This window comes from Quercus robur, chromosome 2 (assembly GCF_932294415.1).
Source record: "Quercus robur chromosome 2, dhQueRobu3.1, whole genome shotgun sequence".
Classification (NCBI taxonomy): Eukaryota; Viridiplantae; Streptophyta; class Magnoliopsida; order Fagales; family Fagaceae; genus Quercus; species Quercus robur.
Window position 1 is genome coordinate 1044759 of NC_065535.1, and position 72089 is coordinate 1116847.

Sequence of the window (72089 nt, forward strand, 5' to 3'; positions counted from 1 at the left end):
GATTTGAAACTCAATTGGGTGCCCTATAGTGGAGGCCTTTTGTTACTAGAAAGTAATAAACAATCAACATCATCATATTTTCTTTTATCTAAAATTCTTAGAAATCAAACATAGGAAAAAATAAATTAAAAAAAAAGTAATGTAAACAACTAAACTTGAGAGTGCTGTAACAGTATAGTAATGCTAACCGGAAACGTGTCCCACATTACTCTATTGTCATCTGGCTTCAAATGATAATAAGCAGACCCAAAAGCCACCGCTGCTGTTCCTGCATAGAATAGCGCCCATCCCCATAGCTCTCCTCGCAAACTACACCAAATGCATTTCCAAACAAAACCCATAATTATAATCGCCAAAAAGAACAACACCAACAAAAAACAATCACACAAAAAGGATCAAAAAGATGACCAATACATTAGGTTAAAAAAGTTCCTTTGGAGACAGAGAACAAAACCCAGAACACCCACAACCAAAAATGGGAAATTTGTAATCACATTCAACGTATTAGGCAATCCTGTCAAACACCCAGATAACAAAACCACACAAATTAGCCAAAAAAACCAAGCAATTACACCTATAAAGAAACATATAGAGAAATGGGTGATATAGTGTTTGGTTACCGAGAAAATTGCGCATGTCAGCATAAAGATGGTGCTTCGGAGAGAGAGGGATTTTGGGAGTGGCAAACATGAGGCAAAGCCAACAAAGCAATGCTCCTCCCCATATCCGAGTTCTCTTCCCTCTCATAAGCTGCTGTTTCACCACCCACCCCATTACCTTTCTGTGTGTAATTTTGCGTATGTTATTAGAGAGAGAGACAGAGGGACAGTAAAAATCTGAACTTTCTTATTTGTTTTTCACAAAGTTATCTTTTTCCCGTCCCTTTGCGCACTGCTGGTTCTGCGCTTTCTGATATTCGAATGTCGTTTTTCTTTTCATATTGCTTTCCTTGCCTTTTTTTTTTTTTGGGTTAAATTTCACCAAATTCTCATATCACTTTTAAAATATTCTCCTTTTTTTTTTTTTTTTTTTTTTTTTAACCCTTTAACTGCATTCACGAATCAACTTATTTAAAAAAAAAAAAAAATGTCTATTTTAGTATGAAAATTTACTTTTTTTTTATATTTTATATACTTTTTTTTCAAAACATCACATAAGATTATCTATTTTATACTATATTTCATTAAAATTTTAATTTTTTAATTTTTTTTTAATAATTATTTTGCTTTTTCTGGCACAACAACTTGTCAATCACCGTCTATTATCTTCATTTATTATTGGGATACAATTAGATCTATAGCAATCATATATATTTTGAACTTAGTTGGCTAAAATATGGTAAATAGGTCTTTTGTCCAAGTTCATGATTAATACTTAATATTATGTGTAAGAACCAAGTGCAAGACTTCTGGACCTTAGGTCACTTGGGCTCACAATTTATTTGTAGTAGGCTTAAGTATTTCCTACAATGGGTCGTTCTCGACAGAGAGACTCAAAGTGACACCCAGTTAGCACCCTCTCCTTGACTGTTTTCTCTCAATTTTTCTGAACCCCTTCTTCTCCCAACTTTCTTCTATTTATAGCCAAGGTTAGTGGGAAGATCATGATTACAGTCACCGTTAGTGTTATTAAAGGTCCAGTATTATCTGGTTAAAGTGGTTGTTCAGGTGAAAGGGCGGTGCAGCATTTATGATCTTGGAACTTGGTTCCATTTTCACCAATTATGTTCGGCAACTCACGTTCCCGTGCATATCATGACCTTCCCGGATATGACTCATGCGCTCTACCGGGAAAGATTAACCGGTCAACTCTGGGAACTTAATACCCAAAACTTGTTTTTACTCTAAGGCAGTTTCAAGAAGGGCATAAGGTAACTAGAACTTTCTGCTGGGCCTGCGCCCAAGGCCGGTATGGGCTTGGGCCCGGGGCCTAGATGGGTCTGGGCCCAAGGCCAGTATGGGCTTTGGAAGCTCGGTGCCGTACATTATGGTTTTAAAAACTGAAATCAAATCATTCTAAAAATTATAAATAAATAAATGAATCGAACCAACCGGTTCAGGAAAATTCTGGTGCCACTACTTTGTGCACAAAGTAGTGGCACTAGAACCACTCACCAGTTCAACTGAAAACTGAATACCAATTTGGTCCTGTAAAAACTTTTAAAATAAAAATAAAAATATCAAGAACCAAAACTAAAAATGGTTCTTTGACCATACGGATTTTTAAAACCATGCTTAGTATAGCTACTGTTATAAAATGCATATTTCCCTCCCATCTTCTCTCTTTCCCCACCTTCTTGTCCTCTACTCTCCTCTCCCCCGAACTTCCAACTAATCTATAAGGGTTAAAAGTGTAATTTTGACTCGTGAAGCAAATAAAAATATATTGTATTTTCTACCATTTTAATATGAAAACAATTTCAAATATACTATTGGTAGCAATTTTTAAATATTATTGTTTAATTTTCAATATTGTAAAAATACATGTTTAAGTATTATAGAAATACCTGTCAGAAGTATTATTATTGTTTAAACACTAAAACTGTTATTCAAACAAGAGTACCAAAGGCCCCTAATCAATTTTCAAAACTAACAACTTTACATGATTGACAATGATGCCTGCTTGGATGAATTGATTTTTATTATTTTATTTTTGTAAAGGCATAAATGTACCTTAAAAATTATGCTTTGCGAGCTTTACATTTCCTTCATATACGTCGCTTCCATGGTACCATCATCGTCCATCATATTTTTGTCATTGACATTGTTACCACATGTTGATAGAAGGAACACGTTAACATCGTTACAACTTGTCGATGGAAGGAACACGTCTTTTTTTTTTTTTTTTTTTTTTTTTTTTTTTGGGTAAAACATGATTAAACATTACAAAAATTGCGCTCCTAATTTAGCCAATGCATCAGCGCATTGGTTTGCTTCTCGGAATGTATGGATCACGCACTTGTTTGGAATTTCCTTCTAAAGGCTCCTGCAATCAGATAAGAGAGGCTCCATTAAGAGGTTTTCAGATTCATTGTTCATTAGAATAACAATGCTTAAAGCATCAATTCTATTATAAGTTGCTGAATTCCCACTTCCTTGACTAGCAGCAGCCCATCTCTAAGTGCCCATAGCTTAGCCAAGACACTATTAGTTTATATTGTAATTAAAATTTTGAAAATGAAAAGGATCAATTTGAAGTAATTTTAATTTTAAACCATAGAAATATTATTATTTTTATAGTGGGAGAGTGCCTTATAAGATTTAATCAATTTTATGACAAAAAAATTCAGTTCTTTTTTCCCAATTATTTAAGTGGCATAATTCTTTTCTTTTTCTTTTTTAATGAATCGTTTTTTTTTTTTTTGATGGGTTTAATGAATCGTTTGATATATATTAAAACTATCATTAATAATGGGCCTATACCGAGTTATGTTACACTAATCGTTATTCACCAATATCCTCAATAAATTATGAAGAAAAAGATAATAAATTCTTCTTAATCTTTTTTTGAATAATTATTAAATACTTTCAAAATATTATAAATACCTACCCCCCTCATTTATAATATTAGGAAAATACACAATAATCTCTCATTTTCTTTGGACCGTTGAATCAAGGCGGCTCGTGATACTTGTGGTCACTGGTCACAATCAAATCAAACCTATAAAATGTTGGATATAGAGGAAAAAAATTAATGGGCCACATTAAGTTGGGCCCCCACAGTGGGCCATCTCAGTTTAGTACGGTGGAGACCAGGCTGTAAACACTTAAGCCTATGAGCCTATGACTATCAGTTGTCAAACACTCCCATCCTCCAACACATTATTCACCTTTTCACCTTAAATTTTACACTTTTACTATTCACCGAATAAAATATTTAGTGTAGTATTTTTAATTTATGGCTGTATATTGACATGCCAAACCTAATTTTTATATAAAATGCTTAAGGATAAACAATTACTATTTTGTTATAAATTATAAGTTACAGTTCAATTTCATTGTTGAATTATCGCTTATGTCAATTTAGATCTTGTATCCTTCCAAACTTTTGCTCTCTCATTAAGGGTACAAATTAACCATAGATTGCATTGCTTACTTTGTAAAACAAAATTTATAGAAATCATTCCAATGAAAGTAAAGGTAAAGGTAACATTAAACCATATTCAAAATTTTCAGTAATTAAATTGAAAAAAATATAAGATAGTTCATTACCAATTTCAGATTTTAAAAACCAAAATCGTAGCTTTGCCACATGCTATAGCAATTGTGTAAATGATTCATCACTAAAATATCAAATAATGCAATCCAAACTTGCCAAACTTAAATTGACAAATTTAAGGTAAAGTGGAAAAAAAAACAACCAGTACCAATGGTTAGATAACCAAATAAAAATTGATCCTTGACACATTAACAACCCCATAGAAATAGTTGGAAAAAAATTCAAACCATCGAAAAGGAAAGGAAAGCGGCACTGCCTTGACCGACTGGTCATATTCCAAAGAGATATGCATTAGCACTTAGAAGTCTTCTAGAGCTTGCCTGTGTACAATTCGAAGACCTGTAATGGTGACACACTGACACTGAGATCTTTTTTTTTTCTTTTATTATTATTATTTTTGGCTCTGAAAATAAATTATGTTGATTGGCCCCGACATAGTCCTCGATGGCGACTAATAGTAGAGATATAGAAAAATTCACAAATATGCTGAGGTGATAATTGTGCCTAATACTATGTCACGTATGCATTGACATTGTACAGTTTCAATAAAATCTTCTTAATTTTCAGATTTTTGAAAAAAAAAAAAAAAAACAAGGATACCACTCATATTATACATCAATAAGATGTCTTTTTTTTTGGTTCAATACAGTTGTGATCTACTCTTTAGGAAAAAAAAATGTGTGAATTGTGAAATATGTTCAGTTAGGTGTTTTTTTTATTATATTAAATTTCCCAAAATTATGGAATTTGAAAGGATTTTGTTTTTGTTTTTGTTTTTTTGGTTTACAGGGAAAAACTTACTCAAATGTTTATTTGCCACAAGGATGACAGCTTTAGCACATGGTAACATGACTTTGTGAAAGAGATTTTAGCAAAACACGTTAGCCATAATTTTTGAGATCATATAAGCTGGACCTGAATCAACATCAAACGTTGCTTCTTCTACAATCAGATCTCACCCTCTTTAGTTTTCAATTAATCAATTATTATTGAAATCAATGGAATATCAAGCCCCATCTAAGTGAAATTCTTTTTTCTTGCAACAGTTTTAATAAAGCCGAAAGAAGAAGAAGAAGAAGAGGAAGAGAAGAAATATACTACAAATATAGCAACTTTATTCTTGGCCAGACTCAGAAGCATTCTATTATTCTTCACCACTTTTACAATGCATTTATGATTTTTTTCAGAAGCACAGATTAAACCAGATATAGAGGGTCCCCGCATTTTCATCACAAGGACAAAACAAAAACAAAAAAGATTATTATTTTACTTTCATGTTTGACACTTTTGACTCCCATTTCTTATTTTCAGCTTATTCCATTTATGAAGTTTCAAACTTTACCCTCTTTGTTTTCTTTAAGCAAAGCTGTAATTTGGATTAGCTTATTGTCACTTTGAGCTCAACAAGCCAATTAAAATAAGCTCCTCCTAAACAAGCTTCTGATTCTTTTAAATTTTTAGTTAATTGTTTATATATAGTGTTTTTTTCATCACCCTAAAATTTCAAGACTAAAATAAAAGCTTAGCTGATGTTATATAGCTTTTTAAAACTTCCAGAGTGTTTGATACATGAACTTAAACATATGTTTTAAGTTTTTAAACAACATTACACGTATTTTTACACATTTTTTCAATTACACGTATTTTTAAAAAAATTGAAAACTATTATTTAAATACATATACAACAATAAACATTCGTACCAAACGGATCCATCATTTTTTTTAAATACAATTATCAAGTACAATTATGTTTTTGCTGACTTTATACAACTAAACTTTCAATGAAAAACAAAATCCAAAAGTTCCAAACGCACAAAGATGATTGATAATAGGTCACCTCCTATCCAAGAAGTTTCAAGAAGACAACAACATTGTGGCATTGGTAGCTTGAATGTCACTTCTTGCTATAAAAATATAATCCAGCCGCTAACAATAAGTATTTGTGCTTTAAGCACACCATTAAAACTTTTATAATTTGGACCCACAAATGCTTAAAAGAAGAGTGACAGAGTGGTCCTTCAAATAAAACCATTTATCCTATTAAGGACCACAGAAAAGTGACTTCTATGGCCGATTGCAGTTTTTATAAGCTTATTTTAGTAGCTCCCACTCTTCTAGTAATAAAATATTCCACACCTCAAAATGGTGTTATAGCGAAGTAGCCAAATAAAATCTCCCACGTGCAACATGACCTGCCACCATATTATAAGGATAAGCATGATGGAGAAGCCAAATTGACACAAACAAATACATATTGATGCTTTTATTATAATAAAATTGGTAATTAGCTTAGCATTTTCTTTTTCCCGAAGACATGGACCAAAATGGCCCCAATGCGCAGCAAAATCTTCCCTGGAATTGCAGTACAGATGGACAAAAATGGCTCAAAACCATAGGCAAACATTTGTTAATTAGTGACTGTCAGGACCCTTCTATATTTATAAAATGATTGCTTTATCTGCAGACAAAGGCTAAATGTCACCTTTTTCTCCTAACATCATCATGGAAAAGAAATGAAAATAGACAAACTTAGTTAAGCATTTGAGGGCAATTCACAATTCTCTCAATTGAACTTTAACAATGTCAATCATTTGAGTTGTTGATGACTTGATGGTTGATACATAGTACACTGTACAATATATGAAAGTGGCCAGTGTATTATACTATTGATCGTGCATCAATCCTTAATGTCCCTCAAATTAACAACCAAATTAAACTAGTATGAAATTATGAGTAGTTTAGTTAAAGAACTAATAATTGCACATGAAGCAAATAGTTCCAACAAGCATAAAAGCAATAGAATAGATCTACATCACATCCCCAATAAACCCCTTAACTTTTTTAACCAATCCCTTCTTTTTTTCCTTTCCTGACTAAACAAAACATACCCTTAGTCAAGAATACAGAAACAAACCCCCAGAAAGTAACCAAATTTACCTTTACTTTTTTACTTTACTTCCCACTCCATTTAATTAACGAATCCAGCCTCTGCAACTTCAACTGCTGCTTAAACTTGTTGATGAAATCATCAGCCTTGGCATCCACTTCTTCATCCTCCGTTACACTAACTTTCCCTTCTCTCACTGTAGCAGGCCTGCGACTCTCAATATTGTTAATATCTTCCTCCTCTTCATAGTGAAAAGACGCTAACTTTACACTCATAGACTTCTTTATCTTCCTCGTCTGCTTTGTTGGTACCTCTCCAGAGGTTGACGTTGCATCAGACTTGCTCGGGTAAACATTAGACCCCTTTAGCTGCATGTATATCTCATCCAGGCTCCGTTCCTCTTCTTCTTCTTCTTGATCCTCATCTTGGGATAGCTCATCCGATTCTTCTAATTCTTCTTCTTCTTGTTGCTGATGTTGTTGGAAAGTGTAATGGGTGTCTGAATCTTGGGTTTTGTGCAAAGTGGTGGTCTGGGATTGTGAAAAGTTGGAGTCTGAGGACAAGTAGTTGTAGAAGTTGACGGACCTAAGCCTGTGAAGCAGAGAAGGAGATCTGGTAAGTTGGGGTTGTTCTTGTTGTTCTTGTTGATGGGTGTGTTTGAGAGTGTAATGGGTGTTTGATTCTGGGGTTTGGTCAAAGGCTGTTGTGGTGGTTGGTTGTGGGGATCTATAGTAGTTGGATAAATTGATGGACTTGAGCCTTTGTAACACAGATGGAGATCTAGCATGTTGTGGGTATCCTTGGTCTTGAGCTTCTTGTTGTTGTTGGCGTTGTTGGTTTCCTTGTCTTGAAGTAATGGCAATGGTGCCAATCATGAGGTTGAGGAGGACAAAGAGAACAGTAGGTGTGAACCAGCTGTTCATGGAAGCCCATATTGAAGGTATAAAGGAAGTGGATTCTTCAAACATGGCTTTTCTTTTGGTTAAGAGTGAAGGAGAATGAATTACAAAGTTTAGGACTTGGGGACTTTGAGAGTGTGTGAGAGGTAAGGAAAATACTAAAGAGAATGGGAGGGTAGGAGAGGGGTCTATTTGGAGGGATATTTTGGTTAATTAGTTTGGGGTGTTTTTTCTTTGTGAGGATATTCTCAATTATTTTCATGATCTCTAGGGACACGTGTCAATGTATGATGGGCCTGTGATAAACTGACAAAAGAGAAGGGGTGGGGTGTGGTTGAGAGAAAATGTGAGGTTGTAGTTGGATTTTAATAGAGGGAGGTGATGGTGAGTGGTGACAGGCTAGGAATTGCAGCCTGGACTTAAAAACCAGACTTTTCATCTATTCTAGACTAGTTCCTTTGAACAAGCGAAAGAAGAGAAAAATCTAGGTTAATCATTTGCACAACATTACTGCTGCATTTACAAAAATTTTCACAAAATTAGACTTAGACAAGTTTTCATTAATTTCCCCAGCTGAACCCATCACTTTATCATCAATTTTTGATAACTTGCCACTTCAATCATTGTAAAACATTTTATAATATAAAATTGTGGCGCCAGAGTTTTAGGTTTTTTTAGGTTTTGTGGCTCCAAACTTATATAAATACTTGCAAAAGGCTCTTCCATAGACAAGGGTGACATGGAACACCAAAGTTAAACCAACTAATTGTACTCTACAACTGTTTCCTTTCTTCGTTTTTTTTTTTTTTTTCCCTTTCATTTAATAATAAGTTCCATTAATTAAACATGTCATTTATTTAAGATGAGCAAATAATAGTACTACTTCAAAAGTTTAGTTTACCAAAAATTTAGTATTGCAATAATGTATAATATGATAAGAATACGCATTGAAGAAAACCATATCCCTAGCTTCACAACCAAATCAAAGGGTTTTGGTTGCAAAACTTATGAACCAAAAACTAAATTAAAACAAGTATCAAACCAGTCAAAATTGGTCCGAACCTTAATTAAAATCTAAATAAGTTCAAGTAGAAAATTATGATCCCCATTTAGAACTCATGGATGGGATCTACTTCTTGTGATAGGGGGAAAGAGTACAAATGCAATAATTTCTCTTTAACTATAAGTATACATAAATTGACGTATATTAATTTTGTCAATCATGTCAAGTCATATATTTATGAAGGGTTATCAGTTCCTCATTTTTTGGTTAGTATTACTATTTTAAAAGAAATAGAGTATACAACAATTATTTAATAGAGAAAACTTTTCATAAAATATTGATTTATTTTTAAATTGCAACTTTTGTGCTAAGATTATTGTCGCAATCTTGATGTGACAAACTAGGAATGGTTATCTATAACTTTTACATAGACCTTACTATTTTTTTTCCACTATTTTTAGTTGGTCACATCAAAATTGTAAAATTTATGATACAAGAATTATATCGACAAATTTTCTCTAAAATATTACATAGACAACATGCTAGGAATTTCTTCTTGGCCTTTTCAAGCACTTCCACTTTGCATTGTTTAGGGCATTCGGATGTTTCTTTGGCATTATACATGTAACATGTCACTGACGTTTTTATTAATTTGTTAAAATTGATTAGAAGCGCAGATTTATTTTTAAAAACTCACCAAACACACCAAACGCATACATAACTAATCAAACTACCAAAAAATTTCACACGATGTTTTAAGAGCATTGATCTATTTGGGGTAGAGTATGACCTATTTAGGGGACCACACTAGGTTGGTATGGAACTTGCAATGCCATTGTCCTCATAATTATTATTATTTTTAGTTTGAGTTTAAGCGTGTGTTTGCGTAGAAATGAAGTTGCGTTTTACTTTTTGGCTGGGTCTCATAGCACTGTTCATAGTCCAGCTAAACTTGTGAAAATGCAAATTTCTAGGTAAATCTTGGGTCCCAAAGCGCTATTCATAACTTAAAAATTATTTTGTTATAGTATTTTCAATAATAAGTTTTCAGCAAAATAAGTAGTATCCAAACAGACTCTAAGATTCCAAAAAGAATTGGTCATAAGCATTTTTTATATCGCAATAATTGGTTATAAACTAGTTTGATATAAACGAAGGGAGAAGTTAACAAATTCCTTAAGAACATTAGTTTAGAAAATATTTTTAGAGATGTTTTATTTTAAAAAAAAAAACAATTGACTTTTTTTTTTTACAATTGTATTTATTTTTTATAAAAGTGGTATTAAAATTTTTATAAAATGATTCATTAACAAATATTGTAGGGTCACGTTTTACAACCCAAGCTCAAGATATATGGGATCTTAGACCAATGAACCCGGTACAATAAATTTGTAAAGAGTGGGACAAAGAGCTAGGTTTTAGTGCATGGGCAACAGCTAACATGGTGTTTATCACGGTGAAGCCAGGATGAACTGGGTTTATCATGGAGGGTTGGTCTTCGGCACGGACCGAGGAGCTTTTTCTGGATCCTCTGGAGTGATAGGGGTTTCAGCCCTCCTTTTCTGCCTCCCTTCACCCTCTTTTATAGTAGTTTCCTTCCTCCTAAATTGGGTTCCTAGTGCTGATACTTGTCCCATCAGCCCTCCCTCCAAGTTGTTGAGAATGGTTGTAAAGACAGAAGAGCATGACTATGTCAGGTACAAGACACTGAATGCAATAATGGCAGCAGAGTGGTTGTAAAGGCAGAGAAGCATGGCTATGTCAGGTGCAAGGTACTGAATGCAATAATGACAGCTTTTCCCTTAGACATTTCCCTTTTCTCAGTTGTCATTTTCTGTTTTAGTACTTTTCCTGTTCCATGGAGTGACCCGAAGTGCCTCTCTCAATAATAAGTCGTTCCCTTGGTCCTCGGCCATACCTGGCCGAGGAGGGATTCTTCCCATGGCTGAGGAGGGGTTCTTCCTTGGAATGGGCCCTTGACCCAATGTAGATGTTGAAATGGGCTTCCCGATCTTTTACTCCCCACAAATATTATAAGGACATCCGTTAACGGGACCTATAAATGAATAATTTATACTTATTAATATTATATGTTCATCAATAAAAGGAACTTGAATGATTTCCTCTTTCTCCAACTCCTAATAAACCCCATTAGATTTTTATAAGTGGATTTTCAAATTTCAATTGCTAGTAGGTTTCAAATTGTAGTAAGACATGGTTAATCATTGAACTGCCCATTTTTGTTGCCATTTGAGATGAGGAATCTAATCAAATTAACTAACCTTCTGATGTCATTCTGGGATAAAGATTGTTTTTAAAGATAGCGATGAATTTACTCAACAACCTAGGCAAATGAATATCTAACGTATAAAAATATATATATTGAAGAATACTTACATAAGTGAAATCATAGCTCAAATTCTTTCCCCCCCATACCCCCCAAGCACTTTGTACATGGAGAGGTGTCAATTCAGCTACAAGACCTTTAGCGCCAGATATTTTTATCAAGTATTAATAAATAAAAATGTTAGGTAAGAGTATATGTTTAGTTACTAAATTTGAGTCAAGTTTTATGTTAATCTTTAAAATTTAAAAAGTTTATTTTGACCATATAGAAAATTAATGACATATTGAATTAATCTTTTTGTATTTTTGTTATTATAAATCTTGCTTACGTGACAAAATTGGGAAAGACACATGGTGTTTTGTTATGATGGCAAAATTACGTAAAAATTTGATACATTTTCGTTTCTAAAAAAAAAATTGATACATTTTCAATTATCGGAAGACTAATAAAATAAAAAATCTTTTGACAAAAGTAGAACTTAACCCAAATTATAATTTTGGAGACTATAGGTTGAACAGCAGTACAGGACAATAAACATTGACCAATTTTCCTAAAATCATTAATTGATTCAAATGGGCTTTCATATCCAAAATGTTTACTTCCGTGACTGTCTTGATAGTGATACTTAACGGTTCATCAAAAAAAGATAGTGATACTTAACACATTCTGAGTCTCATGCCATGCCACCATTTACTCACCTGATTGGGCATAATAACTGGGCTTGCCCTAGAAACTTTGGGCTCTCTATTCAAAAATTCTAAAGATCGTGGTGTGAAGCTCAGTAGTCAATTCAGACTTAAAGCTGAGCCCTTTATTTTGTATTGAACCACACACTTGGGCTTGACATGGGGAAGTGTAAAAGCTAACTTCACCTGCCTTTTTACTCCTTTTGGGTTGCAACTTGCAATATATCCACCAAAAAAAAAAAAAAAAAAAAAAAGAAAGAAGCCAAAATTAAAAATTGTCTTTTTTGTAATCCTTTCCTTTTTTTTGGATGGACCTCTTCTAGGTCTAACTCAAAAGTTGTAAAAGATCAAATGGTAGGTTCAAGTTTACCTTAAATGATTAAAAAAAAAAAAAAAATTTTGAAATTAAATCTCCTTTATATCCAAAAAGCCACTTATTGAAATTTTGGTTCGATTATAAGAACAATTTTTTTTTTTCACTGTATATCCTCAAAACTTTCAACCAAAAACTAATCATTGTTCACGACAGGTGGACCTTAGTGGGGTAAATCGCTAGCCGAAAGAGTTTTTTCAAAGTGCAAGTATCCGAACTCGAACCGGGGAGCACACCCAGTCGAACTTGGGACAAGCACTTTAAGACCAAGTGCCCAACCAATTGACCAACCCACCTAGTTTATAAGAACAATCTTGGAATAGACATAGTAGGTTCAACCACATCGTTTATGTATGTATAAGTGTGTGTGTGTGTATTGTATTTTGAGATCTAGTACGGATAAAAGTGCAGTGTTACACACATTTGCATAAATTGAAATCATTTATTGATTGGTAAGTTTAAATAGTTGAATGAAAGTCTAGAGTTTCTATTAGACCCGACAAAAAAAATTTCTAAAGGTGAAGTTCATCATCTTGAGTTTGATCACACAAAGATAGAGATTAGATGCAATTACCTACTTCTCTCTCACAATTTTTTTTTTTTTTTTTTTTTTTAAACTTTCTTAACTTTCTATTTTTTTTATTTTATTTTTTTTTGGTTTCCTATGGGGTGTTTGGGCCAGCATTCGCGCACCTCGAAAAATCTCTGCTCACAGTGGGAGCCTGCCGTTGGCCACAAGGTGTTGCAACTATTGGGACTTTGTTAACTTTCTAACTTTAACTTTTTTACTTCTTTTTAATATTTTTAATTTAATGATTGAAATTGAAAGTTTTTTTTTTACAACCCTTAACCTCATCCATTAATTGCAATTGCATTAGGTGTTGATCTCAATCCACACACATGCATGGTCTTCTAAGTTTGGTGTAACTGGAATGTGACATCAGAGGGGAAACACAAAACACATCAATCCTCAAATGAAAAGGAACATCTTTTTGCCTTTTACGGAACTTGTTATGCCACAATTGATTCCAAACTTTAGACGTGGGTGGATTGCCTGATTTCACTAAAATACAATAATCATTCTATTCAAGCTAAGATGATTCTATTATCTTTCAAATGAATGATTTTTAGGTATTTCTAGAGTACAGAGAATAGTGCTTCTTTCTCTCACATTTATGATGGGGTCCACTATGAATGTGAGAGGAAGGAGCACAATTTCTTTGTACTCCAAGAGTATCTAAAAATTTTCCAAAATCTTGATTGATATTGCATAATGATCACATAATGTGCGGATTTCATGCATATCCCAATTTCTTCTAGAGTGATCAATCAAATTAGCAATGATCAAATTCCATTACAAAGGTGTTACTTGAATAGTACAAAACAAAAGACACTTTTTTTTTAAGGACACATCCATAGACATAGAGTGAAGCATTTTTTGGACCATGGTTGTTAGATAGGTAGTGTGGGGGCCCGAGGACCGAGGAAAGGGTTGTAGAACTATAGAGTGGATATTGGGGCATTACATGTCCGAAGAGGGAGGTTACCCGAGGATAAGAGGAGAAGAGGCAAAAGGTTCCTAGGAGCTTCAGGTGGGAAGGATTGGCTGAAGAAAGAGAATCATGAAGAGTAGGGGAAGTTTCTAGCAATAAGTAGTCTGTTGCCTCCGCATTAAATGGTGGGCAACAACTTTATCAGTTGCATTGATGAGGAAATGACCTGAACAGTATAATTCATAGCTAAGTAACTCTTTCTACCACCTTCCTCAAATGTTTAAAGGGATAGATGTCGCTAGGAGAAATTTGTTAGGTAAAGATAGGGGGTTAGGATTGAAGTGGAGAGAGTATATAAGAAAAAGATGGTTCTCATAGAAAGGGGATCGGACACAAATATCAAAAGAAAGAGTAACAAGAAGAATATTGAGAGAAGAGAATGAGCAATGTATATTTCTGTGTATCATTGGCTTACTCAGGCAGTCTTGTACTTAGACATTTGCTCACATATTCTATAATATAATGTCTTTTTTCCTTATTTCCATCCTCGGGCTAGGCCCTCTCTTATTGTTTGATTCCCTCTCTTACAAATCTATTCATTTGGGCCATAATTGAATTGTATAAACCCACTGTTCTAAATGGGCCTAGGCCGCCAAATTTTTTGGTCCTTACAAATTGGCGCCATCTATGGGAAACCTCAAGGTGCTATGGAGTTGTCCTAAGGAGTCATGGCTAACGTAGGTTGGGATAGGGAAGAATTGGTTGGCTCACAAAGGGAGAACCAATTTGTTAACTTGGAGCGAAGGAGAGATAGGCAACGCACTCCAAGCGTTATGGTAGAGTCTTACCACATAGACTGTACTGAGCAAAGTCATTCAAGGACAAGGATTCATGTCTCACATGATCAGGAGACACGGAAGTTGCAACAGGAGATAAATCACCTGCACAGGAAGTTGAGATGTAGGAAGCATGATAGGAGAAGTCCACCATCATCACCAAGTGATAGGTTAGGGGGAAGCAGGGATTGCTCATATCGCCATAGGTCCAGAACTCCGTCTTGTGAGTCCTACTTTGCGTCTTCACGCCAGGATAAGTTGAAAAAGAATAGAAACAGGCATGAGAAAGGGTCTTCCCACCATGGCATGGGGAATGATGTAATGAGTAAAACCCTATAGCAAATTTCTAAGTTACCTTTTATTAGGAGAATCAACAAGGCCAGGCTCCCTCATCGGTTTCCCCAGCCAACTTTCACTATTTACAATGGGAGGACTGATCTCGTGGAGCATGTCAACCACTTTAACCAGAAAATGGTAGTTCATTATGATAATGAGGCTCTCATGTGCAAAGTTTTCCCTTCCAGCCTTGGGCCGGTAACTATGCGTTGGTTTGATGCCTTCAAGAAGGGATCAATAGGGTCTTTTGAGGGGCTGACGAGGGCATTCGACGCTAGATTTATAATGTGCAGTAGGGTCCCCAAGCCAGTAGATTCTCTATTGTCTATGGCGATGAGGGAAGGAGAGACCCTTAAGACATACTCGGATAGGTATTGGGAAACTTATAATGAGATAGATGGGGACTTTGACGATATGTCAATGAGAACCTTTAAGGTTGGCCTCCCTACAGAGCATGAGTTGAGGAAGTCATTGAAGTCTGCTTTGAATATGCGTCAGCTTATGGATCGTATAGATAAATATAAGCGGGTAAAAGAGGATCAAGTATAGGGAAAAGGTAAAGTTAAGATGTTCCTAAAAAAGAAGGATCCTCGGGGAGAAAGACATCATAATAATCGATCTAGAAGAGATTTAACTAATTAGACGTCATCCACGGGGGCTCAATTGGCCAATTTTCTATTTAAAGAGCCAGTGTATCAAATATTGGAGAAAATAAAAAATAAGTCATATTTCAAATGGCCCAATAAAATGGGTGAGGGATTCATCCAGAAGGAACCAAAGCCTTTATTGCCATTACCATTAGGATAGAGGACACACAACGGAGGACTGCAGGACCTTGTGTGATCACTTGAATCAATTGGTGAAGGCAGGGAAGCTCAATCAGTTCTTACATCGGCTTACAGGGCAAATTGGACACTCGGGAGTTGGGTTTCATAGGGATGGTGTTCCTCGCCTAGCGTTGGGCACTATTAACGTGATCTTTGCAAAGCTAGGGAGTGATGTTGGGGTGAGTTCTAGGGTCATGTCCGTGGTTGGGGGCCCCGACATAGAGACCAAAAACCAAGCCCCTAAGAGAGCCAAAGTGATGGCCACCCCTACCTTGGGTTTCTCTGAGGATGATAAAGAGAGAATATTCCAGCCACATGATGATACTTTGGTGGTTACCATAAGGATCGGTGGATATGACGTAAAAAGGGTACTAGTTGAATAGGGAAGCAGAGTAGAGATCGTGTACCATGACTTGTATAAGGGGTTAAATTTAAAACCCGAAGACCTGGGAATGTATGATTCACCCTTGATGGGTTTTAACGGGAGGATGGTAATCCCCCGTGGAATAATAAGGTTACCCGTGCAAGCTGGGGTCGAGGAGGTGCATGTGAACTTTTTTGTGGTAGAAGCCTACTCCCCTTATACAGCTATCTTAGCCAGACCCTAGCTTCATACTATAGGTGTGATGTCTTCAACCTTGCCTCTGAAATTCAAGTATCCCACTCAAGGGAGAGTGGGGGAGCTGGTTGGTAGCTAGGCAATGGCTAAACAATGTTTGGTGTCAGCAATTACAAAGCATCCTACAGATCCTGTTATGGTAGCAAAGGATCAAGTCCCATAGCAACTAAAGGGCTCTGTAAGGGGCAGTAGTCCAAGGCATGTGGAGAGTCATCCGAGGAGTTGAAGAAGGTGGTAATAAGGCAGGATAAGGGGCGATATTTTCAAGTGGCGTATGTGTGTGGACTTCACTGATCTGAATAAGGTTTGCTCGAAGAACCCTTTTTCCCCTCCCTAGGATTGATCAGTTGGTGGATGGAACAGTGAGGCATCTTTGGATGATTTTTTTGGTTGCCTTCCAAGGGTACCATCAAATACCCTTATCATTGTCTGATAAGGAGAAGACAACTTTTTATGCTCCTGATGGGAACTACCACTATCGAGTGATGTCATTCGGCCTTAAGAATACAGGATCCGCGTATCAAAGAATGGTGATGTGGATATTTGAGTCACAAATTGGGAGGAATATGGAGACCTACATTGATAATATGGTGATAAAGAGAAGGTAGGTAGAAGAACATTTGGCGGATTTGGGAGAAGTATTCTCGGTGTTGAGAGAACATAAGCTACGCCTGAATGCATCCAACTGTTCTTTTGGGGTTAGTTCGGGAAAGTTTCTAGGCTACATGATAATGCACCGAGGGATTGAGGTTAACCCCGATCAGATTAGGGTTGTTAACGGCTTGCACCCTCCTCGGAATCCCAAAGAGGTTCAACTAGTAGGAAGCTTGGGACAGCTACGTCTATTAAAGCCAGCCAAGGGTCTCTGCCTCTAATGACGTTCTTTGGGCTTTGAAAGCATTTGGTGAGAGGCTTGTATCCGAGAACGACGTGCACAGCTCAGAGTTGACCATCCTTTGTGCAGAACAATCTTTGACTTGAGGATCCGGTTTAGGTTTGCAAAGTTCACCAGATGCTTGGACGGGGTAGTTTGGTATTCATCTGCCAATGAAAACAATAGGAATTATAAATCAAAAAAATAAAAAATAAAAAATAAAACTTGTAAGAGTTAGGCAAGATCCTATATGTGTCTATGGTCCTTGGGAACCGTACTTGGTTCCCTTTCCCGAGTAGGACAGTGCAATCCGTCATGCCAGTCTCCCGAGACGATAAGGAAGTCCTTGTCCATACCTTTGCTTGAGTCAGGTAGGCAGGAGATTAACCTAACGGAAGGAACTCTACATTTAATGTAGTATTTAGTTTTTCTCCCTTTTGACAGTTGTGTACTCAGTTTACATCATATCATGTTAGGTTGGTCCCCATTTTTCTGTTTAGCATGTCTATACATCCGAGGACCCTAAAGACATTTGGGGAGCATTGGGTGGGGGTGAGCCTATAGTTCATTAGGTAGTCTCGAGTGACCTTTCCCATAGGAATTTCCATCTCACATTCTATGAAGGCGATCATTGGAATGACTATGGAGCCAGTAGGCCTGTTCATGACCAGTCATTCACCTGTTTCACAGTGTTGGAGTTCAACATTGTTAGGGATCCTATACTGCGCCCTAAATGTGGCCATGCTTTCAAGAGTATCTACTAGCTTAGCAAATCTACCCATGGAGTTTTATGGTAAAATAAATGTAAATCCGTGCAAAAGAAAAATGGGAGTATGAACACACCTACGAGCAATGAAAAGATTTCTCCTCGGGAAGCTGCTTCAACACAAATCGCCAATTTGCATAAATGAGGTAAAGCCAGCCCTAAGTCCTCCTTATATAGGGGTGAAAATGAGCGATAATTTTCCTACACGTAAGTGAGGAGAAACAAGAACCGTAGGATCCTCATCGCATCGTAGAACGTGGGGGGACAAGCAGCCGCCTAACACCATAAATACGAGATCGTGGATTCCGAAGCACTAGGAGTGTGTTGGAGACAGGTGAAAGGATGTTACCACGTGGGAACGCATGTGGTACGTGTGAGATCAAGTCTTGTAACTAAAACCTTGCTTTTATCTCAGAATTAATGGCAAAGTTTTAGTGGGCTATTGTGAGGGCCTAAGGACCGAGGAAAAGGTTGTAGAAATGTAGAGTGGATATTGGGGTATTACATGTCTGAAGAGGGAGGCTACCCGAGGATAACAGGAGAAGAGACAAAAGGTTCCTAGGAGCTTTAGGTGGGAAGGATTGGCTGAAGAAAGAGAATTATGAGGAGTAGGGGAAGTTTCCAGCAAGAAGTAGCCTGTTGCCTCTGCATTAAATGGTGGGCAACGGTTTTATCAGCTGCATTGATGAGAAAGTGGCCTAAATAGTGTAATTCACAGCTAAGCAACTCCTTCTACCACCTTTCTCAAATGTTTAAAGGGACAGGTGTCACTAGGAGAAATTTGTTAGGTAAAGATGGGGGGTTAGGAAGTAAAGTGGAGGGAGTATATAAGAAAAAGATGGTTCTCATAGAAAGGGAATCAGACACAAATATCAAAAGAAAGAGTAACAAGAAGAACATTGAGAGAAGAGAGTGAGTAGTGTATATTTCTATGTATCATTGGCTTCCTCAGGTAGTCTTGTACCTAGACATTTGCTCACATATTCTATAATACAACACCTTTTTTCCTTATTTCCATCCTTGGGCTAGGCTCTCTCTTGTTGTTTGATTCTCTCTCTTACAAATCTATTGATTTAGGCCATAGTTGAACTGTATAAACCCACTGTTCTAAGTGGGCCTGGGCCACCAGATTTTTTGGTCCTTACAGGTAGATAATGAGAAAATAAATGATGATATTTGAATTACAGTCTCATAAAAGTCGTTTAAAAAAAAGTTATGAAAGTAGGATATTTTTATTTGTTTATTTATTTATTTTAGAGAAGGAATGAGGACATCCTTGTAGGCTTGCACACACATTTTTTTTTGGGTTTACTTATACACTGCTCTACAAAAGACACACTTATATTGAAATCAAATACTCACTTTGTTAACCTCTAAAGAAAAAAAAAATTGTTAACCTCTAAAGAAAAAAAAAATCATTCAGTGTATTGCCTTTTACCTAAAAATTTACAAGTTTCCGTAACTATATAACTATATTAATATTATTATTATTGTAAGAGCTAGAAATGTAAAGGCCCAAACCCACTTAGAATAGTGTTGTTTGGATCTTCAAGACCAAACCCAAACAATGAATTTTTAATAGAGCGGGATTCTAAACCAAGTGCAACATTGAAATTGTTCCAAGTCTAAAGCTAATATAGCTTAAGTGAGAAGTAGAAGGAAATGAACCAGGGATTCCAAGAAAATACTTCCTTGGTTAATTCCGAGGATGGGTCTTATATTGATCAATCAAGATGATATTGCTACACAGGGTATTTCTTTGCTTCCTCACTAGTTCCCTTCTTAGAAAATCTTCATCCAATTTTTCTGGAGGGTTCCCTTCCTTATATAGCTCCTTCCCTTTCATCCCAACCCTCCACTTGTATTTCTTAGGAGATTTCATAGGATACTTGTCCCATCAAGACCATTTGGAGATGGTAGAGGGAGTTGTTAGCTATGAAGTTACTGTTCAGGAGTCATTTCATCATTAACACAGCTGGTTAGGTTGGTGCAGAGTATTGAATGCGGAGGTGAGAGGTGTCTTCTTCAGGAAACTTCCTCCCACCACCCTTGCAAGTCTTGCACCCTCCCGTTGCTATCCCTTCCCTTGTCCTTGGGCTTTTAAGGGATTTCAGTTGTCTTTTGGCTCTCTTGTTCTCCTTGGGTAGGCGCAATCCTCGGAGTTTACTTTCCTCAATCCTCAGCCCCCCACAATAATAATAATAACAATAAACTTCCTTAATATAAACTTTAGTAAAAGATGAATATTAACTTTTTTAATAAAGTAAAATAATAAGTTAGGAAATTCATTTACTAACTTTTAAAAGATGAATTCATTTTAGGACGTTCCAAACTAAAATAAAGTCATTTTGAAACAATTTACCATCCAAAACATGTAGTTGTAGTACTGTAGTATTTGTAATTGAATTATAAGTTGATTTTTATTCCTAATTTTAGTATTATTTGTGAATTTCACATAATTTTTTTTATTGTAATTTTATTTCAAATAATTTAACTTTCAATTATTTTAAAATAAGTTTATTTTTAAATTTTTTGGTCCTATATTAAGAAAAATTACTAGAAATGATAAGTAATTTTCAAGATGAAAAAAAAAAAAAAGAAGCTAATATATAAAAGTAAACAAATCAAGCAGGAAGACTGTTGAGAACTTATTAGGAGAGAGAGAATGTTAGGCACACACAAATGTCGACACTATCGCGCTCATTCTCATGCAAAAAGTCCCAACAAAAGGCTTCTTCTTCCTCCGTTGCCCCTAACCTCTCGTCAAAAACCTCAAAATATGTCGACACTCTCTGTCTCTCTCTCTCCCACATTAGCTCATCGAATTTCTACACAAAACTGTACGCAGAATCAAATTGGAACAAAGCGCACTCCATACGCCACAAAGGCATTAGAATAAATAAACACACTACTAGTTTTCGATCCCCACCGATCACTCCAAAGTCTCTTTTTGAAAAAAAAGCATAAATCCGAGATTCTAGTCATCTCTCTTCCCATGTCATTCATTGAGGTTCATTCTTCGAGACTCTCTATCTCTCTGTCTCTCTCTTAGTCAATTTTGTTTCTTTTTATTTATTATATTAATGATGACGTTTTTGTTTTTGTTCTATCCAGGATCTCTGGTCTCTGCTCTGTCTCGAAGGGTTCAGAACAAAACTTCAGACTTTGCCAGGTAAATTCAATCCCCATCACCAAATTGAACTCAATTTCACCAAATTCTTTCCCTTTTGGCTATTGGGTATTCGATCATACAAAAAACCCAATTCAAAAACTCAATTTTTAACCCATATTTGATTCTTTTACTCTGTTTCTAACATCTGGGCATTCTTGTTTTTTTTGCTTTTTTTGGCATCGAACACCAATAAAGACTCGATCTTTAGCACAGTTTCGGAATCTATGTCGAGCGCGAGCTGTAAAGATGGCGAGTTAGAGAATTGCCGAGACGAGTCAACGGCTTTGATTCTCAAACTCGTGGCCATAGCTTCGATTTTGATTGCTGGAGTGGTTGGAATCGCGATTCCACTCGTGGGAAGGAACCGCCGATTCCTTCGTACCGACGGAAATGTGTTTGTTGCGGCGAAAGCTTTCGCTGCCGGTGTAATTCTCGCAACCGGGTTTGTCCACATGCTGTCGGGCGGGTCGGAGGCGCTATCCGACCCGTGTTTGCCCGAGTACCCGTGGTCCAAGTTTCCATTTTCTGGGTTTTTTGCCATGGTGGCTTCGCTGGTGACCCTATTCGTTGACTTTGTTGGGACCCAGTATTATGAAAGGAAACGGAGAGTAATTGAGGAAAAGATCAGGGTCGGGTCGGAGGACCCGGGTTTGGAGAGTGGGATTGTGACGGGTTTGGATGGGAATGGTGGGAAAGTGTTTGGAGAAGAAGAAGGTGGTGGAATCCATATTGTGGGGATGCATGCACATGCGGCGCACCATAGACATTCTCATCCACATGGACAGGATGCATGTGATGGGTACGTGAGTGATCATGGACATGGACATGGGAATGGGCATGGGCATGGGCATGGGCATTCTCATGGGATTGATGATGATGATGATGAGGAGGATGGGGGTGTTAGACACGTCGTTGTTTCACAGGTATGTGTGGGTTTGGTTTTTTGTTTTACTCTCTGTTTTTGTTTGGATGTTCATTAGTGATTTTAATTAGTGCTTTCATTGTTGAGAGTGGGTTAGAAGTGCTAGTAAAAGTGTGGCTGGTTGAGGTGGGCCTATAAATAGTACCCTACCACTTTCAAAAGTAAATGTTGGACCTAATTTTTACCACAGGACCACAGGTCCACAAACATTTGGTTCACTTTTTTTTCAGCAAAAAACATTTGGTTCACTTTTGATAATAAACACACAAACTTTCATGAAACTTTTCATATTGCATAACATGTTATGATAAACTTTCATGGCATTTTTTTAAGGTTACACGAATATTGTAATATCACTTTCACATGATAAATATAATATGTTTATTGTATATATTTTTAAAATTTTTTTGCTATTATTTGACTTATGCTTTCAATAAGCACCTTATTTTGAGCGAGTGAATTTCGAGAATGGTGGTGGTGTTATGGTCTTAATCCTAATGGTTGTGTAGGGTGATTAGGGTCTCATTATTTTGCCAAGTCATAATAAACTTAAGTGAGCTTGATAAATTCAATTCCTATCCTCTTGTTGACATTGTGTATAGCTCATTCTTTCTTTTTCTCTTTGCTAAAACATCATTGTTGTCTAAGTCGAATAACTTTGTTTTGGAATGTAGTTTGTGAGTTCATTTCATTGTCCGATTTGGTCAGGTTGGTGATCAAACAAATTTGACGTGTAAGTTTGAAATGCTTCTAATTGGACCAAAACAAATGAATGTCAATAAACTTTTCCTCCTTTCTCGACCCTTCATATTATAAGCCAATTCAGCAATAGCGTATAGTACTTTTACACGGTCGTAAGTAATTTAATTACTGCCCACACCTGCACTGTAGTTGTTGGTTTAGCTTTCAGGCTTTGTTAGTTTCAAAAGGAGAACTTTGCCAATGCCTCTCAATGTACCATGTGTTGTAAATTGTAATCTGCATATGCTTTTTCATTGGAAGGATTAGTCTTACATTCTGTATATAAGATGGCTCTGAGAACTTTTAACAATCATTGTGCAGATTGAGTTTCTAGTAGCTACTAATTACTTGACCAATTAAATTTCCTATGCAGGTTTTGGAACTTGGGATTGTATCACATTCAGTTATCATTGGACTATCACTAGGAGTTTCACAAAGTCCATGTACTATAAGACCCTTAATTGCAGCATTATCCTTCCATCAATTCTTTGAAGGATTTGCACTTGGAGGTTGCATCTCCCAAGCCCAGTTTAAAAATCTATCAGCAACAGTGATGGCATGCTTTTTTGCCTTGACAACCCCAGCAGGGATTGCTGTTGGGATTGGCATTGCTTCATTCTACAACCCGTACAGTGTTGGCGCTCTGGTTACTGAAGGCATCTTGGATTCAATGTCAGCTGGCATTTTGGTTTACATGGCTTTGGTGGACTTAATTGCTGCTGATTTCTTGAGTAAGAGGATGAGCTGCAACTTTAGACTGCAACTAGTATCTTATTTTACACTCTTCCTTGGGGCTGGATTGATGTCTTCATTAGCAATTTGGGCCTGATTATTAATATATTTGTTTAGATTTCTCGCTTTTTGTGTGTAATTGTGGCAATGCATCAAAATTCTTTCTTTTTGGTTTCTTTTAGCAAGGAGAGGGTAGGAAGAAAAAAGGTTTGTATTCATAGCTTTTGATTAAAAAAAGAAAAGAAGAAAAAGAATACTCTTTTCTCCATTCTGTATTGCTGACCAATATATTCCCCCCACGTGATAATTATTGTTTTTAAATTTAATGGTTATTTTGAGTGCTAAATTATTCCAACTCATTTTCCAATTGCATATGGTCATATTCAGCATTTTGTACGAGCACAGACTTATGCCATCTTGAATGGTCTTGATCTCTGTGGGTTTTTCCTAAAGCTTGTAGTAATAGGATTCGAGAAAAGGATTCCCAAATCTGTGATGTATTCCAGAATGTCAAATCAAATTACATTCAGGTTATCTGTAATTGTTTATATAACCTTGATCAACTTAATATATATTGGATGTGAGACTCTGAAAGTCATTCAATCTAATCTAATATATGATCTATCTGGGATGTTACAACTTAAATAAAAAATGATTTCTTTTATCTTTGGATTATACGGTATTGCATTAAAGAAACTAGCACCCTACAATGGAGCATAATGTAAATCAAAAGCGTCTTTCAAGGACATAAAATATATTTGAGCATCATGTAAATCAAGAGTCTTAGATTTGTTTGATTGGAGAAGTGAAAAAGTGAGTGGATAGAAAATTGGTGAGAGGATGAAAAAGTAAAATGATAGAAAAAAATTTAGTTTTTTCTTGTATGTATTTGGATGGAGGTGTAGAAAAGTGGAGGGATGAAAAATCATTTTGTTTGGTTGAAAAGAAAAATAGAAGGATAGAAAATGTAGTTGTATAAATTTACTCTTAAACTCTTGTGGGGTCCAATAATTTGTGGCCCTGGCCCATTTTTGCATTGGGGCCCAAGACTCGAGCCGAGGAAGAGTATGGCCGAGGATAGGTAATAAAAGCCCAAGTATGCTTGAGACACAGCCGATGATGATTCTGTCCTCGGCATATTCGAGGTCCCCTTGGAAGGAAGGGTAAAAAAGATATAGGAATAGTTCGGTAAAAAATCTAAAATATCTAGGTCAATAAAGAAGGGTACGCTGGATAGTATAACGACAAAAGACAAAGGGAAAGCTGCCCTTACTACCATTCAATACTCTGCACCTAATAGAGCCATATTCTTCAGTTTTTACAACCACCCCCAACCACTCTGGGTATGGGCTGATGGGACAAGTATTAGTCTTGTAAAATCGAACCTACACGTGGACATTGGATAAGGGATACGAGCTAGTATAAAAGGAAAGGTAAGCAATCCGGAAAAGGGGCTGGGAAAAATGGCCAAAAACCAGAACCTCCCAGCCTGCCTCCAGGAGAAAGACTCATAGGACGAACACGATTTAATTATGTATGAACACCATGAAAAAACCACCATCTGTTGATCAAGGTCTAGCCTTTCAAACCCACGCTTTATAAATAATATTGTTTGAGCCTTTTTACGTGCGAACCCAACATTATTATGAGTCGTCATAAATCGTGTCCTTACAACTCTTATTACATAATATATAAGAAATAATTTATTTATACTAATTAAATAATATAAAAATTAACACACCATACATGTAAATTTATATAATTTATTATTATTATTATTATTATTATAGATAATATAATCTATAATATATATATACACACACCATATTCCTGGGTGGAAGCTAAAAATAAAAAATAAAAAAAACTAGGCAACAAAAAACGTAGAGATCTCTTTTAGAATAAGAAGACATAAGATAGAGATCTTATGAAAGCTACAACGAAAATACTGGACAACAAAAAACCTCCTTTGTGCTGTAGAAAGAGAGTGATGACAATAATGGGGAAAAAAAAAGAAAAAAGAAAAAAGAAAAAGAGAGAGGGATAGATCCAAACAAAGCAAGGAGAGGCATTAGACGTGCGGTGAAATGACTGGAGGTCGGTGAGAAGCATTAAAAAATTTGTGGGCAATTTTGTCATTGTGCTGGATAGGCGTTTTCATGCCTATTTTCTCTCTAATTCAGAAAGATGAGTTTTTGGTAAGTCTGGAAAGAAAATATATGGGTTTCAACAAAAAATTTTCATACTTTCTCTACTTACCAAATTACACTTAACTTTTATTTTCTTTCGTTTATTTTCTATCATCCTTTTTCAACCTCAAACCAAACATACCTTAAGGACATAAAGTATAGTATGTCGTTAGGTTGAATCCAAAATTTCACAAATTCTGGCATGTCCCTCCTCCCCCTTACCAAAGCATTGGTATGAATCACCCGTCTTTCACCTCAACCAAAAGTTTGGCCCTATTATAATCCATTATGTTTGTTTTAATTTGTTTGGTTAAATTCTGATCAATTTGGTGATTTAAGTTGGAATGTGAACAAAACATTAACTTTTGTTTTATTATTAATATTTTTTATTAATTTCCTTTTTAAAACATGAAATTTGAGTTTAATTTGATATGGTCTAGTTAATGTATGCCCTTACGGCACACATTAACCATCTATTTTGAGAAAGTTTTTATAGAAAATTGAAAAAGATGTAAAAACAATGAATTATTTTTTCGTTTTTTCATAAAAAATTTTCTAAAATAGATTGCTAATATATGTCTTAAGCACAAAGACACACATCAGTAAATTCTAATTTGATATCATTGATGTGAAAATTGTAAGCGATTTGAAGTATTGATTTGATTCATCATAAATTTTGTTCTTGATTTGATATTAAAATTTAGCCCTACTAAAAGAAGCTATTATTCATGACAACAATTTTAACGTAAAGTTGATTGATAAGTAGTGGACATAATAACTTTTGCTACCCATTGATTGATGAATGTGAATCTTCTTTCTCATTCTGAGAAGTGAGAATCGAGATGGTAAAGTATGGTCGACAACATTTCACATGTACCAATCATAATAAACTCTAATTGTACAATAACAAGCCCTTCGCCCCTTCCCACGCACTAAGGGCTGGTTTAGGCACGTTTAATGGGTTGAAATTGAAAATTTTTTTTGTGGACAGTACAGTGAATAAAAGTAAAAAATAGTTAAAATAGTGTAGTCAAATCTATGGATATGAATAATGTCAAAAAATATGATAAAATTTGTGAATAGGAATAAAAATAAGTTAAATAGTAAAATAAATTTACTTTACATTTCCAAATGCAACATAATTGTGAGATAGACATGTGATCTACCAATTTAATACTTAAAACCAAAAAAAAGAAAAGATAAAGAAAAAGAAAAGACGAGTCTAAAAATAGTTTCAAGGAAAAAGATCCAAATCAACTGAAAAAGACACTAAAACTGAAACAACAACTCCTTCTTTAACTTAGTTTAGTACTCACTTCCAGAACAAGAAACTGTTTTAAACTCTAAACACTCGTCAATATCTCTCAAAACTCAAAAGGCATTGGGGTTTGTGAGTGTGAGTTTGTCTTTCTGTCTCTCTGAAACTCTCTGAATCCCAACAAACCAAAATTCACGAAAATGCCACTCTTCTCCAACACTCACACTCACCGTTCCTCTTCTCCTTCTCTCCCAACCTCATACACCTCCAAACCTCTCAAACCTCAAAAACCCAATTCTACCCTTGTCCCCACCAACCTCCCCTTCCCCATTCTCGTCTTTTCACTTCTCTGCTTTATCTTTGGCCTCGTCAGCACTATCCTTGCCGTTTCTGCTCTCCGGCGACCCAGACCCGTGCCCGTTTTCCGATGTGGCAGATCCGAAGACACTTTCCGGGCTTTCTACTCGAAAGGTGACAATGGTGGGGCCTTGGTGGAGCGGCCTAAGCAACTTGGGTTCGTTGGTATTCACACCGGGTTTGGATCCTCCGATCGTCGCTTGGCTCTGAGGGAGACTTGGTTTCCTTCTGACCCAGATGGGCTTCTGAGGTATCTCAGCTTTTTGTTTAGCTAAATTGTTGTTTTTTGGAAAATGGGTTGTGATCAGATTGTGCGTTGGCGTTGCAAATGGAAATCAATGGTGGGTTTTGCTTGCATGTGATTGTTTGTTCTTTCTTGATCTGAATTTAATTGAACTGCTTTTCAAGTAAGTTAAAATCGTAATGGGATTGTTCAGTGTCACTCAAATAAGTTTGGAGAGAGAAGATTTTACAAAAGTTAAGGTGGCATGGTTTGATTGGTGTTAGTAAAAGTAGTAAAAGGATTCTCTCCGTTTAAAATGGATCCATCTCAATGATTTCATGGTTCAAAATAAATATTACAAATTTAAAGGTGTATTAAGTATGTACATATCTAAAGCTGTATTCAATGTCGTCATTTAAAATGTGGCACTTTGTGTACAGTGTACTGTTTGATCCAAGAAATAAAACCTTAACAAAACTTGCCACATCAACTGTTATGAAAAGGACCAAGAAAAGTTTTGTATTCTTACTCAAGAAGAAAGTGGAATGTTACTAACATGAAATGTTGAGAAGCAATTACTAGCTTAAAAATTGTTAGTTTCTTTGTCTTCAGTTACGATTAAATAAATGTACTTGGTTTAGTGGAGTGGATGTTATTGGTTTCTTGTAACCCCTACAAAGAAGAAAACGAGTTAAGATTAAACAATTTAAGTGTTTTATCTGCTGAATTCCTGCTACCAGACTGAGAGCATTACTTATTTTTCGCTTGATCATTATGAAAAATACTCTATATGTGCTTATTTATTTGTTTGTGTATGGTCTGGACGAGGATTTTGTGGATTTTAGTTGAAATTCATGGCTAATGCTTTTCTTCCTTATGCGTATCACTTACACTTTGTTCAAATGCACACGGAATCTCTCTCTCTCTCTCTCTCTCTCTCTCTCCTTCTATATGAACCTGGTGTTATTTTCATGAAAGCTAGAGTATTTTTACAGACATTGCATGAACCTTCTCTAGTTGTTGAGTTGGTAGCATCATTGGTACTGGTAGGCACATTTTTTATAAACATACCACACTTACACTTTTCTTCATTCATTTTCCACAACGAGAGTTCCCAAAGAAATCCTGGAAATGTGTAAAGTCACTCAAGTAGCCTTATTGTTTTATGTTTTTAATCCTTCTTTCTTGTCAGTGTGGAGTTGGTGTTTAAATATGATGCTCCATTGTGCCTTTCTAAAAGAACACATTTGTGTTAGGTTAAACTTTCTCCATGTTTGCCAGAACTAGTTTTCCTGTCCAAGATATATGCTGTTGAAGTTGTCAATGGAAATGCTTCATTACTGTTGTAAAACATGCGATGCTTTTCTTTTCTATTTTAACTCACTATAAACCCCTCTTCCATTCTTTTTTCTTGTTTAACTTATCACAACTTTAATAATTTCTGCAATTGCATAGTCACTTCATTTTCATTTTTTATAGGTTGGAACAAGCTACTGGAATAGCTTTTAGGTTTGTAATTGGAAGATCAAAAAATGCAAAAAAGATGGCAGAGCTTCATAAAGAGATGGAGAAGTACAAAGATTTCATGGTTATTGATGTTGAGGAAAACAATTTAAACCTTCCCTACAAATCGTAAGGATTGTGTATATGTACTAATTGTCATGTTGATAATTGGATATTCCTGGAAGCTTATTTAATATTCCTTTTCCCCTGCCTTGTAGCCTGGCATTCTTCAAAGCAGCCTTTGAACTTTTTGAAGCTGATTATTATGTCAAAGTTGATGATGTCATTTATTTACGTCCAGGTACATTAAAATGCGTATAGATCCTTTAATAATGGTCTAATTGCAATGTAATGCTGTTGATGCTATACAAACATTCTTATAGAATGCAATGTAATGCTGTTCCCATAATATGTCAGATCGGCTAGCAATTCTTCTAGCTAAGGAGCGAACACATCCACTGACTTACATCGGATGCATGAAGAAAGGGCCAGTGATCACTGACCCTAAAATGAAATGGTATGTGGTTTTCCAAATTATTAGTTGACAATTTATTTTTTTGTGATTGCTTATTTACTTTTCTGAAATATGTCTCTGTATGCTTACAATTTATCAGTGGGTTTATAATCACACAAATTTCAGGTATGAGAAATCAGGACATCTGATTGGAAATGAATACTTTTTGCATGCTTATGGTCCTATATATGTTCTTTCTGCAGAGGTGGTAGCTTCACTGGCAGCTGCTAGAAATAACAGGTCTGTGAACTTTGCCTCTATTAATTTCTTTATGTTACTTGTTATTTTCTTTTTGCCAGTGATTGCTGTTTTACATTATTTTCCCAGAGGATGTCTTCATCCATCAGATAAAAGTTATCCTTTATAATCTACATATACACGTGTCTGTGTGTATGTGTTATATTTGATAAATAGATTTGTTCTTTACATATGGAGTTAGGCATAATTTTTTAAAATCAAGTAAACCGCTTTTCTCTGCTGGATAGATTTTTTAATTACTTGTAGGTCCCATTGTATCTGGTAATTGCTGGCCTTGTTTATCATGCATCCGTTCTAATGTGTTGGTCCATCAAAATTGATTGTTTGCTTGATTCAAACAATTAGAGGAGTAAAAGATAGTTCATTGATGATCATATCCACAATTCAAAATTTCCAATTTGAACTAGGGTACAGCTTTGAAAGCCACAATATTTTCCTAAGTCTATACATTTATCTATATGGAAATATTATTCCTGTAATTTCATGGTCAAGATACGATATTTAATAAAAGTATGCATGCCCTAGGTGTGGGTTAACTGTTATAAATGATTTGGGATATATGGTTTTATATATATATATATATATATATTATAAGAGGGAGGAGGGAAATTTTTAAAAGCCACCCCGCAGAAGGGGGTTGGGGGGGTGTTGGTCCCTCCCTCCGCCAGTGCAGATATGCATGTAACATTTCTATGTTTTGGTTAAGGGGGTCATCAAGACAAGCCAAGTTAATAAATCTTGATTTGATGCTTACTGTTTAATGTTACAATCTGGTTTTACCAAATCCCACAAAGTTCCTTTATAAAACTGACAGCAAGAATAGTACTAGCAAGATTTTTTAGAATGTGTGAAGTTGAACACTGCTTGAACTCCTGTGATTTCCGATGCTCTAGATCTCCTAGATTTACAATTTGTTGTGATTTACAGGAGTATTAACATTTATGTTGTGACATCTAAATTAAAAAGTGAGGGTGATATGTCAGGACAATATTATTCAACTTTATTGTTATTATACTAACTCATTCTGTCACCTTAAACAAGCATCCTATGCATCTCTTTACACCATCCTTTCTCATTAGCGTTATCCCTCTCTTATTGAGTACCTTTTTCCCTTCTTTGCTTCTTTTCTTAATTTTGTAGATTTTTTGGTATTGCAAGTAATATTGCTTACTATCTCCATTAGGAACTTGTTTCTTTTGCATTCTTTCCATATTTAGTTAATTACTTATTAAAAAACAATTTGAACTATAAAATCAGTAGCATCCATATCGAACAAGAGCATAAATTCCTATGAATCTTAATGGTATTCATCCATACTGTGGAATCAAACATTACTATGTCCATTTTTTTTTTCTCCTGTCTGTAAGCAATATTTCTTTATTTGTGTAACTTGTGCTAGAGTGATGTCATCTATAGAGATATATTTAAATTATTTCGACTTTCTATGGTTATCATTCTGCTTACTAGGTGCAATTTCTAGTCTTCAGTTTGAGGATGTTTAGCAATGAGGATGTCACAATTGGGTCATGGATGCTTTCTATGAATGTCCATCATGAAGATAACCGGGCAATATGTGACCCTCGATGCACACCTACATCTATTGCAGTATGGGACATCTCAAAATGTTCAGGTACATCATTTTTCAAACTTATCCTTTTGGTTCGTTTCTAATAATAGTGTACTACACCAATAGCAGATGCCTAATTTCATTTTCCTAGTCTACAGCTTGCTGATTGATATGTGCTGCTTAAATGTTGATGCATGAAAGTGAAGGTTTGTCTTAAGAGAAGTGAGGCTGATGCAATTATTTAAGTTTAACTAGTTTTGATTTAACCATATGCCTTATAACATGAGATCAACTTATTACATCTAACCATGTAGGGTTCAAACCTCAGACATTCACTTTTGCACATTGGTAGCTTGTGAAATGCAATGTTTTAACTTTTGTGGTTTTTTTACAGTTCTGCATAGATACTGTCATTTTTTTCTTCCCTCACCATGTCTTGATGATTTTCCTCTTGATTGTTTTCAATTTAATGAACCTAGCACTGAAATCATAAGATATTTTTTCTATAGCATAATCTAATATATGAAAACTATTGAAAATATTCAGGTTTATGCAATCCAACTAAGAGGCTGAAGGAGCTTCACAAGATTGGTATGTGCTCCAGAAGTCCAACCTTGCCTCCTGATGTTGATGATAGATAGTGCCTCTCTGGTATGAGATTATACTCTCTACATTCTGGAAATACATGAATATCAGTCGGGATATTTCTTGGTTCCTAGGGGAAAATAGATTTTTAAAGGTACCTTCCAGAAGACATGACATCTCCTTTGACCTTTTGTATCCATCCATTAAGTCTTGTTGTACAAGTGGTGTATTCTTAGTGAGCATTTCTCTTGCGCCATCTTCCGTAGATGATTCCACTCATTATTTTACAGTACCATTGAATAGGTTAGACATCATCGGTACCACAGAAATATATGAACAGTATTGCAATGTTTTTTTGTGCTGGATTCGAAAACTAATTAGAGGTGTGTACTATAACTAAGTACAATGTATCTTTGGATCACAACTGTTGTTTGTAGTTTTATGATAGCATCTTATACATGTTGTACACTCTTGTTTTTTACTCCGCCAATAATAGCTAACGACATCTCTTTTTATTTCCCTATAAAGTAATCAAAGTATAAAATAGGAAAAAAAAAATTGAGATAAGAGTGGGGTGTAGGATTTTTATTCACGTGTAACTGCCAGCAGCTCCAACACTTCCACTGATGGCGGTTTCTTAATCTTCTCTGTCATAGCGGCCGCATTGTGAATCATACCTAACTTATGTCAACATATAGCCGTTATTTTTGTACTTATACTTCATTATTATTATTATTTCCTTATTTGTATCTTAAACACATGTCGAATGTATCTGAAGATTCCATACAACTCCTATTATTGCCTGAATTAGGGAATATCAAATTAACCTTGATTCAAGCATAATCAAAGCTTCCTAGATCAACTATCATCTATATATATATATATATATATATAAAACCGAAGCTTCTGCTAGCTTCACAATTTTTCACGTCATCTTTTTTTTTTTTTTTTTTTTTTTTTTTTTTTTTTAATTATTTTTAATTTTGAGACACACGGTTCTGACTTTTGGGGGAGTAGTTACCAAATATAAAACAAATGCTTCTTTCTTATCTAAAGAGAATATATATATATATATACACACTTCCAATCAAACTCAAATGGAGAAATTGATGGTTACGTTTGATTAAGTGTGTGGCAGTATTTATTTCTTATTTTCCGCCCTGCATATAGTAGTGAAAGCCTTCTTCTCTCTAGCCTCACGATAAAACCCTAAACCTCTTCTTCAAGAACTGACCACCACCGGCTTTAGACACCATTACAATTTGCACACCCAACAATATGTGCAGAGTGCCCGAGACATTCGCTACCCAAAAGTAAGTATCGTTATACCATCATAACGCTCCCAATCAAACTCACAAACGCACTCCATCTCCTTTTTCTTCATCTTCTTCATGCAGTCCTATCTCCCATCTCAGTACTTAAGCCATCATGCCACTAGTTGCCTTGCCGTGAAACTGTGGTTGTCCATCGACTCTAGGCTTCATCGCAGTACCAGCAATCTCTCTCTCTCTCTCTCTCTCTCCATGTGTGTGTGTCTGTCGGTTTAACCTGTGAACACTTAAGAGTTATACTAATACTAAACTATGAACTTTGTTTACTGCTTTTGTTAAATTGCGTGTTGTACAACTGTATTGCTGATTTGCTATACTTTAGTAATTTAAACAAGGTTGAGTTTTATTTGTGGGTCTACCGATTTTCAATAAAAGAAAAAGTAATTCTTGTGGTTGTAATTTCTTTATGTGTAGTGTTGTGTTGTTGAGTAATGGGTGAATCAATCATCTGTGTCGTGCAAAGTAAATATTATATAATATAAAATCTATAATAGTGTTCCATATTATATGTTAATATATTTATATTTGGTTTTGAAATTTGCTTAATTGTTTGACTGTTCATACTTGACTGTTGTTCATACTAAATTTAATATTATTATTTTAAAGTGTGAATAATTTATAGAAAAACCATTCACAATTCAGGCATATTTTAAAGGAAGAAATGTTCTAGATTCAAAAGATACGCTTTAGCCCTCTATTCCAAATGTTAGTTTTATTACTTTTATAGTTTTACTTAAACTAAGTGATATTTGAATGCCGATGGAATTTTCTTAGTAAGGTTTTGTTTGAAATTGTAACGTTTAAATCAGTATGCTAGATTATGATACATTTTCAGTTACTAATATTGTTTGGTTCCTTAGCATAATAGTTAGAACTTAGAAGCTATATGGGCGTGGTTATAAGAATATGTTTGTTTCTAATCTTTGCCCCGTACAACAATTCAATATATAACATTGGTTACACATTTTTGGATTGAATATTTACTTTAGGATGTTGATTATAATGAGAAGAATTTTGTGTAACAAGTCGCCATCTTTGTACTTTACCATTGAGCCCAAATATTGGAAAAAATGTTTCTTATAGGACCTTTAATCCTTCCTTAACAATTGTACTTGCTCTTGCCTATACTAAAATTTCCAACTTTTTAAATCATATTGTTTTCTTCTAAAGGCCCGTGCTATTACCTAATCCATTAAATATCGTTATCTATGTTTTCATACTAAAAGTTTGTGTTCTGGTAAATTTATATCTTTGAAAAGTTTTTAAAATTTCATATTCGATAACTTTCCTATGCATCGCACGAGTTAGCGACTAGTTGTCTATAAATATAGAGTCATTTGTACTTAGCTTAAAAGTTAAAACTCGCTAAAAAATATATATATATAGATTACACAATTTATTTCATATTCCAACCATTGCTTGACAAAGCTATTAACTACCATTGGTTGTCACCAATCATTGTTATCCAATATCACTTCCAACCAGGGCCAACCCTTCTACTAGGCCAATTAGGCCATTGCCTAAGGCCCCCAAGTGGAAGTGAGACCCCAAAATTTTAAAAAAGAAGGGGTAATAGAAAAAAAAATAGTTTTAGATGAAACTCCAAAAAATCTTATACATCCTTGTGACCAAAGAATAAAAAATCTGGATTATTCTTGGAAACACTGGTACTCCAAAAAATTCTTTGGTCTAAACAAAATCAATTATCCCAAAAAAATCATCCTTAACCTTTAGACAAATAAAAAATCAACTGGATAAAATGCAAATCCGATCTAAAAAATTACCCAAAAAACAATCTCAAATCAAAACAAATCAAAAATCTTAAATCACTAAAATTTACTCATGCATTTTCTCTCTCTCACTCTTGCTCTCCGCCTCTCTCTCTCTCTCTCTCAGCTAGCTAGATGATGACAATTAGCAAAAATACTGTCTTAAACTTAAATATTTTCTCAAACATGATGTTTATTATGGTATTGATGGTTTAGATTTATTTTCAAAGATAAAAGTTTTAAAAGAAATTTACAGATAAAAGAATATACTCCAATTGACATACTAAAGTATATAAAAAGGTTAGATTTATTTTTAAATACATGCATTGCTTATAGAATAGCCATGCTTTGCTCACTTCCCTTGGACTAATAGTTATGTACCACAACGCAATGTGGCAAATGTTCACTTCAAATAGCAGAGCCATGCTTTGCTGTTGGCATAAAAATCACTTCCCTTGGACTAATAGTCTAATAGTTATGTACCACAGCGCAATGTGGCAAATGTTCACTTCATGTGGATTAATCAGCAAAAAATTTCATTTTTAAGCCCAACCAATGTAATGAACAGCCATTGATCTTTAAAGCATCCAAAACAGTGAAGCTTAAAATTTAGTTATTTGGTACCACAAAAAGTTATTTTATCTATTTTACCTAGTCACTTTACAAAACATCCAGTAGCAGTGGATTTATTTTAACTTTCAACACAATAAAATAATATATCCACTACAATAAACAACAATCACAACCACCACAACCGCTACCGTTGCCACTACTGCTGCTGTTGCCGCCACTGACTCTTCCACCACCGCCACATGATAGTAAATAATTGTCTAGTGTTAACAACTGATTTTTTTAACTCCAAATTATACTAATACATTTTTTTTTTTTTTTACTAAAATAATTTCTCAATCATCATGATAACAAATAATGATCCAGTGTAATAATAATATTTTGTTTTAACCCCAAATTATATACATACAAATTTATCTTTTGACTAAAAAAAAATTCTCAATCATTATGATAGCATATTATCGTCTAATATAACAACATTATTTTTTTTTTTAAACCAAATTTCATATATACAAATTTATCTTTGACTAAAACAATCGTCTCAATTGTCCAAAAGCAATCCTGAAACAATGTGAACTATGAAATGGAAAAACTTTATAAAAAATCATAAAAATAGAACACATATTATAGCTAGAACAATGTAGTTCATAGATTACTCACATACATAAACTAAAGTACAATTAAACTCACACTTGCACAATTTCCTGTGACTCATGCTTCCCAACATATAAAAAAGGAAGTTTCGACTCGCCTTGTAATTGCCATAAATGTTCAATGAGATCCAACTAGAAATGCATAATTTCAAGTTTCAATTGGACTTGCCTTCCTTCGGCTCAACTCAGGTTTCACAATTTTGCTCGATTATTGACTTCAATTCTTGGAGATGTATAGCTCCACCATCAAATACCACTGTAATTTCAAGTTTCAACCCTGAAACTATTCTACAAAAGCCTTGTAGGAGTAACTACAAGTGAGACCAGGTTGGTTTTCTTAAGTTTCAGATCAATATTCCAGAATTACACAGCTTTGGTCAGCATACCTTAAGTACTTTGGTCAGCATATTCTATACAAGTATATACCAAGATGCTAACTATATTACAAAAACAATAATAAATCAACATATAAACAAATCTTTACAAGCATCCCAACTGATACAATTAGCAGACAATACTTAATTTCATCAACTCTGGCTGAACCTGCCTCAGTGCCTATCGAGAGTAATTGTACAAATAGATTATATGCAAATGATTCAAGCAGCACTGAGAAAGTTCTCCCAAGTTCCGAATTTCACGCTGAAGTTCCCTCCACCATTCTGCCGGGCATGCTCAGAGATAACTGCTCTAACACGAAAATCCCACGTCATAGCTATCTCCCAAAACGACCAGGGTTTTAGCAGGCTTCAGAGAGACACCTTGAGCCTTGACTTCACCTTTACTGAAAGATCCTCATGGTCCTCTCTGTTAAAGCAACCAAGAATAAAAGTGTGAATACTTCAAAGAGTCTTAGTTGATCAGCTCCATCCGAATATATTAGGGTGAGAGAAGGAAAATAAATTACATGTCCTTAATGATTAGGAAAAAAAATTGTCAAGAATAAGTTGGAAGAGAATAAACTGTTAATAACTTTGAGTAGGCAGAAGACAACAGATATCCATGACATGTGAATGTCTCTCATTTTCAAATTCTGAGAATAAGCAAAAGATTATATGCAGTTCAGAAAACACTTGGATAATATTAAGATCTTTACACCTTCACCAATTTCTTATTAAGATATTTCAACACTAAATATTTATCACTTCACGGCCAATTCAACAAATGAACCATCCCCAACGATTTATCAATAGATTGAACAAATATTATAAATTTATCATTCCAATTACCCAAATAAAAAATCCCAAGCATGTAGATGAAGAAGACAGAGACAACTCACCTAAAGGCGAGTCGGGTTGGAGGCGTGGATCGGCAGCTTGGGAGTTCGACTAAGTGGGTCAGCTGGTGGGTCGATGACGTCGAGCTTCAGTGGGCTGGTGACATTGAGGATCGCGTCGGGCCGGCAGTAGTGAGACCACGTGCCAAAAGTGAAACTTAAAATACATTTGACAATGTCTTGCTAACAAACTCTATTTCTATCAATTAAATACTTTCCCCTTAACAACCCCACATGCAATTTGTCAATAACTAGATTAAGGTTTTTCTAACCAGTTTTTTGGTGAAGTGCATCACATCTTATGTATAATCTTCCGAAACCTTTGTCTTTCCAATTATTTTTAATCCACCAAAATTTTTTCTTTGTTATTGGAGTAATTCCAAAGCCTAAAATTACCACCACTTGTGCAACAAAATCTTCATCAGTAGCTTCATAGACGGAATTTTCATCATGATTGTATTTTCCTAAGTCTGCAAATATTTGAATTGTGTAGTCTACATCTTCAGCATTAATTTCTCATTCTCTACATCTATCACTATGTAGTCTTGAAGATATGCTACTTAACATCTGCAGCATTAATTCCTCACTCTCTATGTTTATCACTGTGTAGTCTTGGAGATATGCCACTGTCATCCCATGAAAGATTAGAATTAACACATTATGGCATCAAATCTCATATTTTTATTGTTATTTACATATATTTTCATTACAAATATGAAAAAAAATCTTACAGAATATCGTACATTAAGAAAGACTTTTGCAAACCCCTCAAATTTGCACTCAGATTCTTTTGCTACTCCATATATCATCATCCAATGAAATACTTCAAGAATGGGCACCTCATAGTCCCCTTCCAAGTGCATGCATCATCTTGAAGAAGATTCCTAACAAGTAGGTGGGCCTGTAATGTGTCAATAAGATCTTGTTTATCACAGGCCCACCTACTTGCTATGAATCTTCTTCAAGATGAAGCACACAAGGGGTTTGCAAAAATCTTTCTTAATCCACGATATTTTGTAAGTTTTTTTTTTTTTTTCTTTCTTTGTAATGAACATATATGTAAATAACAATAAAAGTATGAGATTTGATGCCATAATATGTTAATTCTAATCTTTCATGGGATGACAGTGGCATATCTCCAAGACTACACAGTGATAAATGTAGAGAATAAGGAATTAATGCTGAAGAAGTTAAGTAGCATATCTCCAACAATGATAAATGTAGAGAATGAGGAATTAATGCATGTAGACTACACAATTCAAATATTTGCAGACTTAGGAAAAATTCAACCTATGAAGCTACGGCTAAAGATGAAGATTTTATTGAACATGCGGTGACAATTTTAGGCTTTGGTATTACTCTAATAGCAAAGAAAAATTTTGGCGGTTTAAAAATAACTGGGGAGAAAAAGGTTTCGGAAGATTATACAGAGGATGTGATACAATTCACCCAAAAACTAGTCAGAAAAACTTTAATCTAGTTATTGATGTAATTGCATGTGGGGTTGTTAAGGAGAAAACTTAATTGATAGAAATAAAGTTTGTTAGGAAGACATATTTTAAGTTTCACTTTTGGCACATGGTCTTTTTTTTTGTGGGTATTTGGCTGATGAATTACAAGATAGTCTTATCCATGCTGCATTAGCCTAGGTTGACTTCAAGATACATGGTGCTTCAATTGATCAAAAGATACATTAAACTTTTGGCCAGTAAAGGCTAAATTTTTTTCCTATTAACAAGAAAACAAGGGACATACGGTCATTACTCCATATAACATTTCAGCCTCAGTAAATGAAAACATAAAACAAACTAGGCTATTCATATGATCAACTATGCCTAACAAATTAGTTGCAATTCTTGCTTTATTGTACAAATCAGAACCATATCTCAATAACATAGAAATGTCCAAGTAGAATCAAAGTTCATCTAGAAATACTTGATGTTTTATTAGAAGAAAAACAGAATCACCCAATTTTGGAAGATTATTTCGAATCAAAAACCCAAAATATTTTGGACATGCACTAACAAACATATAAAAATCTGTAATTTATTGCTTAACATTTGGGCAAAACTTGTAAAGTATGACTGGTGACAATTCAAGACAATAAAAAGTTTCCTCACAAGTTCACCTTTCAAGAGCCATAGTTTGTATGTATAAAATGAACTACAACATGCCAAATATATTATCCTACTAGAATAATACACAGCTGGATAATCAATCCAAATTTAGGGAAAAAGAACATGTACTTAAGTAAACTTAGAAGGACAAAAAAGAAAAATATTTTTTGGAATACCTCATGACCAAGCAACAGAATTTCTAGCTAATGTCAAAGAGGAAAAACCTCCTAAAATTGCTCAAGAGGTACCAAAAACAAAAGGCTCAGTGCAAAAGAGGTGGTGAAGCGATTTTTTCTATTTCCTTCTAATCAACTACATCTTAATCCGAATTAGCAAGGTTTAAAATCTTTGTAAAGAATCAAAATGGCAAACCAATATACAACTATATAAAATCAATATTTCAAGGATTCCAGTCCTTAAGTACTTACAAGTGAGCAACTTCTGTTGTCTTCTTCTTCCCAAAAACATAGCTCGCCAGAACATCTTCCATTCCTACATCACAGCAATTAAGCAATTAAGATTAAAGAAATTAACCTTCAAGTTTAAAGCAATTAAGCTTCATTTTACGAAAAGTTATCAAATTTACAACAAAAGCCCAGATTTTTCTATGTTTAGTTTTCTTGAAGCAAAAATTGAATTTTTAGCATAAAACTCAAATGGCCAACCACTACTGACACTCTGTTTTGTTATGTAGGACAAAGAAAATGAAAATAGAGCAATTTTTATCATATGGGACACTTCAAAAATTAACGATTCCACTTAATTAGACTCCAAAAACTTCATTGCCTATTTGAAATTCTTCTTCACTACCATTAAATTATCTTATACATAACGACTCTCAAAAAAAAAAAAAAATATCTTTTACATAACAAACACGCACACAAATATATAGGAAGTGAAAGAGGGAAAAGGGGTACCAGAAAGAGGAGGACAAAGGGGATTTTGGGGATTTTCCGATGAGACAATGGCCAAGTACCGTCGGAACCACCGATCCGACCAGTGGCTTCGTTGCTTCAGAGAGACCTTCACTCCATGAGAGTTGGGACTTGGGACAGCTTCACACACGAGAAAGAGGGAGGAAGTTTTTTTGTTGAAGAGCGAGATGGGTCTTCTTCGTCGGCGTCGGAATCGGACGAGCTTGAAGAGTCGCCGGAGCTTTGGAAGAATAGTAACTCTACTGGGTTCTCGAAGCAATGGAGGTTCAACAGTGATGGAAAAGAGAGAAGCTTGGCCTTGTGTGGACTGGTACCGGGCTGCTGTAACAGTTAGGCCTGTAACAATGGATTGAAGGAGAGGCAGAGAATGGGTTGAAGGAGAGGCGGCTGCGCAGGGGAGAGAGAGAAAAAATTTGAGTTTATGAAAAGTTAGGGCTGAAACTTTTTTTTTTGACTGAAGAAGGTTGGTTAGGGCTGAAACTGAAACAGTGGGCGGGTGAAATTTTTTAAAGGGTAAAGTAGTCTTTTAATTTTTGGTGAGGTGTCAATGATTTGGACCATTAGATTAAATCTACGGCTGAGAAAAGAGGAATTGCACACCGTGCAATACCTCCTAGGCACGGGATATGGATCCTAGTGAGTAGTGACGTGCTCACTGCTCGGTGAGACCTTAGATCACAAGCGTTGTGAATTTTAGACATTTTTTAGGGTTGTGTTAGAGCATTTGCAGCAGTGTAGCTATAATGCTATAATGCTAAAATTTAGCTCCACAAACACAAAAACCTTGCTGCAGCAATGGAACTAAATCTAAAAAATTTAGCTCCATTGCTACAGTGCACATCTATAAATAGATGTGCACTGTTCATAACATCTAAAAGGAAAAAAATATTATTTTATTAAATTCCTCTCTCTTCTTTTATTAAAAAAATATTTTTTCCTTTTTCTTTCTTTTCTCTCTCTCTCTCCGGTGTCACTTCTTTCTTCCTCTTTTTTCCTCTTCCAGTCCTCCATTTTAATCAAACCAGCCTCTCTGCTCAGTCCTCCGAAGCCCAGCGCCGACCACTCCTCACTGCCCAGCGCCGATCGCCGATCGAAGTCCATCCCAGCGCCGACCACTCCTCGCTGCCCAGCGCTGATCGCCGATCGAAGCCCAGCCCAACGTCGACCACTCCTCAGCACCGATCGCTAATCGAAGCCCAGCCCAGCACCGACCACTCCTCGCTGCCCAGCACCCACCTCTACCATCCACTCCTCGCTGCTCAGCGATGATACAAGTGGGCTTGTGTTTGTGTTTGTGGCAGTGGGCTTGTGCTTGTTGTGGTTTTTTTTTTTTTTTTTTTTGCTGTGGACTGCCGGTAGTGGTGGTGGTGGTGGTGGTGGTGGTGGTGTTGGTGGTGGTTGTGTCTGTGGTTGATGGTAGAGGTGGTTGAGGTTGGTGGTGTAATATTTTTTTGGTAGTAGAATATATTATTTTATTGTAGTGGTTATAATATTTTATTGTGATGTTTATATTATTTTATTATGCTGAAAGCTAAAATAGATCCACTGCTGCAGTATGTGTGTAGGTAAAATAGATAAAATAAATTTTGGTGGAGCTAAATTGCTAAAAATTTAGCTCCACTGCTGTGGATGCTCTTAACACAAAATTTTTTACTTTTTTTTTATACAATTTTTGTCTTTTTTTTGACAATTTTTTTGTCTTTTCGGCGGGTGCTGGTTAACATTCTCTTTTTTGATATGATATCTTCAAAGACTTAGGTCTGTTTAGTACATACGTTTAAACACATGTTTTCAATTTTTAAATAATATTATATATATTTTTGCACACTTTTTTACCCACACATATTTTTAAAAAATACAAACAACATTACTAGAATAATATTACCAAATAGACCCTTATTTACTTGAAAGTATTATATAAAAATTAATAATAAAACATGATAATATAATAAGTAAATCTTTGTACAGTAGTCTCTGTCATTTAATTTTCTGACAATGAGTCGTGTATTATTGTACTACTTTGGGTGTTAGTTTACTTATTTGTAGTTCTTACATAATTTAAATTCTAGACATAAACGTATTTTATGTCTAAAAATATTTTAAAATGTCTAAATATAAAATTTAATTAATTATTTAATTGCCATACTCATGCTGTGTCGTATCCTTATTTTTCAAAAATTGTCGTACTCCCGTATCCGTACCCGTGTCCATGCGACTTTAAGGCACAATAGACAATGGTTTCTTGTAGTTTGAAGTTATAAATTTAAATAATTGTTGTATCCATTATCTGAAAAAGTTAAATTTTCTCTCAGGCTATGTAGAAAGTAGTATCAAAAGAAAGCAATCCCTGTGGCATCACTCAAAGTAGGAGATGAGAGTACAAAGAGGGGTGCAACCCCATTTGGTATATCCACACAAACACATGTTTTCAGTTTTTAAACAATATTATACGTATTTCCACACACGTTTCACCCATACATATTTGCACACATGTTTTTAGTTTTTAAGTACATGTACCAAACATTTTCATAAATTCAAGAATTTATTTTTCAGAATTGAGCATGCAAGATTACTACTTTGTAAGTGAAATTTTCTCATGACTACTTGCAGATATGATGCAAATTTATATGCATCTGACTGATTGTGTTAAATTTCCTCATGAAATTGCATTTGTATTTCCTGTTTGATGCATCTATTTTGTGAAAATATTTTGCTATCTTGGTAACATTTGAATATTTGATGACAAAAATATAGTTTGCTCGTACGTTGTGGAAGATTAAGTTGATAATGTCAGAGTGATATGTTATCAAATTAAATTAAAAAGTGAGTACTGTATAGAAGAGTGCCAATAACTGTATTGATATTTAATCTAGTAACTAGTGTTGGTTGGTCTATTAGAGGATTATATTCTACCAAAAATCACTCAGTGCTAAATATATTCAAATCACACAATTATGTATTGTAATCCTTTATAGTTCCCTAAAGCCATCTAAGATTCACCAAAATGCAAAAACATTTTATGTAGTTCTTGTATGTGCAACATTACATGATTGAACCATTAGTTATCAATCAAACTTACACTTCTACACTTAAATTTACAATTTTTATCTAAAACTACTAATGAATAAACAAGTGAAAACATTAAACAACAAAAAAAATAAATAAAAATTTTCCAAAACTAACATCATTGTCCACAACCGAGGCCTATCCCACAAAGGTCTCAAACCTACAACCAACCAACAAAGCAAGAAAGCAAGCTACAATCGAAAACACAAAACCCAAGTCCTCCTCTCAAACCACCAAAAACTTGACCTTTGACCAATGTCCTTATCACAACGCAATCAAACCATCCCAAAATTCAACTCTTCTGTATCATCATAACCTTCTCATTCTTCTATAGGTGAGTGTCGTAATATTCTTAGCACAATCAACTTTCAAGTTAGGATGAAATATATATATATATATAGCTAATTAATAAATAATTGCACTTTGATAAACATTGTGAACTAAGTTCAAGGCTTAGAACCTATTAGGTGCCACCAGTTTGATTTAAATTATAGAAGAATTCATGATGCAATAACATGATTTAAAAATAGATTAATCTAATCAATCAATTTTCTGAAACATATAATTACAACATGTATACAAAAATATTTTACAACATGTATACTATAAATCACTAAATTTTGCCAATAGTGTGTACGTGTGTTTTTATGGGAAGGAACAAAGAAATGGGGAAAATAAGCCCATGTTTGGATGCTTTTTTTTGGTCACTCAATTTTTGTCACTCATCACTCATCACTTATCACTCATTACTCTAAAATACCATGTTTGTTTGGCACCATCACTCACTTCCCATCACTCAATATTTTTCACACTATTTGTGGGTCCCATACCTGTCACCTAGTGCAACTATTTTTTATTTTTTTTTCCAGTACCCAAACTCACCGAATCTAGTAAAAAGAAGAAGAAGAAGAAACCTAGAACAGACCAAACCAATGAAAAAAGAAGAAGAAAAAAAAAAAAGAACCAAACAGCCAACCCAGGAGAAGAAAGGAAAAAAAAAAGTCAAAAGGTGGTCAAAAGGTGCGACTGAGTATTGTTTGTGGGTCCCCTATGTTTGTTTAATTACAATATTGTCATTGAGTTATCAGTTTCCATAACTTATAACTCAAAAATCAGAAAATTGAGTGGTGGAAACAGAGTTATGGACTTCCCAAACAACCTTTTTGCTATGGGTCTCACCATTTTTAAATTATGAGTTATGGAAATTGAGAATTGAGTTATGGAAACAAGCCATACAAACAACCCCTAAAGACTTGACTAAATGGTTAATGAGCAAGAAGAGGCCCACACATAAGAAAAGGAAAAGGAAAATTGCAAAAATCTTATGAGCATAAATAAACTCTAGTAGAGACAGGAACTTAATCTTCAATGAACAAAAGGCCAAGAAACTCAAAGATCCAAGCTTGAGTTTATGTCTCCAATGCTCTGTTATAGTATTAACTGCTTGCTGACAAATTGTTGTATATAATTCCAAGTTTGAATATTTATTCTAATGAAGATAACAATGAATGGAATACAAGTATTGTGATGTTAAGTCTTATCATGCTTGAGGTGGCTGTATATGAACCTTACTTGAACTCCAAATTTTAATGAAGAAAAATTGAAACTAAGATTATGAACCTGAATATTAGTCCTAATGCATTATAAATTCTTTCTTGGATTTCATTGCTCTTTTAAATTTTCAGTTGTAATTTATTGACTGGAAGTATTATAAGTATATCATGTGTATTTTCATCACAGCCACACATAATATCCCTTTCTTCTGATTTCACAAAAAAAAAAAAAAAAAAAAAATAAAATAAAATAAAATAAAAAAGAAAGAAAGAAAGAAAGGTAAAACACCACTCTATTACCCAAACTTATAAGATTTTAACTTATTCCGGACCAAACTGACTCACTACCTTAACCTCATCTTGATCCATTACTAAAAAAAAAAAAAAAAAACTTTCTTCACCGACTATTTAATTTGAATACAAATCACCCATGTTATACCTTGAATCAATGTATTAAATATTTACACACAAAAAAAAAAAATCAACTTTTGCCAAAATTCAAAAGCATGCCTTACTGATATCCAAAAGATCAGTCCCTGCTTTTGAATCGCACAGCTCAACTTGGTGGCTACAAATCCAATATAACTAATTAGAACCCAAAAAATTTATTTAAACCTAAAAGAGAGAGAGAGAGAGAGAGAGAGAGAGAGAGAGAGAGAGAGAGAGAGAGAGAGAGAGAGAGAGATTTAAAAATAGAGAGAATGGCATGAGATTAGGCAAAAACAAACAAAAATGAACCAAATTAAACTGGAAATTTTAGAGAGAGAGAGAGACGGATGTTACCTGTCTTGTGTTAGCCAAAAATACAAAAAAAAAATGGAACCAAATCCCCCTTTCTTTATTATCTGTTTCTCTATTCCTCTTTCAATCTCTTCTAACCTAAAAAATTAGAAACCCAAGTAAAAGTTAAGAAGAAAAAGAAGCCAAAGACACCCAAAATACCCACAATACCATAAACCTAAAAGACCCAAATTAGCAAACAATCAAGGATTGTAACCCATAAGGAAACAAATACAAACACAGATCTAAAGAATTTTTTTTTTTGAAGAAACGGAGAAATAAAAGAAAAAGAAGAGATACTTACTGCGAAAATGATGAGTCAGTCTTTCTTCCCTCACTATCTCCCATAGAAATTTGATTTCAGCCAAAGCCGATTTGTTCGAGAGAGAGAAAAGAGAAAGAGAGAGAAGTTCCTAAAATAAAAAATAAAAAAGAGAAGAGACATGGAGAGAGCTCCAGAACGTTTTGTTTGTTTTTTTTGAAGTGAAAGGGTTGAGTCCCCTCTAGTCGGGTTGGGTCAGGTTAGGAGGTTTTTTTGACCTAACCCATCATGGTGAGTAGAAAAAATTTAACCCAATCTAACTCATTATATAAGCTCAACTCAACCCATATGGGTTGGGTTGGGTTGAATCCATGAGTTGGACATTTTTTTTATTACTATTATTATTAAATTGATTAGAAAAAAATATATCACACATGTCATCTGAGTTGATAAACAAATTATACATTAATATATAAACTAATAGACATTAATATTGGCTTTTATATAAAATAGGAGGAAGAGTTGGTTATTTAAAAAAATTATTAATTATATAATATATATTAAATATATGGGTGGGTCGGGTTGGGTTTGGCGGGTTTGAAATTTTATGACCCAAACCCAACCCGACTCGCTATCCAAAAATATTTTTGTAACCCAATCCAACCCACCAAGCCCTAAAAACCGACCCAACCTGGCGGGTTGGGTTGGGTCAAGTCAGTTTTAGCGGGTTGGCTGCACACCCCTAGTCCATAGAATGTGTCGTTTAGGCCTCAACAAGCCAACAAAAATTGACTAAATGAAATTTACTGTACATAGAGGCATTTGCTCTTTTTATATAGTTAGTAGAGAGTGTGATTAATTGCAGTAAATTCCTGAAAAAAAGTATCAATTCATTGAGGAAAACAATGAATGTCTGGGGGAACTTGAAAAATGTATATCATGGTAATTGAGATAAATATTTGGAATTAGTTGACTGAACTTACATGAATTCAGGCTTTGATTTTTGAGTGTTGATTGCATATGATGAGCAGGAACTAATTTCATATTTGACATAACTAACAAGGTTAGACAGATTGATGCCATTATAATGGGACATGCTATCGCTACATGATACTATTGTATGCTCATTTTTATATCTTGAATCTCTTTATTTGAGCATTAGTCCTGATTGAGGAATATCTTATATGCAATTACACATTTTCATATTCTTACAGCCCCTCATTTATGATCATGCAGGTCAAAGAGGTGATCATTTCTTTCTTTGTATTGATGGAACAAGGCAAAGCTACAAGACCAGCATGTATCACCCTGGGCTCTTTGTACCCTTTTTAGTCATTTTCCCAATAATCGTAGAATATAGGATGTGGATTCTTTATGGCATTATTGATGTAACTTTTTGTTAATGCGAAATAGGATCTCGATCTACAGTGTGAGGAACTAATAAAAGAAGAGTTTGGTGAGAGCTGTAAGCAGCTAGGGATTGTTGCTGGGGTGAGACTCCCTACAGTTTATTCCCTCATCAAACTTCAGTGTACTTAGTGGATATTTAATTTTCAATAAAATAATCAATTTGTTGTTACATCATTTTGAGTTATATGATCTTACAAAGACCTTGAAAAAAGATCAGGTGGATGATTGGGACTGTTTATTACACCTATTAGGTATGAAAAAAAAAATCATCATTCTAAGTCCAATGTTTATCAAATAGTGCATTTCATTGATTGCAGTAATAGTTTCTCCAAGACTATATGTGGAAGGCTAAGAAATGTTACATACGTTTTGTGCTTATGGGGGTTTAATTTTAATGTTGCTTTATTGTGTGAATCTTCTCTGACTTGACACTTGATTTCAAATTCATAACAGCATTGGACGATATTTCTCCATGGGGCTAACGCATTGGACGATATTTCATCATTGGCAGCACCATTAAGGAGCTTGTCCATATGGCAAGACAGGGTAACGCTATTCCATGATGCTATCTTGGAGATGGTGAGATTATGTTGCTTATATATCTGCAAAATTGGCACCTCCACCATAGTGTACAAGGTGACCACTTGTTAAGGAATGAAAGTTGTTTATATATATATATATATATATATATAAAGGAAGAGGGCCATGGCCCAATTACTAGAGTGGAATTTGAGTCCAATATATTTGAATGAGGTAATTAGTTTTGGAACAAGGAGGCCCAAAAAAGGAAGCATAAGTGAATAAATGGGCCTTGGTATGCATAAAAAGTAAAAATCCTAGCATATATGTGTAAAAATGCTAGGGTAAAACCGTACTTTGACATAAGCTAGCCAACCGACGTTATATATTAGGCTTTTAGGGCTCTCTTTCTCGCTTTCTCTCTTTGGCTCGCTTTCTCTCTCATTCAAGAATTTGACACATCTCTCTCTCTCGGTCTCAGACTCTCAGATACGTTTGTCTCTATCTTTCTCGTTGTTGTTGTTGTTATTGTTATTGTTATTATTATTATTGTTAGTGTGTGTGGATGTGGATGTGGATGTGGAATACAAACTTTATTTAACCCCTCTCCCTTGTTAGGAATCATGGGAGATGTGGAGTATGAGGACTATGAGATTGTCAAGTTTCCATTCTTCTACCGAGTCTTTCCTGATGCTCCAACTGAACTAATGAAGCTACCTACCGTTAACTATAGTGACTTTGGCTTCCCTGACTTGCATATTACACTTCCCGATCCGCCAAAATGGACCCTCGCCACATAGGTATGTACTGCTGTGCTACTACATTGTGAGTTGTGAGTGTATGCCTTTTTTTTTTTTTTTTTTTATGAAATAATAATTTGCTTTTTCCTTAGCTTTCTGAGCAGAAAAGAAATGAATTTACCTGCCATGCACAGTCGATGTTAGATCATTACAACAAAATGAAGGTTTATTTCTTCTTCTTCTTCTTCTTAATATCCATCATCTATATATGCTTTATTTGGATCTCTTCTTAATTCTTTGATTCTGTACAATTGTTGTAGGATACAAATTTTGAATTTGTGAGACTTGTGAAGCTATAGACAGTTCGTGGTATAGGAACGAAGTATTATTTTCAATTCGAGGCCAAGCCCAGCGGTGTTGCTGACCACACTTTGAAAACATTTGAAGGTGCAGTATACGAGGAGTTATATCCTACTCCTGCATCTTGGCCCGTTACTTGTAGACTACTTGGCCCCAATTCTCAACGCTATGTGCCCTTTGGCATCGACAAATACACCGTTACACCTTCAACGATGTCTACTCCACTTCCCTCTAAATAAATTCATGATCAGCTTAAGCTTTGTGCTTGGGTCTGTTGGATCTTATTTTATTGTAGTGACGTTCTGTTTTCTGGTTTTATTCCGGCATATAATATAATATAACATTGCAAATTTTAATATAATCAAAATTATTTGTGTCTCTATATTCAATTGGCTGTTTATTTGATTGTTTGATTCGTTTGACTTGAGCATATCTAATTTTTTGGGAAATGGTATTCAATGTGTTGTTTGTTTGTTTGTCACTACCTTTATGTCAGGTTGGTTAAGGGGGAGTTCATGGCTTTCTCCCATAACATACGGAGATATAACTCTCTCTTTGAATGAAATTAATAGGCTATGTTTGCATGCTTTACTCAATCGCACTTGCCTTCCCTTAAGCTACCATAATTGTAAAAGACTGCATGATCAACTAGACTTATTCCTGGTTGAATCGTTGCTTTTACTAGATCTATTAGTCATTGGAGTTCTATTTAAAACCCAAAATTATGGACAAATGGATATCAAAGAAGGTGATACATCAGATTTAGGAGCTAGATTTAGGAAAATATTCATTTCTTGATGACAATTTATAACATTTTGTGCATCAGTAAAAACTAAAAGGTAAGTTTGTGAGTTCTTATGAAGCGTGGCAACAATTGCTTTTGAAACTCTTACCCGGTTGAGTATCCATCACAAAGGTGTTGTTGCATCATAAAAATACATCAGTGCCCTGATAATAGAGCTCAGAAGTGTAGGAAAATTAGATAGTGATGCCCCAAAACCTAAACCAACAACCGAAAAGGCTCTTTGGAGTAAAAATAAAACCAGGATAGACCCAATCCCGGAGTAAAGTGCAATGAATCTGCTTACATTAGAATCCTCAATTTCAGCAGCAAACCAATGGTTTTGTATCAACTGCATAGCTAAGAATATGAAGTGGCATATAGCTGCCTAGAAGAGACAAGAAGCCCTTGCTCTGACTCAGACACAGTATGTAAGGTTGTAGACTAGTGTTTCCTGTTTCCCTTTCTTCTTGCTTAATCAATTGATATGAAGTCAATATTAATTGCTCCTCATAAGTTTTCAAAATTTCCCATGTAAAGGTTTTGGACTGTTGGAAAGAAGCATATTTGGCATGTTTCTGGAAACCAAAAGTGTCATTGTGTGCATTGACAAGGTTTTGAAATTCTAGACTTGAAGGTAGTAGCTGATGCCATGTGGAAGCTCTTAGAAATTTCCCTTCAGACATAAACTGCAAAAATTTATGTTAGATTTCTACTAGAAAAGGCACCATTAGTAGCACAAATTGCATCTTTAAGAGACATCATTACATTAAATAGACTAATTGCAGTATGTGCATCAACAACACTGAATGGATCGGATCATCCAAGAGATAAATATCTGCATCTTGATAGAGTGCAGGGGCAAGTTGAATCTGTTGCTTCTGGTCACCACTTAGAGTAACACAGCTTTCTCTTATATCTTTTTTGTCACCAACTGAAAGCATCTCAAGGTCTTATATAGGAGAACACTTTCTAATTACTTCTTGGTATCTTTGTGAATCCAAGGGGGGCCCAAAAAGAATATTTTCTTGAATAGATCTTGTTTGAACATGAATTTGGAAAGCCAGAAGCTTTAGCAAGATTTTTTTCCCCCATTTAAGATGTCTACCATGTAACTGATGGATATAAACAAGTGTGTGAGTTGTATCTTTTAGAAAGTGCATTAGGGACAAAAATGACATCATATTCTTCAACACTTTCTTACAAAAACTATGCTCCCATTGATTTACTATGTTCTAATTGATTTATTTATTTATTCTTTTAGAAATCATAAGCAAAGAATGAAATGATTACTTACTATGCCTTTGATGTTTGGAACTTATCCCAGAATTGCTTCTAAAATGGTTGATTTACATGGAAGATGGAACTGAGAGTCTGGCTTTTAGTGCCAAACTCTCCGAGCACACAATATTTGCATGGAATTGAGAATCTAGCTTTCAATAGAGATTATTTTATTTTATTTTTTGTTTAATTATATTTACAACTCAAAACTTAAAAGAGTTATTTTAAATTTTGATTGAAGGAGCTTGGAACTTCGCATTATTGGATTTCTTAGAAATTCAATAAGTAGAATCCAAGATTTCGTTCTTTTTTTTATTTTTGTTTTGTTTTGGGTCAACCTCCGAATCACAATGATGAAAGGTTTGCACAACAAACAATGAAGGTGTGTCACAAAATCTCACCAAGTATGACTTTGTTGGATTCGGTGCTCTTCGCAATTGGTCTTGCCAGCGTGGGTCGGGTCAGGCACAGTAAAAGGGGTCTTGTGGAGCACCCACAGTAGATGTGGGATATGTGCCAAATGCTAAATATTTGGTACATATCCCACACCAAACAGGAAAATCAGCTCCCCATCAGATATTGCAAATGTTGTAAAATTATACCATTTGTGTTTGTACCATTGCAAATTTGCAATGGTATGGACAGATGTGGTAAACCAAAAATTATTATTTTATTGGACTTTGATGTTGTGGATGATAATGAGAATGTGATAATATATTATTTTAATGTGTAGTAAATATTATTTTAATGTATAGAATTGAATAATAAAACATCTAATAAATAGGATGTTGTAAAATGATGTGATAAAATAATAAAGTAGGTCTTTGATGTGGTAAAATGACATAATTTTTGCAACATCTGCTACGGATGCTCTTAAGAGAGTAAGGGAGTTTTTTATGGAAATCAAATGAGTTACAGAAGACAATGGATAGGGTATTTTAGTTCATGAGGAAAATTCAAAAGGTTATATTATGGTTTTTAATTTCATTGTTTATTTTGTTTAGGGGTAATTACAGTTAATCTACTTGTGGTTTGACCGATTTTAACTAAGCCATCTGTAGTTTAAAAAGTGTCACTTAGCCACTTGAGGTACCCTCCGTTAGACATTTGTAACCCACCTCTCTCTTTTCACGGTTAAAAATAGGGGTAAATGTGTCTTTTTTATTATATTTTATGTCTCTCTCCTCTTTTCTCTCATTCTTCTTCTTCACATAAAACATAAAAGAAAAATATCAATAAGCAAGTCAAGATAAAATTTGTTTCATCATTTTTCATATACATAATTAGCACAAAGTTTTACAAAAGAGGGTAGACAAAGCAAAAAAACCCTCTCTCTAAAACTCTAACCCTCTTTCTTTTGCATGGTTCTCTAGAAAAAACCCAGATTTGCAAGTAAAAAAAAACCCAACAATCTAGCAAATCCAACACCATAACCAACTCACTACACCATCAAATCATAGCCTCACCAAACTACCACCTCCAACACCACCACCATTGTTAGCCACTGCCCAAAACCCTAGACCGGGAAGCAAAAACAAAGAAACAAGAAAAACAAAATCGTGAGAAGAGGAAGCATTCAACTCATGAGATAGGAGCAATGGTGAGCAGCAGAGCAACCTAATTGTCTAGATCGGTTGAGATCGAAGCAATGGAGAACGGTGGATTGGTGGATTCAAATTTTCTAGGGTTAGTGGATTTGTGGGTTCGAATTTTCTAGGTTGGTTTAAATTTCCTTATGGTTGGTGGGTTCAAATTTTTTGGGTTTAATGGATTTGTGGGTTAATGGATTTGCGAGTGTAATGGATTTCTAGGTTGGTTTAGTTTTTTCAACTGTGAGTTTTTAGGATTAGGCATATTTGTTCTATCTATGGCTTCAAAAGAAGATGGAGAATCTTCTAGGTTCCTTCCAATAAAAAAAAAATTGGTTCCTTTTTGTTTTCCCTTGCTATCTGTGTTTGTGATGTAAACTAGTTTTTTTTTTTTTTTTTTTTTTTTTTTTTTGGCGGCAAGATTTGATGTATATTGTTGGTAGTATATACATCAAGAGGGAACCAATTATTGTGTTGATTGAACAAAATTTGGGTCACAATATGCGATTTGGGTTTGTAGATTTGATTTCTAAGATAGTGAGAGAGAAGTTATTCTTCAATATGTTGCTTCTAATTCTGTTTCTATTGTGGCTTATATAGTAAAGGGGATTTTTTTAACGGAAATGGCAGAGGTGGGTAACGGGTGTCTAATGAAGGTCACCCTAGGTGGGATAAGTGATAACTTTTAAACCACAGGTGGACACTTTTAAAACGGGCCAAACCACAAGTGGGTAAAGTGCAATTTTTTTATTATTATTATTATTATAATTCGATAATTGGAGGTGTGGGAATTTAAATCCAAGATGTGTCATTTGAGTTATAAGGCACTTTGAAAAGTTATATTTGTCTTTCATTTGGCTAGAGGGAGTACATTAATAAATTAGTTTCTAAGTCTCATGCATCATGCAACTTCTGCGTGACAGTTAATTTTAACCATCAATTGGATCTTTGATTTAATTTGCAAAAAATTTTATGAATAGAATATCAATTCTCACAAGGTCATTTGTAATTACCAAGAGGACGTGGTTCATGCTCTCTTCCTTTCCAAAATTGGTGGTTTTTTAGAATACAATTCCAATATGAAACCAGAGTACTCTTAAGCGAAGTACAATATGATTTAATCTCTGGTTGGTTAAACAAACTATCATCCTCGGCCAATTGTTGGAATAAGCAAAAGAATAAATACTGGAATTTTCAACCCTCCTAACGATTGCACTTGTACACCCAACTCGACAAGTACCCTCATGGATAGCTCCTGAATCTCCTTGTTACAAAATAAATTTCGATGGAGCTATCTTTGATAAAGATAACAGTGTAGGTCTAGGTGTTGTCATTTGGAATAATGAAGGTTTAGTCATGGAAACTTTGGCAACAAGATGAGCACTTGAACTAGCAGCAAACGATATTCACTTCCTTGCCTCGCACTTTTCAGCTTTCAATTTATCTCATGTATGTAGGCATTGTAATAAGGTTGCTCATCCATTTGCAAAAAAACGCAATTCTTTCCCCACCCTTGTTAGTTTGGATAGAATATGTACTGCCAGACATTATTTCTGTGCTACAAGCTGATTTGAACGACCTCTCTTATTAATATGCACTAAACTTCTTCTATAAGAAAAAAATTATTAAAAAAATAATAAAAAATTGCCAATTGGAAATTTTCATAATTTGGGAAGTGGAGGGCAAGTATTCCTTAGTTTAAAGTGATATTTTATTAATTAACCCTTTTGATTCGTTAGTCATCAAATTTGTATTATTATTTTTGAATCTTCAATAACAAATAGCTCGCACAAGTAAATCTTTTAAGTCAAGCATTAATAAGGTCCTTATCAAAAAAAAAAAAAAAAAAATTCATTAAGCATCTATCAAAAAAGAAAAAAAAAAAAAACATTATGCATGTGAATGAGCCTTTGCAACCTCCACGATTACGTATGAGAATTCTAAATGTGTGACATTAGAAAAGTGATGAAGACTTCTATTTTATGTTGCAAAATACAAATTCATAAAGACTTCAGTTTAATGCTACAAAATACAGGTCACAAATCATAAAGAAAAACAGGTACAAATTACACAAGGTTTTTATTTTTTAATTTTTTTTTAATTTCTTTTCATCAAATAATATGGTTTACATCCGAAAAGCAAGCACTTCCTAATTGAGTTTCACTCTCTCTAGTTGTATGGGTTTCTTGGTTCCTCAACTACCATAATTAAACTGCATGTAAAGGATTCACCATTAGCTTCTTGTGAGAAAGAAATACTTGGGACACCCGTTTCATTGTTGGCCTATACACTGGTTTAGCGTGTAAGCATGCAAATGCAATTGTAGCAACAAGGAAAACATCACGTGCAACTAGTCAATTTGGAGGTGGGAGACATTGGTCTAATATTTCATTTAGCATCAAATTTTGAGTTGATAATGATGGTGATGATAATGATAATGAAGTCAAGAGTTCTCTTGGATGTCTTCCCATCAGTATTTCTAGTGCTACCACATTAAAGCAATAAACATCACATTTTTCTGTTACCTCTAGATTATAGGCCAATTCTACATATATAAAAAGAAAAAAAAAATGATAATATTAACAAAATATGATGCCTTACAATTTACTTTAATTTTTTTTTTACTTGTCTTTTTATATGCTTTTTTTTATGCAAACGTTAGTTCAACTGTAAAGGAAATTATTTGCCACCACATGGTTCGGTTCATAATAAACAACAAAGTAAGCTAAGTAGCATGATTATCTAGAAAGCCTTGCATGATTGACCGTTTTAAATAATAAATGAAAGTGTATGGTAGAATATGAAAAGAATAATTCACCTGGAATAAGATAAGCATAAGTCCCAGCAATTAAAGTTTGAGATAAGAGTGGGATGTAGGATTTTTATTCACGTCTAGCTGCCAACAGCTCCAACACTTCCACTGATGGCGGTTTCTTAGTCTTCTCTGCCATAGCGGCCATAATGTAAATCATACCTTACTTATGTCAGCAAATAGCCATTATTTTTGTACTTCGTTATTATTATAATTTCCTTATTTGTATCTTAAACACATGTTGAATGTATCTGTAGATTTCGTACAACTCCTATTATTGCCTGAATTAGGGAATATCAAATTATCCTTGATTCAAGTGTAATAAGAGCTTCCTAGATCAACTATCATTGTGTATAAATATAAAGTCATCTGTATGTAGCTTAAAAGTTAAAACTCGCTAAAAAAATATATAGATTACACAATTTATTTCATTTTCCAACCATTGCTCGACAAAGCCATTAACTGCCATTGATTATCACCGGTCACTGTTATCCAATATCACTTCCAGCCAGGGCCGGCCCTTCCACTAGGCCAATTAGGCCATTGCCTAAGGCCCTCAAGTAGAAAGGAGGCCCCAAAATTTTTAAAAAGAAGGGGTAATAGAAAAAAAAAATTTAGTTTCAGATTAAACTCCAAAAAATCTTATACATCCTTCTGACCAAAAATCAAAAAATCTAGAATATCCTTGTAAACATTGGTACCCCAAAAAATTCTTTGGTCTAAACAAAATCAGTTATCCCAAAAAAAAACTCATCCGTAACCTCTAGACAAATCAAAAATCAATTGGATAAAATGCAAATCCGATCTAAAAAATTACCCACAAAACAATCTCAAATCAAAACAAATCAAAAATCTTAAATTCCTAAAATTTACTCATACTCTCTCTCTCTGCTAGCTAGATGATGATAGTTTGCAAAAATACTTTCTTAAACTTGAATCTTTTCTCAAACATGATATTTATTATGCTATTGATGGTTTAGATTTATTTTCAGAGATAAAAGTTTTAAAAGAAATTTACAAATAAAAGAATATACTCCAATTGACATACTAAATTATATAAAAAGGTTAGATTCATTTCTAAATACATGCATTGCTTATAGAATGGCCATGCTTTGCTGTTAGCATAAAAATCACTTCCCTTGGACTAATAGTTATGTACTACAGCGCAATGTGGCAAATGTTCACTTCATGTGGACTAATGAGCAAAAATTTTAATTTTTAAGCCCAACCAATGTAATGAACACTACAGCTATTGATCTTTACAATTTAATACTAAAGAAAAGACTGTACATCAGTTCATGGATTAGTGCATGGGGATTGACTTAGCTAATTAGTCACGTATCTTAAGCCATAAATAAAACCTTCAGAAATTGGCACCTCCACCATAGTGTACAAGGTGACCACCTGTTAAGGAATGAATGTAGTTTATATATATATATATATAGAGGGCCAGAGTGGAATTTTATTTGAATGAGGTAATTAAGTTTTGGAACAAGGAGGCCCAAAAAAAAGGGCCAAAATGGTCAAATGACCATAAAATTCTAACTATATAGTTAGTAGACCCAGTTTCTAAACTTTATCATTTACTAGCATCTCGAGTTTATGAGACTCGATTTTGGCCCATAAATCGAGTCTCAAAGACTCGATTTTCATGGTCTAATGTGGCATTTGTTTCCTACGTCGAAATCGAGTCTCTAAGACTCGATTTATAAACCAAAAAACCAAAAAAATTTAAAAAAATTCTAAGTCTCTCGTACAAGCCGAAATATCCAAAATCCAAAAAAAAATTTAAGAAATCCGGAGAGACTCAGATCAGAGAAGCCGAAATACCCAATAAAAATTTAAGAAATCCAGATCAGAGGGAGAGACTCAGATCAGAGAAGCCGAAATACCCAAAAAAAATTTCAGAAATCCAGATCAGAGGGAGAGACTCAGATCAGATCAGATCTCGGCCAGCGCGCTGCCTCACGCGACCCAGGTAGCGCGCGACCTAGGTCGCGCGGCCCAGATCGCGCGTTGCCTGGGTTGGTCGCCTTGCACCGCACTGCCTAGCCTGGGTCGCCGCCTGGCCTGGGTCGCGCACTGCCGCGCTGCCTGGGTTCTTCTCTCTTTCAGTTTTTTTTTTTTTTTTTTTGGGTTCTTCTCTGGGTATGTTTTGGTCTCTGAATGGTCTGGTCTTTATAAAGGTTGTAAATCGAGTCTCTAAGACTCGATTTTCATGTGGTCGCCACGTGGAAAAATATGCCACATCGGACGTGATTAGACCATAAAAATAGAATATTTGAGAGTCGATTTATAAGCCAAAATCGAGTCTCATATACTCGAGATGCTAGTAAATGATAAAGTTTGGAAACTGAGTCTACTAACTATATAGTTACAATTTTATGGCCATTTGGCTATTTTGGCCGTGAATAAAAAGTAAAACCGTAAATATGCTAGGGTAAAACCGTACTTTGACATAAGCTAGCCAACCGACGGTATATATTAGGCTTTAGGGCTCTCTTTCTCTCATTTGAACGCTGGCTTTCTCTCTCATTCAACAATTCGACACATCTCTCTCTCTCTCTCGCGCGCTCTCTAGTACGTTTGTCTCTCTCTCTTTCTTGAATTGTTTTTCTTTTTGTTTGGCTTCTTTAATTAGGGTTTTGATCGACCAATTATTTATTTATTTTATTTTTTGTGTGGATTAGATTTCCGCTTGGATTGTAGGTTTTGTTTTTTAGGGTTTGGTATTTGGGTTTTGGGGGTTTTCAAGTTTCGAGTGAATGACGGTTGGTTGTTGAATTATAATAAGTATTTTATATTATGTTTCCTTTGTTTGTTATTGTGTATGTATCTTTGTACTATGTTTGAGATTTGTGTTCAAAACAAACAAACAAACCATGAATGCTTGTGTTGTGTTGTGTGAATCAGAATGAATGAAAATGATGTGTGCTCTTGTGATAAAATCTGTACATATATAGGTGATAAAGAGGGACTTGTAACTGTATGTATGTTTTTGCTGCTGGAATACAAACTTTATTTAACCCCTCTCCCTTTTGGGTTTCTAAGTTAGGAATCATGGCAGATGTGGAGTATGAGGACTATGGGATCGTAACGTTTCCATTCTACGACCGAGACTTTCCTGATATACAAAGTGAACCAGTGCAGCTACCTGTCAAAAAATTTACTGACTTTGGCTTACCTGACTTGGATATCAGAGTTCGCCCTCCACCAGCATGGACCCTCGCCTCGGAGGTATATATGTATTGCTGTGCTACTACATTGTGCGTTGTGAGTGTAGTGTTGTCTTTTTTTTTTTTTTTTTAATGAGGAAATAATTTGCTTTTTCCTCAGCTTTCTGAGCAGAAAAGAATTGAATTTACCTCCCATGCACAGTCGATGTTAGATCATTACAACAAAATTAAGGTTTATTTCTTCTTCTTCTTCTTCTTAATATCCATCATCTATATATGCTTTATTTATATCTCTTCTTAATTCTTTGATTTTGTACAATTGTTGTAGGATACAAATTTTGAATTTGTGAGACTTGTGAGGGTGCAAACATACCTTGGCAGAGGAGATGATCATTATATTCAATTCGAGGTCAAGCCCAGGGGTGCTGCTGACCACACTCTGAAAACATTTGAAGCTGCAATATACGAGCAGTTTTATCCTACTCCTGAAGTTTTTCCCGTTACTTGTCGACTAGTTGACCCCAATTATGGACGCGATGTGGAGTATGAGGACAATGTGGAGTATACAGACAGTGGGTTCGTAACGTTTCCATTCTACGACCGAGACTTTCCTGATATCCAAAGTGAACCAGTGCAGCTACCTGTCAAAAAATTTACTGACTTTGGCTTACCTGACTTGGATATCAGAGTTCGCCCTCCACCAGCATGGACCCTCGCCTCGAAGGTATATATGTACTGTTGTGCTACTACATTGTGCGTTGTGAGTGTAGTGTATGTCTTTTTTTTATATTTTTTATGAGGAAATAATTTGCTTTTTCCTCAGCTTTCTGAGCAGAAAAGAATTGAATTTACCTCCCATGCACAGTCGATGTTAGATCATTACAACAAAATTAAGGTTTATTTCTTCTTCTTCTTCTTAATATCCATCATCTATATATGCTTTATTTATATCTCTTCTTAATTCTTTGATTTTGTACAATTGTTGTAGGATACAAATTTTGAATTTGTGAGACTTGTGAAGGTGCAGACATACTTGTACATAGGAGATGATCATTATATTCAATTCGAGGCCAAGCCCAGCGGTGCTACTGACCACACTCTGAAAACATTTGAAGCTGCAATATACGAGCAGTTTTATCCTACTCCTGAAGTTTTTCCCGTTACTTGTCGACTAGTTGACCCCAATTATGGACGCGATGTGGAGTATGAGGACAATGTGGAGTATACAGAGAGTGGGTTCGTAACGTTTCCATTCTACGACCGAGACTTTCCTGATATCCAAAGTGAACCAGTGCAGCTACCTGTCAAAAAATTTACTGACTTTGGCTTACCTGACTTGGATATCAGAGTTCGCCCTCCACCAGCATGGACCCTCGCCTCGGAGGTATATATGTACTGTTGTGCTACTACATTGTGCGTTGTGAGTGTAGTGTATGTCTTTTTTTTTTATATTTTTTATGAGGAAATAATTTGCTTTTTCCTCAGCTTTCTGAGCAGAAAAGAATTGAATTTACCTCCCATGCACAGTCGATGTTAGATCATTACAACAAAATTAAGGTTTATTTCTTCTTCTTCTTCTTAATATCCATCATCTATATATGCTTTATTTATATCTCTTCTTAATTCTTTGATTTTGTACAATTGTTGTAGGATACAAATTTTGAATTTGTGAGACTTGTGAAGGTGCAGACATACTTGTACATAGGAGATGATCATTATATTCAATTCGAGGCCAAGCCCAGCGGTGCTGCTGACCACACTCTGAAAACATTTTAAGCTGCAATATACGAGCAGTTTTATCCTACTCCTGAAGTTTTTCCCGTTACTTGTCGACTAGTTGACCCCAATTATGGACGCGATGTGGAGTATGAGGACAATGTGGAGTATACAGACAGTGGGTTCGTAACGTTTCCATTCTACGACCGAGACTTTCCTGATATCCAAAGTGAACCAGTGCAGCTACCTGTCAAAAAATTTACTGACTTTGGCTTACCTGACTTGGATATCAGAGTTCGCCCTCCACCAGCATGGACCCTCGCCTCGGAGGTATATATGTACTGTTGTGCTACTACATTGTGCGTTGTGAGTGTAGTGTATGTCTTTTTTTTATATTTTTTATGAGGAAATAATTTGCTTTTTCCTCAGCTTTCTGAGCAGAAAAGAATTGAATTTACCTCCCATGCACAGTCGATGTTAGATCATTACAACAAAATTAAGGTTTATTTCTTCTTCTTCTTCTTAATATCCATCATCTATATATGCTTTATTTATATCTCTTCCTAATTCTTTGATTTTGTACAATTGTTGTAGGATACAAATTTTGAATTTGTGAGACTTGTGAAGGTGCAGACATACTTGTACATAGGAGATGATCATTATATTCAATTCGAGGCCAAGCCCAGCGGTGCTGCTGACCACACTCTGAAAACATTTGAAGCTGCAATATACGAGCAGTTTTATCCTACTCCTGAAGTTTTTCCCGTTACTTGTGGACTAGTTGTCCCCAAGCGATGAGTAGTTGTATCCTACTCCACTTCTCTCTAAATAAATTCAAGATTAGTTTAATCTTTGTGCTTGGGTCTGTTGGATCTTATTTTATTGTAGTGACGTTCTTTTTTCTGGTTTTAACACATCTCATTCAAGATTCTCTTTCTCTCTCATTCAACAATTCAACACATCTCTCTCTTGCTCTCAGGTACGTTTGTCTCTCTCTTTCTCGAAAATGATGTGTGCATGTACGTGCTCTTGTGATAAAATCTATACATATATAGGTGATAAAGAGGGACTTGTATGTATGTTTTTGCTGTTGGAATTCAAACTTTATTTAACCCCTCTCCCTTGTTAGGAATCATGGGAGATGTGGATTATGAGGTCTATGAGATCGTAAAGTTTCCATTTCCTCAGCTTTCTGAGTAGAGAAGAAATGACTTTACCACCTATTCACAGAAGATGTTAGATCATTACAACAAATTTAAGGTTTATTTCTTCTTCTTCTTCTTCTTCTTCTTCTTAATATCCATCATCTATATATGCTTTATTTATATATTTTCTTAATTCTTTGATTTTGTACAATTGTTGTAGGGTACAAATTTTGAATTTGTGAGACTTGTGAAGCTGCAGACAGTCCACGGTAGAGGAGCGGATCATTATTTCAATTCGAGGTCAAGCCCAGCGGTGCTGCTAACCACACTCTGAAAACATTTAAAGGTGCAGTGTACGAGCAGTTCTATCCTACTCCTGGATCTTGGCCTGCTACTTGTAGACTAGTTGGCCCCAATTCTCAACGCTATGTGCCCCTTAGCGTTGGCAAATTCACCGTTACACCTTCAACGATGTCTACTCCACTTCCCTTTAAATAAATTCAAGATCAGCTTATACTTTGTGCTTGGGTCTGTTGGATCTTATTTTATTGTAGTGACGTTCTGTTTTCTGGTTTTATTCCTGCATATAATATAATATAACATTGCAAATTTTAATATAATCAAAATTATTTGTGTCTCTATATTCAATTGGCTGTTTATCTGATTGTTTGATTAGTTTGACTCGAGCATATCTAACTTTTTGGGAGATGGTATTCAATGTGTTGTTTGTTTGTCACTACCTCTATATTAGGTTGGTTAAGGGGGAGTTCATGGCTTTCCCCCATAACATATGGAGATATAACTCTCTCTTTGAATGAAATTAATAGGCTATGTTTGCATGCTTTACTCAATCGCACTTGCCTTGCCTTAAGCTACCATAATTGTAAAAGACTGCATGATCAACTAGATTTATTCCTGGTTGAATAGTTGCTTTTACTAGATCTATTAGTCACTAGAGTTCCATTTAAAAGCCAATATTATATCAAAGAAGGTGATACATCAGATTTAGGAGCTAGATTTAGGAAAATATTCATTCCTTGATGACAATTTAAAACATTTTGTGCATCAGTAAAAACGAAAAGGTAAGTTTGTGAGTTCTTATGAAGCGTGGCAACAATTGCTTTTGAGGAACTCTTGCCTGGCTGAGTATCCTTCACAAAGGTGTTGTGCTTGGGTCTGTTGGATCATCTAAGCGATGAAATTCCGTTAACGTTAGTTCAATTGTAAAAGAAATTGTTTGCCACCACATGGTTCGGTTCATATAATAAACAACAAAGTAAGCAAAGTAGCATGATTATCTAGAAAGCCTAATATAAAAGAATAATTCACCTGGAACAACATAACCATAAGTCCCAGCAAGTAAAGTTTGATTGAAAGAATTAGGATCAAGAAGTTTATTCGTGCAAAAATCAGCAATAGAAGCCTCCAACTCAAAGTTCAATAGTATATTGTTGCTAGTTATATCTCGATGAACAATTACTAATGCATGTAAGACAAGGTGTATGCTATACTTTATATGACCTCCATCCTCTTTATCCAATCCAATGCCACAGCTTCAACATTATTGGTTAAGACCAAAAACATGCTACGTTTATGCGAACAATAGCCGTGTAGTTTAACAATATTTCAATGTCGAATTTCTGTTAACATTTTGACTTTTTTTTTTTTTTGAAATACTTGTCAAAACTCAGTTCCTTAGTCTCTAAGCGATGAAATTTCTTTAAAGCAACCACTTTACCACTAGGAAATTGTGCTTTGTAAATTCTACCATAACTGCATATTCCAATACAATATCTAATGTCAAAGTCATCTGTTACTTTAATAATGTCTTCATAGGCAATTTTGCCATCATAATTCCACATCGAGAATATGTCCCCATTTTTTGTTTCCCTTGACTCGGATTCAATTTTCCTAACCCCACATCAATAGATGAAAAAATACCCAAGAAGTGAAAGCACACAAGAAAAAAACTCAATGGAACAAGAATTTTTATTTTGTAGTCAATTGATGTATTCTTGTTTGTGGAAGATGAAAGATAAGGAGGGAACTTTTGATATCACCACATAAATCTTTGTTGCCGATAAGTGTGTCATAACTATAATTTTTGAAAACATCCGGAATTTGACCCTCCAAAGAATTGTATGACAAGTTAACATATGTTTTTTTGAAAAAAAGGGGGAATTTTTCCTGTAAGGTTATTGTAGCTAAGGTCAATCCAACGAATTGAACAAGGGCCACCAATTTGAGAGTGAATGGTTTGAGTTAAGTAGTTATGGCTTACAAACAAAGTGTACAAAGAATGGCAATTAGCTATTTCAATGGGGATGGAACCACTAATTTGATTCTAATCAAGGTTCAAAATGCTCAACTGAGTCAAATAACATATAGTTGAAGGTATTTTACCCGCAATGCTATTATTACTGTGGTACAAGTAATTTAAACTCTTCATATTGCCTATTCACTACAACAAAAAATGTTTATTACAACAAAAAAAATCGTTGCAATAACATCGAAGTCATTGCAATAGTTTATGCGAAGTGTTGCAATAAAATTTGAGGTAATAAGTTTGTGCTACAAAAAAATTTTGTTGCAATAAATCTTAAATATTTTAATGAAAATTTTGATGTAATAATATATTTGCTATTGCAATAAACAATTTATTACTTTGAAAATCTTGTAGCAATAGGCTATTATTTCATAAATTTTATTACAATAGATTGTAAAGAATTGACAAAAATAATTTGGGTTCAAATTATTGCAACGGTATATTTATTGTAATAGTTAAATTTTTCATAATTTTTCTGACAATAGATTGTAAAATAATTGGAATTAGATCATTGTAATAATATATTCATTGCAGCTTCATATTTTTCATTGCAATAAATTGTAAAATAATAGATATTTTAGTTATTGCAATGTTAAATTTGTTGCAATAAGCCATCTCTTTGAAATTCCTATCTATTATAATATATCGCAAAATATATAATTGGTATCAAGTTATTACAATGGTTTCTTCAATTTAAGTTATTAAAAAAAATTGATTTCTTCCATTTAAGTTATTAAAAAAAAAATTGATTTCTTCAATTTAAGCTATTGCAAAAAAATTTCTAAATTCAATTTAGTATTAAAATCTCTATTGCAACTGAAAATTATAAATTATTACAACTAATTATTATTAATGTAATAATTTACTATTTTTAAGTTACTATTGCAACGACTTTTAATTTTTAGATGTGATATTATGTCTAATACCACTATACTAATTTTGTTGCATTAACACTTTATGTAATAGACTTATTTTGGTGTAGTGATTTCTGGTGGAACGGAATTGTTCATTTGGTTTGAATTGAGATCCAATTTTGTCAAATTGGTTAAATGACCTAGAGGCGAAGGTATCAGACCAATGAGCTTGTTATATTTGAGGGACAAGAGCTTCAAATCCTTCATGTTGCCTATTTCTAGTGGAATGGAGCTATTCATTTGTTTAGAATTGAGGCACAATTTTGTCAAACTGGTTAAACGACCTAGAGACGAAGGTATTGGTCCATCGAGCTTGTTATGTTCCAGTTTCAATACTAACAACTTCTTTAGCATTCCTATTTCTCACACTATAGAACCATTGATTTCATTATAAGAAAAATCCAAATTGGAAAGATTAGTTAAAAGGCCGAGAGCTGAAGGGATTGGTCCAACATATGTGTTATTACTAAGATCTAATTCAAAGAGATTCTTTGAATTTCCTAGGGCTTTGGTGACGGCACTAGTGATGAGATTACTAGAAATGAAAAAATCCACTGAATAAGATTGCAAGTGAAAGTGGCAAGTTACCTGTAAGTTTATTCCAAGCCAAATCCAGATACATGAGTTTCAAAAGATTACCTATCTCTTTGTGGGATGCTCCCTCGAAGTCCAGTATTATAAAGATAAAGTATGACTAAATTTGGGAAGGATGTGAAGTTGATTTCCTAAACTTATCTCCCAGATTGAACCCACTCATGTTAATCTTTGTAACACTTCCGCCATTATTGCATTTAATTCCACGCTACTCAATGAATTGAGGTAGCGTTGGAATAGCTACTCCTCCACTCACTCGATCTCCCGCAGAGCCTTTGCTTCAAAATCCAGCGCAATAACCATATTTGTAGCATGCATGAAGATACAAAGTGCCCATGCTACTACCAGAATGGAAATGAAGACAGAGGCAGCCATGTTAAAGTTTACTTGATGGATGAATGCAAGGGCAAATGGTTGATTGTTATATTCATGAATCAAGACACCTTTATAAGTGAGATATGGATAGATAAAGATTACAAAGTCACTTTTTCTTTTTCTTTGAAAAAAATACCTACGTAATTCTCATGAAATATTCTCCCTTCGAATCCTATTGAAGTGCGGAACATTGAAATCTACCAGCAAAATTTCCTGGAATTATCTTGGAAATTTTTGCTAATTAGTCCACATGATGCAATTGAAGTAACATTTGCCATATTGCGCTGTGGTACATAACTATTAGTCTATTAGTCCAAGGGAAGTGATTTTTATGCTAACAATAAAGCATGGCTATTCTATAAGTAATGCATGTATTTTAGAAATGAATCTAACCTTTTTATATAATTTAGTATGTCAATTGGAGTATATTATTTTATTTGTAAATTTCTTTTAAAACAATTATCTCTGAAAATAAATCTAAACCATCAATATCATAATAAACATCATGTATGAGAAAATATTTAAGTTTAAGACAGTATTTTTGTAAACTTTCATCATCTAGCTAGCTGAGAGAGAGAGGCGGAGAGCAAGAGTGTGAGAGAGAAAATGTATGAGTAAATTATAGGGATTTAAGATTTTTGATTTGTTTTGATTTGAGATTGTTTTGTGGGTAATTTTTTTAGACCGGATTTGCATTTTATCTAGTTGATTTTTGATTTGTCTAGAGGTTAAGGATGATTTTTTTGGGATAATTGATTTTGTTTAGACCAAAGAATTTTTTGGGGTACCAATGTTTACAAGGATATTCCAAATTTTTTGTTCTTTGGTCACAAGGATGTATAAGATTTTATGGAGTTTCATTTGAAACTAATTTTTTTTTTCTATTACCCCTTTTTTAAAATTTTGGTGCCTCCCTTCCACTTGGGGGCCTTAAGCAATGGCCTAATTAGCCTAGTGGAAGGGCTGGCCCTGGCTGGAAGTGCTATTGGATAATGGTGACCGATGACAATCAATGGCAGTTAATTGCTTTGTCGAGCAATGGTTGGAAAATGAAATAAATTGTGTAATCTATATATATATATATATATATATATATATTTGAGCAAGTTTTAACTTTTAAGCTATGTACAGATCACTCTATATTTATACACAATGATAGTTGATCTAGGAAGCTCTAATTACGCTTGAATCAAGGATAATTTGATATTCCCCAATTCAGGCAATAATAGGAGTTGTACGAAATCTACAAATACATTCGACATGTGTTTAAACAAATAAAGAAATAATAATAATAACAAAGTATAAGTATAGAAATAACGGCTATATGCTAACACAAGTTAGATATGATTTACAGTAAGGCCGCTATGGTAGAGAAGATTAAGAAACCACCATCAGTGGAAGTGTTGGAGCTGCTGGCAGCTAGCTGCAGTGTTTATTTTTGTAACTATTGAAAGTGGGCATTTGGGTGTCAAATGAGAATGGAAACCATAACATTACTTTAATTCAACACTAGAAAAGGGATTACACAAGGTTGCACATGAACTAGCTAAATATGCTAGATGTAATGAAGCCAATCAAGTCTGGAAAGGGATTTCGCTTTCAATGGTGCAACACCTAGTCAAACTTGATGGCACCTAAAGCTTTTCTCTGCTTTTTCTCTTACTTCTTCGTCCCAATTGTAACAATACTAATGCTTTATGCTAGAGGTCTAGACTCCAAAACCCATATTTGCAGTTTGTAGATGGTAAGGTATACCTTATACCTATGTCTGTTTGAGCCTTTGGGGTGATGTTTAGTGTTATGGTCATTGACTCATTATTGACCTCTGTGAATCTGTTTTGGACTTGCATTATAGAGGGAGACATTAAGAAAGCTTGAGATTGGAATGTGAAAAAAGGCTTTTAATTTGGAGGAATCTATTGCACAATACTCCTAATAAATTTAAAATGTTCACATGGGGTGACATCTTGGATGTATTGCCCACCAAACACCTATGACCTATTGGCTATTGTACAAGAAGAAAAGTAAGGGAATTGATCAGTACAATTTAACGGAATCTCTTAAGTATTGGACACATCCTGGAAAGTGCAGACGGATAAACATGTATTTCTAATTGTGAATATATATATATATATACACACACATACACACACAAAGTGACGGAGTTAGGAAATATTTTTAGGGGGGCCAAGGTATAAACAATAAAGTTCTTATGTATAAAAAAATGACTAAAAAGATCTTAATTTCACAAATTAACTTTAACTTAAAAAGGTTGCTTTTTTACACTCTTCATGACACTAAAATCACTTATAATTTATGCTAAACTAAATTGGTACAAACAACATGAGAGGTCATTTTTGCATCAATTGTAAATCTTTCTCCCATAAGTTAATATGAAATATGAAATCCTGAATATTAAATTTTAGAACCTCAATACCTCAAATTGATAAATTAAACAAGTTTATAATGATAATTCAATTTAATTATCCAAGCCACTAACATCAATTAAACAAACAACTAACAAATTACTATTATCAAATTATAATTAATTCAATTTAAGTACTAAACTACTCAGACATGCTAAGGACCTACAACTACAGTACTCTATTCTAGTCCTAGACCCATAATTACTTTAGTTTTTAGGATTGGAAATTTGGAATTGTTGTATATATTTTTTGTCAAAAATATTAGGAGGGGCAATGGTGATTAAGTTCTTCCTATTTTTATTTTTTATAGTGCTATTATTAAGAGTTTTTCAAAACTCAGGGGGGCCATGCCCACCTCCCCCCCCCCCCCCCCCCCCCCCCCCCCCCCTTCTCCCGTTGAAACAAGGATATATCTTAGGGGTTATAAGCTAGTAATATTAGATTAAATGAAAAAGAAAGTTTGAATGAAATTATGAAACATCAATGCACTTTGACCAAAAATAATAATAACAATAATAAGAAGAAGAAGAAAATTGAACTGTATTTTTACTGGCTTATTTTATTTAAAAATGAATTTTGTAAGAGTAAAATTATATTTAGGGAAAAAATTTTGAACTTAAAAAAATGTATATTATATATATATGAGATGAAAAAAAGCCCGAAATTTTATTATATATAGGTTAACAAAAAAATGTTTAAAAATCTTTTTTCAGAATCACAATTTTTAAATATCTGATTGGCTTCTTAAGCAGTCGACCAAAAATTTCAATTATTTTATGCTAGATTGGGCATAGATGGCCCTAACTCAATGTCATTTTTTTTCTAATGGTAAGTACAAACTCAGTATTAGTGTTGATTATCCATAGTCAAGGCACATTAGAGTGGTGTAAAGAAAAAGGACAAAGAAAGTCCCAATTGCAATAAGAAAGGGCCGGGGCCCTTTACAATGAAGGACATTGTCATCTAGCTCAAATGTGATATGACCCTCCAACTTAATTAGGAACAACCAAAATCTTGAAAATCTAAGGCATTTGTTCACATTATTACATTGCATGATATATATTGTTTGTGATGGTCTCTCTAGCTTGACAAATCTAATCTTACCTAGTTCTAACATTCATGCTATATAGGAGTGACTCACGGGTCACATACGTAGCACCCATATTGATCATATAAATTATAGGTCATGCCTTGTTAGGTTATCGATAAAATTATGCATAATTTTATTTTCTCATTTCTCAACCAAGTACGTTATCAATATGTAAAACTTGGTTTGGGTGGTTCCAACGTAAGGAGCTTTGTGATTCACTAATTTTTTTTAAGGTATATATGAACGTAATGGGAATCAAATAATTTTTTTCGTCTTGTTCTCAAATATATAGTTGAAAAAGTTTGAAAACGTAATTTTCAAGGGGATCTTTCAAGCAGGAATATCCATCTACAGTATTCAATAATTGCGACTTCTTTAAGAAAAGTATTGGTTTTCCAAATAACACCAATTTTGGAATTCGGATCATGAAAATGGATTGGAGTCTATTAAGGTTACCATACTAAAAATTACATATTCCTATATAAACTCCACATTAGATTTATTGTAATATACAATTTGATATATGGTAAAAATGTAGTCATTCAATCTTTCCATTATAGTGAGTTCTAGTTAACTCAACTGGTAAAGTTTCTAATGGTTAAATATGAAATCTGGAATTCAATTCACATCTATACCAAAAATTGATTAATGTCTTAGTTTGATGATAAAGAGTTATCATTGGAAATGGACGTCATTAGTTGAAACTCTCAAAAAGAAAGAAAAAAAAAAAGTCTTTCCATTATATGTATGTAAATCATTAAACCGATCGAATTTACATTAATTCTAAATGATAACCTGTTCAATTTAGCACAAGGTAATAATTCTCTTTCTTTTTTTTCTTTTTTTTTTTTGAGAATGGGTAATAATTCTCTTAGTTTTGCTCTTTCTACATTTATTTTCTTCTATTTTTAACGTAGAAAGACAATACCTTCAAATGTTGACCATTCTACGTGGAATTGAATTTACATAGCATTAACTTTTAACACCTGCCTCGGTTCATAAAATTGAATTGGTTTTGTCTTTGTTTGCAGCTATTATGAGTTGACTAAAAAGTTTTTAGATTTTTTCTGATGTTCTAAAGTTGCAGCTCTCTCTCTCTCTCTCTCTCTCTCTCTCTCTCTCTCTCTCTCTCTCTCTCTCTCTCTCTCTCTCTCTCTCTCTCTCTCTCTCTCTCATGTTTGAGACATGTTCTATATATGATTTTCAGGTATAATATAACTAGCAGGAACGTGTGTTAAGTTGGGTCCCATTTGGTAAAGATGTTTAAATACTGTTATTTAAACACTTCAATACAAATTCTACACACTTTTTCACCCACACATATTTCCACAAAACTTAAACAACATTACTAGAACTCACTTCTATATTTGTAATAGCATATGTACGTTATGTGATTAGCTATATATAATAGCCACCTTTTTAGATACAACGTACGACTGTCTTAATGCATAGAATATTTGAACTCAGCCCGCATTTTTTTTTTCCCAGCGGTTTTGAAAACTATCATTGGTTTTTTTTAAAAAAACTCATATTATATATATTTGTTAATATAGGATATTAGGATCCAAGGAAGAACAAATTAAGATTCTTTTTAATGCTTTAATCATGATATAACTAAGAGAGACGAAGAAGTAGACGATCAAAATGTCCTCTTATGAAAGACCGGGCCAAAATAAGTATTTGCCTTTTTCGCCAAAACTTTCCAGCAAAATACCCCTGTTTTAAACTTGATTTTTTAAAAATTGAGTTTTAACGAAAAATGATTTTTAGAAAATCGAGTTATGTGAAATAAAACTTATAAAAAAAAAAAAAAAAACATGGAATTTGAGTTCCATGTAAAATTTCTCACATTACACGATTTTCTAAAAATCGAGTTTTTCATTGAAACTCGATCTTTAAAAAATCGAATTTCAAAACATGGGTATTTTGCTACATCTTTTGAGCGAAAGGGACAAATGCCCATTTTGCCCTGAAAGACTAAGAGCATACAAAAAGTAAAAAATCATCCATATCCTCAGAATCTTAGATCAAGTAATTATTGTGTTGCTCATGTAAGCTAGTCAATTGGATAAGTAACCTCTATAGAGTCCGAAGAAGGGGAAAAAAAAAAAAATATATATATATATATATATATACACACACATATGTTCATTGTTTTATAATATATTTTGTTCACTCTTAGAGTCTGTTTGGATTGAACTTATTGTTGCTGAAACTGAAAACTGAAAATTGAAAATACTGTAGCAAAATAATTTTTAAATGTGTAAATAGTACAGTAAGACCCATTTTTAATATTTTTAAATGCGTGAACAGTGCATGCACTGTTCATAAATAGTGAATTTTG

At 34.5% G+C, this 72089-nt stretch overlaps 5 protein-coding genes and 1 pseudogene across 13 annotated transcripts in view; 3 read left to right on the top strand and 3 right to left on the bottom strand.

Moving 5' to 3' along the window:
* Positions 1–918, bottom strand: part of LOC126708274 (uncharacterized) — a 4573-nt gene extending 3655 nt beyond the window's left edge. For 7 of the 8 annotated variants that reach the window (XM_050408101.1, XM_050408096.1, XM_050408086.1 and 4 more), the window contains exons 1-3: positions 621–918; positions 415–514; positions 156–309 (exon numbers count right to left, since the gene is read on the bottom strand). In XM_050408101.1, coding sequence (XP_050264058.1) covers positions 156–309; positions 415–514; positions 621–774 — 408 coding nt within the window. In that variant the 5' untranslated portion in view covers positions 775–918. The remainder of the gene's footprint in view (positions 1–155; positions 310–414; positions 515–620) is intronic. The other variant, XM_050408105.1, reaches the window with a different exon arrangement.
* A 5098-nt stretch (positions 919–6016) lies between these two features.
* Positions 6017–8212, bottom strand: LOC126708309 (pathogen-associated molecular patterns-induced protein A70). Its single transcript, XM_050408110.1, has 2 exons — positions 7156–8212; positions 6017–6410 (listed from the first exon to the last, which is right to left on the bottom strand). Exon 1 carries the CDS (start codon positions 8071–8073, stop codon positions 7171–7173), a length of 903 nt encoding a protein of 300 aa, XP_050264067.1. The 5' UTR covers positions 8074–8212; the 3' UTR covers positions 6017–6410; positions 7156–7170.
* Positions 8213–15063: 6851 nt separating this feature from the next.
* On the top strand, positions 15064–16513 carry LOC126716157 (uncharacterized; annotated as a pseudogene).
* Positions 16514–20855: 4342 nt separating this feature from the next.
* On the top strand, positions 20856–24057 carry LOC126708319 (zinc transporter 4, chloroplastic-like). Its single transcript, XM_050408117.1, has 4 exons — positions 20856–21174; positions 21279–21336; positions 21532–22259; positions 23373–24057. The coding sequence occupies exons 1-4, from the start codon at positions 21160–21162 to the stop codon at positions 23826–23828; spliced, it is 1257 nt and encodes a 418-aa protein (XP_050264074.1). The 5' UTR covers positions 20856–21159; the 3' UTR covers positions 23829–24057.
* Positions 24058–27163: 3106 nt separating this feature from the next.
* LOC126708324 (probable beta-1,3-galactosyltransferase 12) lies at positions 27164–32650 on the top strand. Of its 2 annotated transcripts, none has more exons than XR_007649188.1 (7): positions 27164–27782; positions 29235–29387; positions 29477–29559; positions 29676–29775; positions 29899–30012; positions 31511–31660; positions 32144–32650. XR_007649188.1 is itself a non-coding variant. In XM_050408123.1 (7 exons), the coding sequence occupies exons 1-7, from the start codon at positions 27376–27378 to the stop codon at positions 32236–32238; spliced, it is 1095 nt and encodes a 364-aa protein (XP_050264080.1). In that variant the 5' UTR covers positions 27167–27375; the 3' UTR covers positions 32239–32650. The 2 variants fall into 2 exon arrangements, 1 of the variants encoding a protein (XP_050264080.1); XM_050408123.1 differs by having other exon boundaries at positions 27167–27782; positions 31518–31660.
* Positions 32651–36789: 4139 nt separating this feature from the next.
* On the bottom strand, positions 36790–56122 carry LOC126716158 (uncharacterized). Its single transcript, XM_050417188.1, has 4 exons — positions 56062–56122; positions 40813–41310; positions 40324–40387; positions 36790–37309 (listed from the first exon to the last, which is right to left on the bottom strand). Exons 1-4 carry the CDS (start codon positions 56120–56122, stop codon positions 37252–37254), a joined length of 681 nt encoding a protein of 226 aa, XP_050273145.1. The 3' UTR covers positions 36790–37251.
* Between the last annotated feature and the right edge of the window lie 15967 nt (positions 56123–72089).

Coding starts and splice junctions, on each gene's coding strand:
- LOC126708309 (XM_050408110.1), bottom strand. CDS start 8,073: ATGTTTGAAGAATCCACTTCCTTTATACCTTCAATATGGGCTTCCATG.
- LOC126708319 (XM_050408117.1), top strand. Junction 21,337..21,531: donor AAAACTTCAGACTTTGCCAG/GTAAATTCAATC, acceptor ACACCAATAAAG/ACTCGATCTTTAGCACAGTT. Junction 22,260..23,372: donor GACACGTCGTTGTTTCACAG/GTATGTGTGGGT, acceptor TTTCCTATGCAG/GTTTTGGAACTTGGGATTGT.
- LOC126708324 (XM_050408123.1), top strand. CDS start 27,376: ATGCCACTCTTCTCCAACACTCACACTCACCGTTCCTCTTCTCCTTCT. Junction 27,783..29,234: donor GACCCAGATGGGCTTCTGAG/GTATCTCAGCTT, acceptor CATTTTTTATAG/GTTGGAACAAGCTACTGGAA. Junction 29,560..29,675: donor TGTCATTTATTTACGTCCAG/GTACATTAAAAT, acceptor ATAATATGTCAG/ATCGGCTAGCAATTCTTCTA.
- LOC126716158 (XM_050417188.1), bottom strand. CDS start 56,122: ATGGCAGAGAAGACTAAGAAACCGCCATCAGTGGAAGTGTTGGAGCTG. Junction 41,311..56,061: donor GGAGCTGTTGGCAGCTAGAC/GTGAATAAAAAT, acceptor CCACTGTTTCAG/TTTCAGCCCTAACCAACCTT. Junction 40,388..40,812: donor CCTTTGTCCTCCTCTTTCTG/GTACCCCTTTTC, acceptor GCTGTGATGTAG/GAATGGAAGATGTTCTGGCG.